Here is a 71,023-nt window from a genome sequence, read left to right as displayed (position 1 = left end):
TGACATTTCCATTACTCTTATCAAGAGCTTGCAATGGAAACACTTAATCTCCCAAAATATCGTGTTAGTAGACCCAGTTTCCACTTAACACATTTCCTTCTCAATTGGATTATTTCGTTAAGTTTCTAAAGAGAAAGAAACCAATTTCAACATATGATTGAACTCATATGGAAATAGTACATACATCATAAACTATATATGTCAGAGGACACGCCACAAGCATCATATCTGATGACATAGCTACATATTATGTTGATGGACATAATTCATTTTACATCATGTAATATGTCTATAGACATCATTACAATGCATGACAAAAGAGACTGAATCCGGTCTCCATATATGTCAATAAAATTGAAGTCCACTAAGATGTCATCGATAATCAATAGTGGACCTTCCTTTTGCTGAGCATGACCCTAGTTGCCCATGTTCCGAGAAACATCTGGGAACTTTCAACCATTGGGAAATCATTCTTATTGCAAGTGAAGTCATATTCACACTTGTTCCCATGGGCCTCTTGCCCTTAGCCAATTGATGGATGTACAGATCCACCAAATGCGTGGAAGTATCACATTTCCTTGCATTGTGAGTCGTATAACCACATGTGTAGTAACCGAGGTTACTGACCTTGTCATTCTCCAAGAAATGACTTTTGCCCTTTTGTGCTCCATTCATATTCTGTTTCTCATCATGTCTCCACTTTCCTTCATCATTGATGAAATTGTTCAGTTAGATCCTAATAAAAGGATTGAAAGTGGAAAGCATTTCGATGAGACTAGCATCTGAAACTACACTATTGTAGAGTCTCAACTTTCAGTTGATTTGATGCACAATAAAATTGTATGTTGTCACTGACTCAAAGGCATGGAATCAGATGAGCGTCCATTCTCTATGCACTATAGGTATCATCACCACTCTCTATTGATCACAACAAATCAGCATGTAGGTGATGTGAGATGAAGTGCAATGCAACATACTACGCTATATCATCTATAGCAGGAGCCCCTGAGCAGGTGCGGTTATGGTGGAACTGAGATTCATGCAAACTCGGCAAATTCATTCTAGATATGTCCAACATATCTTGCATGAAATATTCATGCCCATTAATTTACTCTGTAGTAAATTAATTTTCAATAATCGTCATGTAGCAACCATCAAACTGATTGATCAAATATGTTGATACACTAGTGTGCTTTACGATACAGTAATATACATGAAATTACTATAAATACACATACATGTAAAAACTGCATAGCCAAATGCTAAAACAGAAAAAGCAAACTATATAAAAAATTGGTCCTGGGCCGAATCTGCAGAACCCAAACCAGTGGGCACAACCCACATGTTGTTTTTTCGTTCTCGCTTCCTTTTTCTGGACAGAGATGGGCCTTTGGCTGGCCCACAGGCACGCACCACCCCAGATTGGATAAGGGAGAGGCGACGGGGCAGCTTTCGTCCCCATTGACCAACCTCCCCCGATCCCCATCCAAACGGCGGCCTTGACCACCTCCCGGCCATCCTCGTCTTCGCCTCAGCAGCGCCGAACAGGGGGGGCCCTGGCGCGCCATCCTTCTCCTCTAAAGAAGAATTTACTCCTGCCGCTGCGCAAGCCATGCCTGATGCTTCTGTCAACCCATCACACAGTCGGCAACCACCGATGTGGCGTCTGCGCGCTGCCGCTGAGGTCTTGCATCAAGCAGTCCGGTCGCGCACTGGCCGGACGACTTGGGCCCTGCTCAATTTTCGCCTCTGCGAGGATGAGCCCGCGTCGTGCGCTGATGGTAGGCTGACACGGACTCCGACCATAGGTCTCCACGCCAAGCCAGGCAGAGTGCGGCGTCACCAGTCGGGCCATAGTTTTCCACGCCTCTGTAACAACCCGGATATGGTTTACCTAATATGTAATCCAACTCTTGTCGTTTCCGGCGCTAAGTTATTTTATTTTCTCGGGTTCGGGTTTTTGTCTCCGTGTGTTGTTGTCGTTATCATACATCTCATATCATGTCATCATGTGCATTGCATTTGCATACGTATTCGTCTCATGCATCCGAGCATTTTCCCCGTTCTCCGTTTTGCATTCCGGCGCTCCGTTCCCCTCCGGTGGTCATTTCTACCTTTCTTTCGTATGTGGGGATTAAACATTTCCGGATTGGACCGAGACTTGCCAAGCAGCCTTGGTTTACTACCGGTAGACCGCCTGTCAAGTTTCGTACCATTTCGACTTCGTTTGATGCTCCAACGGTTAACCGAGGGACCGAAAAGGCCTCGTGTGTTTCAACCCAACACCCCTCCATTTTGGCCCAAAACCCACCAAAACCTTCTCCATCTTCTAGAGCGTTCGATCACAATCGCGTGGCCGAAAACCGTACCTCATTTGAACACTCCTAGCTCCCTCTATGCCTATAAATACACCCCCTTCGAAATTTCCGGTTCCCCTCTGCCGAAACCCTAGTCGCCTCCCACCTCTCGCCGCCGGACGAGTCCGCTCGGGCCGGACACGTCCGACCCAGCCGCCGTAGCCGTCCGCAGCGAGTCAGCGCGCGCCACGTGGCGGTTCCAGCCCCGCCGCCGCCGAGGCCCGCAGGCCCGAGGCCGGCCCTTCGCCGCTCCCGCTTGGGCCAGAGGCGCCCAAGCCCCGCGCCCGAGCCCCGCCGCCGCCATCTCCCGCTCCGGCGACCGAGCCGGTCGGCGCCGCCGCGCCAGCACCTCGCCGCGCCACCACGCCGTCTTCGCCGCACCACCGCGCGGCCCCGTCTCCGCCGCGCCTCGCCGCAACGTCGCCGTCCGGCGCCGCCTCCTCCACGCCGTCGACCCGCCCCGGCCGTCTTCTTCTTCTCCGGTGAACGTCAAGGCCGGCGATCCTCGGGAACCGTGCTGCTACAGTAACTCCGGCGAGATCCGATCTGGATCTGGAAACCCTAGGGGTTGACCTTTTTTCCCTAAGTCCCAGTTTATTTTGCATATTTTGACCTGCTATATCTCCGCAGCCCTAGATCCGTTTTGGACGTGTAGCATATCAAAATGTTCATCTCAGAGAGCACATCATATCATCTCATTGCATCATTTTCATTTGAGTTCATCTTGATGCCCGAAATGCTGTTGGAAAAGTGCTATTTGAGTTAATTGTCAGATCTCCTGCTCCAAATAGTTACTTGTCATTTTTGCCATGATTTATGTGTGCATGATATGCCCCTGAGCTCTACATATGTTTTGTTATCTGCTTTGTCATCTTTCCAGAGGTGCAATCCATGTATTTTTGTGATGTGTGTGGTGACTAGCACAAGCTTGCAAAGTGGTGCATTTGTTAATGCTGATTTCAGGGACTTAGCAATTCCACTAAGTCCTTGATCTGTTTTATCAATATACTATATGTTCATGTTGTTTCCTTGTGATCCGTGCCTCTTTTGAGGATGATCAGTAAGGATGTTTTGTTAATCTTGTAGTGCTCTATCCATCTATGTCTTTGTTTGCAATTATGGAGCACCCTAGCTTGAGTCAATCGAGCTCTACTTTTGCTATTTCGTGAAACTGGGCAGATCATCTACTTGTTAGCGATTTTGCCGAGGATGTTGTAGTTGATCCGTGCATGCTATGTTGTTGTTCTTGCCATGTCTAGCTTGTATTATTGTATTCTTGATGGGTGCATGCTTAGATTGTCATGCCTTGCTCTGTAGTGAGTGCATCGAGCTCGTAAACATGCCTACTTGATATCTGATTTGCATGCTCTAGTTTTTCACTAAGTCTGAGATCTGATTATGTTTTTGCAATGTTCATATGCTTGCAATTGTATTTTCTGATCCCTGTTGGCTCAAGGTCACTAAGGGACTTTTGTTAATCTCTTCGAGTAGCTCCATGCCATGCCTTACTTTGCCATGTTAAGTTCATGTAGTATATAGTTTTCTTGCTCCAAAACGTGTTGCCTGATCTGAAATTTCAGACAAGTGTTAATTTCACTAAGTCTGAGATCTGTTTACCAATTGCACTTTTGCCATGCTTGTTTGAACCTGTTAATGGATGAATTGGCCGTAGCTCAGTGTTCATCTTTTGTTAAGCATCATGAATGGATCCCTTCCATGTACTTTGTTGCCATGTTTGAGTGTTGTAGCATGTTTGTCTTGTTGCATTTAGATGGCTACTTGCTGTATATCGCAGACCGGTGCCATATTTGTATTGCTTGCCATTTCCAAACCGTGTCTCCGATTCCGGTGTTCTTTATATCCATTTCAACCGAAATCACCTCACCTTTCCAGTGGCACACTTGTATTTCCAAGTTGAGGCCAGGTGCATCCATTCCTTGTCAAATCTTGCATATGCATCACATATCGCATCCCGCATAGCATACCATGTTTGCATCATGGTGTTTGAGTTTGCACGTGGTTGATTGTGTTCCGTTTGCTTGTTTGTTTTGTTTGGGTAGAGCCGGGAGACGAGTTCGCTAACGAGGAGCCCATTGAGTTTGCTTTCGAGGATCCAGTCAACTCTGACAACTTTGCAGGCAAGATGATCATACCCTCGAAATCACTTCTATCTTTGCTTTGCTAGATGCTCGCTCTTTTGCTATGCCTATGCTACGATGCCTACCACTTTCTTATCATGCCTCCCAAATTGCCATGTCAAACCTCTAACCCACCATGTCCTAGCAAACCGTTGATTGGCTATGTTACCGCTTTGCTCAGCCCCTCTTATAGCGTTGCCAGTTGTAGGTGAAGATTGGAGATCGTTCCTTATTGGAACATTATTTACTTGTTGGGATATCATTATGTTGCCTTGTTATCTTAATGCATCTATACACTTGGTAAAGGGTGGAAGGCTCGGCCTTTTAGCCTAGTGTTTTGTTCCACTCTTGCCGCCCTAGTTTTCGTCATATCGGTGTTATGTTCCCGGATTTTGCGTTCCTTACGCGGTTGGGTAATAATGGGAATCCCTTGACAGTTCGCCTTGAATAAAGCTCTTCCAGCAATGCCCAACCTTGGTTTTACCATTTGCCACCTAGCCTCTTTTTCCCTTGTGTTTCCGGAGCCCGAGGGTCATCTTATTTTAAACCCCCCCCCCCCGGGCCAGTGCTCCTCTGAGTGTTGGTCCAACCGAGCGATGTCCAGAGCTACCAGGGGCAACTCTGGGCTGGCCTACCCGACATCTGGCTCATCTGAGTGTGCCCTGAGAACGAGATATGTGCAGCTCCTATCGAGATTTGTCGGCACATTCGGGCGGTGTTGCTGGATTTGTTTTAACTTGTCGAAGTGTCTTGTAGAACCGGGATACCGAGTCTGATCGGAACGTCTCGGGAGAAGGTATATCCTTCGTTGACCGTGAGAGCTTGTCATGGGCTAAGTTGGGACTCCCCTGCAGGGATTTGAACTTTCGAAAGCCGTGCCCGCGGTTATGGGCAGGTGGGAATTTGTTAATGTCCGGTTGTAGATAACTTGAACCTAAACTTAATTAAAATGAATCAAATGTGTGAGTTACCATGATGGTCTCTTCTCGGCGGAGTCCGGGAAGTGAACACGGTGTCGGAGTAATGCTTGCCGCAGGTTGTTCTCTAGTTATTCGTTCGCGCTTTGCCTTCTCTTCTCGCTCTCTTTTGCGAACAGGTTAGCCACCATATATGCTAGTCGCTTGCTGCAGCTCCACATATTTACCTTACCTTACCAATAAGCTTAAATAGTCTTGATCGCGAGGGTGCGAGATTGCTGAGTCCCTGTGGCTCACAGATTACTTCCAAACCAGATGCAGGGCCTGATGACTCCGTTCCAGATGACGCACTTGAGCTCAAGTGGGAGTTCGATGAAGCTTCCCATCGTTACTATGTGTCTTTCCCTGATGATCAGTAGTGGTGCCCAGTTGGGGCGATCGGGACCGTGTCGCATGTTGGGTTGATCTTTTATTTTGGCACCGTAGTCGGGCCATGAGTGTTCGGATGATGTAATGCTATTTATGTTCTTTGTTTGACGTGGTGAGTGTAAGCCAACTATGTACCTACCCCTTTTATTATCTATTTACATGGGATGTTGTGAAGATTACCTTACTTGCGACATTGCTTTCAATGTGGTTATGCCTCTAAGTCGTGCTTCGACACGTAGGAGATATAGCCGCATCGAGGGCATTAAAGCCTCGCGCCAATTCGACATGCGTCGGCTGCTACCAAAGCCGCGCGGGATTGTCTCCATGCGCTGCCGCCACCATCATTGATGCCGGTGAGTGGATCTCATTGGTTACCTCTCGGCTACATGTGCCTGATGTGGTGACGAATTCCTTCCGATTCTTCATGTCTTCCCGTTCCTTGTTAAAGCAAATACAATTTGCAGGAGCAAAATCAGAGAAGTAGCACCTTGTTTCCCTTTTCTTTCTCGAGGAAAATCTCTGCGCGTGGTGGCCGGAGTTGCTTTTCTCGTCGTTGTTGCCGGGTGTGGAGGCCACGTCGCAGCGCATCTCGCCGTTACCTGGCCGCACGCCGTCAATGCTTCACCGTGTTCGCGTTGGAAGCCGGTGGCGCGTCGCCACTGACGCCGCCTCCAAGTGGAAGGATGCTGGCATGCCGCTCCGCCACGTCCTGTCGTGGTCGCCTGTTCTCAGCGGAGAACGAACGTGCTGATAACGTGTGAAGAAACAATTGCAAGAATGAACTGTCTTCTTGATTCTTTGATGATTACAACTTATATATCTCCCGAAGAGACACATCCAACAGACATGACGATTCAGAGAGTCAGGAGAGAAGAGATACATCGGTTAGCAGATTGCTAACCAACTCTCTAATACAACATGGAGATTATCCACATAATTAATTACAATAATTAATTACTAACACTGCCGATTGAATCGGCGCGTTTCGATGGTCACTTCTCCTCACCTGGCCGTTATACGTGTGGGTACGGGTATGGCGATCTTCTAAGGCCTTGTACAATGGAAGGTGCTTAGAGAGATGCTTAGAAAAATAAACCGGTTTTTTCTTAAGCACCGGTGCCTATTTCTACAAGAGAGACACTTAGTTAAGCGTTTATCCAGTACAAATAAGCATCGGTGCTTAAGAAAAGTCTGGTTTATTTCTCTAAGCACCTCCCCTAAGCACCTCCCATTGTACAAGGCCTAAAAAGAGTCTTGGGATTGGAGTGGCGGCAACCATCGGTCACGAGCCCGTGCGCCAAGAGCGGCGTACACTACGTCTACATCGTGCACACCTTCCGACGGTATCATGGTGATCCACTGGTGCTCACCACGTACCGTACGTACTGTTGGAAATATGAGCAATTTACCAAATGATTTTATTAACAGAAATACTAGATAAAGCATGACTAATATAGTAGAGATAAAACAAGTCATGCGTTCTGACAGAGAGAAGGTAAATAGCTTCTGCATATATGAACCGTAGCCTATCATATCTAAACCAGACAATATAGCAAGTAGCATATATGAAGTAGCACCTATCATGTGACAATGACTAGAACAAGGAACTGCGGCAGAACCTTTAACAGGAACGACAAGAACACGTACGGGACAGCAGCAGCAGAAGCGCTGGACTTGGGGTCGGTGTCCTCGCCTGCCATGTCGTCGAGGAGGTCGTGGACGTCGGGGAAGAAGTCATCGTCAGGGAAGTAGTCATCGGCGACCGGATCGTCCGTGATGAAGCAGCCAGTAGTCGTGCTGAGCGCTCCCCAAAAACCTTATCACCCTTCTCCCGTACAGGACTCAAAAGGTGCGGTTTCGGAGGCCTACTGTTCCGACCTGCGGTGCATGCCGCAAGACGGGATGGGGAAGAACGTAGCAGCAGCGCAGTGCTCAGGAACTTGTGGCGAGAGGAGGAAGAGATTCTGGTGCGTCTCTCTGAGAGGAGCGACCTCCCTTTTATAGGCGCAAGAGAAGGAGACGAGAGGCTGCGCCGGGAGCTGAAGGGAATGCGGGGATGAAACGAACAGACAGCAGCCGAAGGGTGCAGCGTTCGTATTCAATATCCACTACAGCAAAAACTTTCCAGCTCCCGAGTGACCTTTCGTATACCCGTAGTGCGTGGCAAAAATTTAGATATCGGCTCGGCTCATTCCCGCAACCCGCGGCGCGTCATGACGAGGCGTGGCGTGGCGTGGCGATGCGGGCGACGGAGGAGGAGCGTGCGTGGATATCCCTCGTGTTCTCATGCTCGTACAAGTGGGAAAGAACCTCCCTTATAAGGAGGTCCAACTCCCACTAAACTAGCAATGTGGGACTAAACTTTAGTAGTATCCCTTGCCTTGCACAAATGGGCTAAGTGGGCCTCTAGGATTTATTAGGAATTTCTGAAATAGTTATTGGGCTGCCCAAAATAGACTAAATTCCAGCAATCCCCCACCAGATCCCAGAGGCACACAGAAATTTGCCTTTGGTTCCAAAACACTGTTTTATATACCGGTACTGTAGTGGAGACTGTTAAGTTGAACTTCCACCTAGAACTCTATGCTACACTAGTAAGCAACTTGAACAGTGGAATGGGCCTTGAACTGCAAGTTTTCTGCGAATCTAGCTTCACATAAAGCCTTGACCGATACGTGGCTACCGTGGATCTTCCCCGCGGGTGGAGCTTATGCGTCATACTCCGTGACCTTTCATGAGTTTACTAGAGAGAACCCTACTCTCATAGATTGCGACGTTTGACAATCAGACTCATATAGGTGTGTTCTTCAAAAGATGTTCTGCAGGATAACATCTCTGCTTAAATAAGCCACTTAGAACACATTAAGATATACATCAACCTGCCATGCAGATTAGGAGAGTATTGCATCTTCATGGAGTGGTATTATAAATAGTAAGGATACTCTCCTCTCAGTTGACCAACAGCTTGTCTTCCACATCTAATTCACGGGATCTCCGATCACAAAGAATAGGTTACCACTGTGAACAACTCATATTGTGGGTCTCATACCCATCTCCCTCGATGCATTATCTATCACATTACGTGATAGACCCTTAGTAAAAGGATCTGCCAGATTTTTAGACGTTTGGATATAATCCAACGCAATAACTCCGGAGTTTTTCATTTTCCTGACAGACTTTAACCTTCTCTGAACGTGTCTTGATGACTTCATGTTATCCTTTGAACTGCTCACTTTCGTGATCACAGTTTGATTGTCGCAGTTCATAAGGACACCCGGTACAGGTTTCTCAACAACCGGCAAGTCATTCAAGAGCCGGCGAAGCCAATCTGCTTCAACCGTAGCTGTATCTAGTGCTGTGAGTTCTGCTTCCATTGTTGACCTCGTTAAGATGGTCTGCTTGCAAGACTTCCAAGAAACAGCGCCACCTCCATGAGTGAATACATAACCGCTCGTGGCCTTTATCTCATCAGCATCTGAGATCCAGTTTGAGTCACTATACCCTTCAAGCACCTTTGGATGCCCGGTGTAGTGAATTCCATAATTTGCAGTGCCTTTCAAATAACGCAAAACTCTTTCTAGAGCTTTCCAATGCACATCTCCTGGTTTTGAAACAAACCGACTCAGTTTGCTAACAGCAAAAGAGATGTCAGGTCTTGTAGCACTGGCTAAGTACATAAGCGAGCCAATAATCTGAGAATACTTCAATTGGTCTCTAGCAATTCTTCGATTCTTTCGAAGCAACACACTAGCATCATATGGTGTTGGAGAGGGCTTGCAGTCACTATAGCCAAAGCGACTCAAGATCTTTTCCACATAGTGAGATTGAAGCAATGTAATCCCACCATCATCGTCTCTCAACAACTTGATGTTCAGAATGACATCAGCCACTCCTAAATCCTTCATCTCAAAACAACGAGATAGGAAATCCTTGACCTCCTTAATAACATTCAGATTGGTTCCGAAAATCAGTATGTCATCAACATACAAGCACAGGATAACTCCCTCGCCCCACCATGGCGATAGTACACACATTTGTCAGCTTCGTTCACAACAAAGCCTGCAGCTGTTAAAGTTCTTTCAAACTTCTCATGCCACTGTTTGGGTGCTTGCTTAAGTCCGTACAAAGACTTCAGCAACTTGCACACTTTCCCTTCCTGACCATCTAGTACAAACCCATCTGGTTGTTCCATATAAATTTCCTCGTCCAACTCTCCATTTAGGAAAGCAGTCTTAACATCCATTTGATGAACGAGAAGACCATGCGAGGCAGCTAGTGAAAGTAGAACTCGAATAGTGGTCAGTCGAGCCACAGGTGAGTAAGTATCAAAGAAGTCTTCACCTTCCTTTTGGGTATAACCCTTAGCCACGAGCCGAGCCTTGTACTTTTCAATAGTACCATCAGGCCTAAGCTTCTTCTTGAATACCCATTTGCATCCTATAGGTTTGCACCCATAAGGACGATCAGTTATCTCCCAAGTTTCATTTGCCAAGATGGAATCCATCTCGCTACGAACCGCTTCCTTCCAGTAGTCAGCATCTTCAGATGCATAGGCCTCTGAAATAGAACTGGGAGTGTCATCTATGAGGTACACAAGAAAATCATCACCAAAGGACTTTGCAGTCCTCTGTCTCTTGCTCCTAATAGGAACTTCATTGTTCTCCTCCACAGGACTTTCAAAGTGTTCCATCGAAATTGTAGGTTCGGTAATTGTAACTGGTTCCTGATTCGATGAACTAGGCATCTCCTGATTAGATGAGGTAGCCATATCCTTCATGGGAAAGATATCTTCAAAGAAAGTCGCGTCATTCGACTCCATGATCATACCGACATGTATGTCAGGTACCTCAGATTTTACAACCAAGAATCTATAGCCAATGCTATGAAAAGCATATCCCAGGAAAACACAATCCACAGTCTTTGGTCCAAGTTTCCGCTTCTTTGGAATTGGAACATTGACTTTCACCAAACAACCCCATGTTCGTAGATAAGAGAGTTTTAACCTTTTCTTCTCCCATTCCTCGAATGGAGTTATCTCTTTGTTCTTTGTGGGGACTCGATTCAGGACATGACATGCTGTCAATATCGCCTCCCCCCACCATGCCTTGGAGAGACCCGATGTATCTAACATGGCGTTAACCAAATCAGTTAGAGTACGGTTCTTTCTTTCGGCCACCCCATTTGACTGAGGTGAGTAGGGAGGAGTCCTCTCATGGATTATACCATGTTCCGCACAAAAAGCATCAAACTCATTGGAAAAATACTCTCCACCACGGTCGGACCTAAGCCTCTTGATTTTTCGATCAAGTTGGTTTTCCACTTCAGCTTTATAGATCTTGAAAAAGTTCAAAGCCTCATCCTTAGATTTCAGAAGATACACACGGCAGTATCTAGTGGAGTCATCAATTAACGTCATGAAATATTTCTTTCCACCTTTTGTCAACACACCATTCATTTCACATAGATCTGAATGTATGAGCTCTAGTGGTGCAAGATTTCTTATTTCCGCAGTCGTGTGAGACTTACGAGGTTGCTTAGCTTGCACACACACTTGACACTTAGATCCCTTGACAGTGGTGAAACTAGGGATTAAGTTCAAGTTCGCTAGTCGCGACATGCAACCAAAGTTAACATGACAAAGACGTGAATGCCACACATTGGATTCACTATTGTTGCAAATATGATTAACAACTTTATTGCAAACGTCTGATAAGGATAAACGAAACAAGCCTCCTGACTCATAGCCTTTACCAACAAAGGTTCCATACTTGGATATTACAAATTTATTCGACTCAAAGACAAGCTTGTAGCCATCTCTACACAGAAGAGATCCGCAAACAAGATTTTTATTGACGGAGGGGACATAATGCACGTTCTTCAGCTGCACGATCTTCCCCGAAGTAAACTTCAGATCGACCATGCCAACACCACGAACAGAAGCACTTGAACCGTTGCCCATCAGCACGGTTGAAGTCCTTGCGGTCTGATAAGACGAAAACATGGAAATATCACCGCATACATGCACATTAGCACCCGTGTCAATCAACCAGTCAGGAGAATGACATACTGAAAGAATAGTGGGAAATATACCATACCCAGCATCCTTCATGTCAGTGTCTCCAATGACAACATTAGCGGTCTTGCCGCCTTTCCCAGGATGACGCTTGTCATAGCAATTAGGGCAACTAGGAGCCCAATGATCAGTATCCCCACACACATGACAAGCACCTTTCTTCTTGCCATTCTTCTTCTTGAAGTTCGTGTGTTGCACAGCCTTGTTCTTCCCATCAAACTTTGCTTTACCATCAAACTTGCCCTTGTTCTTGAACTTGTGGGGCTGGAAGTTCTGCTTCTGTACCACATTGGCACTAGATCCTCCCTCAATACCTCGAGCACGTGTGTCCTTTGCTCTCGCCTTTTCTTCCACATCAAGAGTGCCAATGAGATCCGGACGGAAAACTCCTGCCTCTTATGCTTCAGCAAGGTAGCAAAGTTCCTCCATGAAGGAGGAAGCTTAGTGATGATACCTCCGGCAACAAACTTGTCCGGTAGCATACAACTGAAGTGCTCAAGTTCTCTAGCAAATGACTGTATCTCATGAGCTTGCTCAACCACGGAGCGCTCTTCAGTCATCCTGTAATCATAGAATTGCTCCATGATGTACAGCTCAGTGCCAGCATCCGAGACCCCAAACTTGGCCTCGAGTGCATCCCACATATCTTTTCCATTATCAATTGACGCATAAGCATCAACTATGTTCTCACGAAGAACACTCAAGAGAGCAGCCTTAAACAGAGTATCCATTTTCTGAAAAGCTTGTGCCTGTTGAGCATCAAGCTCTCCTTCAGGTTTGCCGAGAGTGGCGTCATAGCAACTCATGGTTTGAAACCATAAGACTGCTCTCACGCGCCACCTCTTATAGTGGATACCCTCAAACATAGGAGGTCTCATGGAAGCAGAAAAACCACTTGGGGTAAATTGCCTATAATAAGGTTTTTGGATTGTTGGAAATATGAGCAATTTACCAAATGATTTATTAACAGAAATACTAGATAAAGCATGACTAATATAGTAGAGATAAAACAAGTCATGCGTTCTGACAGAGAGAAGGTAAATAGCTTCTGCATATATGAACCGTAGCCTATCATATCTAAACCAGACAGTATAGCAAGTAGCATATATGAAGTAGAACCTATCATGTGTAGGACAAGGACTAGAACAAGGAACTGCGGCAGAACCTTTAACAGGAAAGACAAGAACACGTACGAGACAACAACAGCAGAAGCGCTGGACTTGGGGTCGGTGTCCTCGCCTGCCATGTCGTCGAGGAGGTCATGGACGTCGGGGAAGAAGTCGTCGGCGACCGGATCGTCCGTGATGAAGCAGCCAGTAGTCGCGCTGAGCGCTCCCCAAAAACCTTATCACCCTTCTCCCGTACAAGACTCAAAAGGTGCGGTTTCGGAGGCCTACTGTCCTGACCTGCGGTGCACGCCGCAAGACGGGATGGGGAAGAACCTAGCAGCAGCGCGGTGCTCAGGAACTTGTGGAGAGAGGAGAAAGAAATTATGGCTGAAGGGAACGCGGGAGATGAAAGAAACAGATAGCAGCCGAAGGGTGCAGCGTTCGTATTCAATATCCACTACAGCAAAAACTTTTTAGATATCGGCTCGGCTCATTCCCGCAACCCGCGGCGTGGCGTGTCGGGCGGAGGAGGAGCGCGCGTGGATATCCCTCTTGTTCTCATGCTCATACAAGTGGGGAAAGAACCTCCCTTATAAGGAGGTCCAACTCCCACTAAACTAGCAATGTGGGACTAAACTTTAGTAGTATCCCTTGCCTTGCACAAATAGGCTAAGTGGGCCTCTAGGATTTATTAGGAATTTCTGAAATAGTTATTGGGCTGCCCAAAATAGACTAAATTCCAGCACATACGTAACGCCAAAGTCACCACCTGGGTGGTGATGGTGCCGGCCCCGACGTAGCAGCCTGGAACACCATCTGCGTGGTTGCTGCGTGGGCACTGCATGAACACGTACTACGTGCAGTCGAGAAAAAGCAAAGCAGAGGACAGGAGTACTCCGAAAAGAGCTTTGCTACATCTACGGGCCATCTCTTATGGAAAGAGGATTACATGCTGACATGGCCCAGTTAAAATCAGGAGGTGGGGTCAGTAAAAATCAAGGGTGAAAGAATTTATGGCTGAGACAAGGACACATCCCTTCGTGAAATCAGTCCGTAGCAGTTTTCCCATAAGCGTAGGATTTTTGCTTCGAAAATCCTAGGCTTACGGGATGGTTTCACGGAAGTGGGCTACGAGGTGTATGTATCCCACCCTCATTAATCCACTCCCCCGTGAAATTAACGATGTGGGCCTTTCTTTCCCTCCTATTTGCAATGACAAGTTGACAACTCAGCCTGTAAGCTTGCTTCAGTATAAATCTGCCCGTAGCTCTAGCAAAACTCGGAATACTCTGCACACCCATACCAAAAGACCCAGAGCTAGCAGCTAGGGGTCAATTGATGGGGGCAAATGCATGGACCAGTCCGGCCGGCCCCTGCAACTATGCATGACCGCCGGCTCTACACTGTATATGCATCAGGCCAACTCCACCGCGCGACCCTATCCTGTCTGCTCCCGTCCGTTTGGGGTAAAAGGGATAAATGAGACGGCCCAGCGTGCGGCCGCAAACGGACTTTTGTCCGCTTTGTGTCCGCTTTCGACCCATCCGCGGCCCAAGTTTGCGCCACTTTTGCGGTGAAACAGACACCACGCGGACGCGCGGGTCGTTTGCGCCTGTCCTCCCTAGCCCGCCCGTCGGTGGCACAACGCAGGCCTTTTTCTATCCGCCCCCTCCCTCCCTCCGGCCGCACCTCCTCCACTCTTCCCCACTCTTCCCCTCGCCGCCGCCGCCGCTGCCATTGCAGCCATGCAGTTCGGACGCAAGCTCGCCCAACCCCTTCCCCTCGGCGCCGCCGAGCTACCCAACCACGGCCACCTGGTTTGCACACCCGCCGGCCAATTTTGGGGAGGATCCGGTCGGTCTTGAGCTCGGCCGGTTGTGGGAGGCCTGGCCGCGCCATGGACTGGCCGGGCACCTCGCCGCAAGGCCCTGGCAGGGCCGCAAGGCCACATGCAGGCAGTGGCTCCTCCTCTAGCCGCTCGGATCTGCACCGTCGGTGGTCTGCCGGTAGATACACGAATGGCGGGCGGGCGGGCTCGGTGCTTGCCCAAAAGCTCGCCGGCGCACCTTTGCCACTCATTAAGTGCGACCACTGCCCAAGGATGGTCGTGCGCCGCGTGTCTACAACGCCGGAACATCTCGGATGGGTGTTCATCAAGTGCTTAAACGATGGGGTATGCGCTTTTTTTAGCTTCGGTTTGTGCTCTAGATTTGACTAGTTGTGCTAACTTCAAATTTTGTTGTGTAGAATGGATGCAAGTTTTGGTATTGGGAAGAAGAGTACATCGATATATTGATAGAGCGAAATTTAGTACATGTTCGTGCAATTTTAGCTAGCATAGAGGCTGTAAATGAGACAAGTGCACTTGTTGCTAGATTAGGGGCTAGACACGAGACTAGGTATGAGGAAGCAACATCTACTTCTGGCTTGAAGAAGAAAGGAGGATGTCAGATCGAGCCTCCTCCACAGATCAGCAATGAGTGCATCGAGAAGGCCCTAACCCAACTCAAGGGGGCAGTTATGGAAGTTGGCTATCTTCTAAAATGTATTCTTGTTGTTCTTATTTTCTTTGGCCTTGCTTTACTAGTCAAAATGTGATGATGTATTGTCATGTACCAAAAATGAATGATGAAAAAAATTTAAGGACTTGCAAAGAAAAATGCATGCGGACAGGATGTGGCCGGGATGCGGCCGCGCGCTGGGTGCACGGCCATCGCATCTCAGGACACGCCCGGACACGACCCCAAATCCCTACCCAAACGGACAGAATCCAGACAAAACGGGCGTCCGTTTGGGGTCGCGCGGTGGAGTTGGCCTCAACGACGTGTGCTACCTGGTATCCGTAGGGTATATTCCGTTCTCGTTCGCTTTTTTTTTTGATACGAAGGTAAAAGATTTGCCTCATCTCATTAATAAAGAAGAAGAGAGTTGCCCGGTTAATTAACGAAAAACCAGGCAAAACCATTACAACATGCCCACATAGGACACACAGAGCGACTTGGCCACCCGCACAAGAACGCACACACGCCACCAAGGAGAAAAGCGTCGTCGAGGTTGCAGCCCGGCGTCATCACACCTCCGCGAGGGCGACTCCGATTCCACCATCGACGACCACCGAAGAAGCCCTCACCGCAAACAAGCGTCGAGGCCTGCGCCGACTGATGCCAAACAGTCAACCACACGCGCTGGCGACCAGACAGCTCCGACTCTATCGACGAGCATCCCAGGGGAAAAGCGTTGGGCTTGCGCCGAGCCAGCGCCAGAGCTGACCACCCGGCTCGTGTCATCGTCACCGCAAGGGCCCCTCCTCAGCAGCTCCGACTTCACGAAGACAAAGCGGAGCATGGCGACCCCTCGAACATGCCGACCGAGACCAACTACCAAGACCCATCTGCAAGCCTGCGCCGCTCGAAACTACCATCGTTGCCACACAAGAAGCCGCGCCAACATCCACATGCCTGCGTCCAACACATGAAGCGTGCAAACGGGATTCGAAGCTCTTCAAGGCGACACCCCAAAGAGGGAAGCAACGATGTCGACGCCGTCGCCCGACCCTGCCGGGCCTTAGGCTTTCACCCGAAGAGCAAATCCGAGGGTGTAGGAGGATGCGGGGCTCCACGACGACGCCTCCAAGGAGGTTATTCGACGCCCATAGGCGCCGACGCCGCCGGCCGGAAAGACCTGGCAAACCTTCGCCTGGAGCAATCCAACACCACCATCACCCCACGCACAGCACCTCCGCTGGCCCACCCACCTCTCGAAGAGCCACCGCGCCGGAAGGACCGGAGAGCCACCAAGCTGCACACCTCCTCGCCGGCCAAACACCGACAAGCCAGAATTGGCCAGATCTGGAATCCCACCATCGCAGCGCCACCAGGAACCACCAAGGTTCCCGTCCGCTCTTGTTTTTGTGCGAGTTATTTAACCAAAATCATCACCCTTGAGGTTAGGATAACAACTTGATATCAAATTCAATTTTGTGCCTAACCTATAACGGAGAGTATGATTGTACTCTCTCCGGTCTTTTTTACTCAGCATATAAGATTTGTCTGAAGTCAAACCTAATAAAGTTTGAAGGATTTTATAGAAAAAGGTATCTCATAATACGAAACCAATATCATTAGATGCGTCATGAATTCAGTTTTCATATTGTATAACTTCAATTTGTAGATGTTGATATTTTTTTATATAAATATGGTCAAACTTTATAAAGTTTGACTTCAGACAAATCTTATATGCGCAGCAAAAAAGACCGGATGGAGTATGATAAGCTCGCGAAAAGAGCAAAACTGACAAGTGGGCCTTACCTATGAGGCTGACGTGACGAAGATCAAAAAATTTGACCGACTGATGTGACAAATAAGACGCCGGCTCCATCTGTCAATGACTAGACGGTTTTGTTCTTACTCGCTCTTTTTATGTGGCATTCTATGAAAACAACGAGTCATTATGGGACAAGTCCCGCTCGGCTGACGCCCGTTGTCCACACACGACCTCCCACAACCTTCTAAACAAAAAGTTTCCATTTCAACAGCGACCAGGGTTTCACATATGGGGCAAGCCGTGCTGCATTGTCGTCGCACCGAAGTTGGCATTATGAATTGACTTTGTCGAAAAAAAATTCCTTTTGGGTCCCATGCCCAGGTCCACTCATCATCAACACCCCGGGACTATTGAAGAATCAGAAATGTATTCCTATAAGGACAATATCTTTTTTTTTCAAAAAATAAACATGTATTTTATTAATTGGAAATAATTGTTACATCGTCAATAGGTAAATGTATAATGTCACTTGTAGGCTCCTCAAACCAGTCCGTAGTGACTGAAAAATTCGCTAGCCTAACAATTTCACGAGCCATCTTATTTGCTTCCATATTACAATGTTCAAATCTAATAATCGAAAAATCACAAGCTATGAAATAGCAATCATCGAACACTGCTGCTGCAGCTCCCGCCGAATGTCTTCCATTTTTCATTACTTCAATCACCTTCATATTGTTAGAGTTAACGACAAGACGATTGCAACCCACCTTTTATGCAAGGAATAGATCGAACCTTAGAGGCAAAGCTTATGTTGTTAATATGTCAGCACATGAATCAATTCTCCAGTTTTCACCAACAATGAATCTTTCATTATCATCTCTAAAAACAGTCTCGGTTGTGCCCCTAAGTAAATGATGTGAATGTTAATCTGTCCCTTGCTGTCGTTTACACATGCTCCATTTGTAACTGCATCAGCGGCAGTTCTCCTGGCCCCGACGACCAGATGAACAACATCAAAAACCTCATGTGCAAGTTCGTGTAGAAGATGGTCTTGGGATCGGAGCGGTGGCAACGATGACAAGCCCGTCCGGCAAGAGCGGCGTACGCAACGTCGTGCGCACCTTCCCACCGAACGGAATCCCCGTGATCTGCTGGTGCTCACCAACGTACGTGACACCAAAGCCGGCCCCTACGTAGTAGCCGCCTGCCTGTTGCGTGGGCGCCGCAGGAACACGTACGTGCGGTAGAGATATTTAGAGCTAGGACTAGGAGGAAAAGCAAAGGTAGCAGAGGACAGGCGTACCAGCACGCCCATACCCATATACCCAGACCAGATTTGCCAGCGAAAAGACCCACCCGGAGCTGCCAAATTGCCATGTTGGGTGGCGGACCCAATTATAGAGGGGGGAGAGAGAGAGAGAAAGAGGGAGAAGAGAGCTCTGCACTGCAGCAGGCAGGCGGAAGCTGGATCGGTTGTCTCCTTGCTCTCTCCTGCAGATTCCCGCTCCCACTCGCCCTCCTCGTCAACCCATATCAGTAGCACGCTTGGCACCACCGCGGACAGATTTGTGCAATCAAAATACGTACTAGTGGAAAAGATATCACCAATGGCCCGGGCTTCCCATCCATGTAGATACAAGGAAAAGGACCACCCGGGCGACCGTTTCTTTTCTTTCTTTTCTTTCTTTCTTTCTTTCTTTCTTTCCGTGGGGGCGGACGGCGAATGAATGGTGAGTTTGTTCGGCGGCGTGGGCTGAGCCGCAGAAAAGATGAGGGCGAACGTGCATGGCACAATGGCCTTTCAACTGAATTTCGAGGCACAAGATCAGATAGGCTTCACCAATCATCCTACGCCACCACTTTTATTAGTACCCTGCAAAACTCGTGGTCTTGGCATATAAAGCGCAATTCTTTGAGTCCATGCAGAGGAAGATTGCAGAGGCCGGGGAGATCCCCTTTTCGAAAAAAAAAATGAAAAGGAAGATGAAAAGGACTAGGCCTCCCTCCCAAAACGCAAACATCTATCATAACAAAAAATGTAAGAACCTTTGTAGCTTATCCTGCAATACCGAGTTTGGACAGCGGATAAACTCACCAAGAGAGGTTGGCCAAACTGCGGCCTGTGTACGCTCTGCAGCCGCATGTTGAAAGATGACTCAAAAGATAGAAGATTGCACGAATTGTTTGGACCATTCATTATCGCAAAAGAAAGATAAATGATTGGGCCAAACGTAACATAGCTCTTGTCTTTTGTGTTGGTGCATATATAGACATGGGTACTCAATATGAAGACCAATATTGGTTTCAACTCTAACGACAATAATACTAGTCACCCTAAAAAGAGTACCAAGAAATTAGATGCTTTAAAAAAAGAAAAAAGATTGGTTACCGAATTACATCCCACTCATTGTTTAGGTGCGAGGATTAGTTAATTATCGATTCAGTTGGCGTGACGCCATGGAGCGCAATCTGATGATATGATGCCATAGATCCACAGTATCATCGATAGACCGTTATTGCGTTTTGCTTTTGTAGAGTCCAATGGCTTCCTTTTTTGTCTGTTGAACATATTTGTGCATGTATCTATTAGGATAATCTCCTACCGGCCCTGCCTCTAGTTTCCTTGTATAGATGAGGCTGAGGGCTGCCCTTGTATCTATATATACGTGCACCGTGCACCCGATCAATACATCGAGAGTTGCATTGCCTTTAACATTGTCTGCTTAACATGGTCGAGATCGATGTAGACCTACGTTTGTATCGCCCCTCTGCTAAGCTAATCCTGCAACCGATCGACCCGGCTGGTAAAATTCGTTACGATCTGCACGCAGGTTGCCCCTTCTGTGTTTGGGCTTAATTTGCCACTGCTAATCAGTGGCAAGACGATGGCTGCTACTACAACTTTGAGCAATCATGCAATGGCCGGTGGAGCAGATTAAGGTATACTCTAGTAGAAAACTCTGATTGATTGCGTGGAGAAAGAAGGGCTGCTCTCACGGCGTGCGCCGGTGCCCCCACTTGCCGCATGCGTCCCCCGTGCTTGTGATGCCTGCCTCATCATGCATGCATGTACATGGACATGTGTAGATTCATATAAGCGCCTATTTGGTTTCAAATAAGTCACCAATTTATAAGTCAAAAAGTGCAAAAGGTGACTAATTTTGCTAAATAGACTCAACTTATAAGTTACTTCAACTTATAAGTCATAAGTTGCTTCACTTTTACATTAAAAAATAAGGTGAGAAGGTGTGCTCAGGTAACTTATAAGTCAGATGACAATCAAACAGACATGACTTATAAGTCACTGATTTTAAATCACCTAACTTATAAGTCAAGTGACTTATTGGAACCGAAGAGGCCCTAACAATGGCAGGATATTCCGACCGTTAGGTCGATCGCCGCCGTGGCCGTGGCCAGATGATTGATGAATGATTGCCCTCCTAGCTACTTTTGTCCATCCCATCACCCATTTTGCTGAATTTGGTTACGATAGTATATCTCCAGTTCTCCACACACAAAAGAAAAACTGCCAGGCAGGCTGTGTTTAGCAAAAACGTTTTCTGTACAGTCCGCCGCTGTATCTTTTGTCCTTTCTTTTTGAGAGAGAGAGAGCTGTATCTTTTGTCTTGGTTCTTCCATGCATGCATATTAATTTGACGAACCGGAAAAATCTTAGGGTTCCTCCCCTTCGCGTTGGCGCTGTTGCCGGCCTGCCTCGTCTCCGGTGGCCTTAGGGTCATGAAGCGCGGTGGATTCTGGCCCTTACTAGCGGGAGGGCTTTGTTTTTAGATTTTGCTTCGAGTTTTGATAGAGTTTGTGTTCAGCTTAGGAAGGCGAGAGACGGCGGCAACTTCTTGAAGCTTGTTTCGGCGATGCGTTAAGCATCGTCCGTAGGCATGTGGTGGTGTGTCTCTGGTGGATCTTCTCGGATCTGGTCATTGTTCGTCTACGTTCGTGTGTTTTCAGGTTTGATCCTTCCGATCTACGGTACTCTTCATTAGCGGTTATTGTTCCGATGCGATATCCTATGGAGCCTTAGCATCATGATTTCCCGACCATCTACCACCACAAGTTTTGTCCGGCTTCGGTGAGGGAGGGACGATGACGGCGGCATGCACGTGTCTTCCATCATGGCCACTAGAGCGCTCCACTTCACATGGTTGATTGCATATAAGTATTGAGGTAATAGCACTGCAGGTCCCTGAACTTGCATGTCAGGTGATGGTTTGGTCCTTGAAGTTGCAAAAGTGGATTATTTGGTCCCTGAACTTGTCATGGATGTGCAAGTTTAGTCCACAGCCAACCAGAACTCGCCAAGTGGATGCCAAGTGGCCTGGCTGGTCAGCGCCATGAGTTTTTCACTTAGCCCCCTCCCTTTCTGACGAATCAACCCGCACTACTACACAATGTGGCACATGTGTTGGTATATTCCTTGGCATATTCTCCCTCTGCTCCCCCTCCACTCGGCAGCTCCCCCTCCACTCGTCTGCTCCCTCGTTTGCTCCCTCTGCTCCCTCGTTTGCTTCCTCTGCTCGCCGCCGTCCAGCTCGCCGGCGACGCCAGCTCGCCGTCATGGTTTCTTGGAGTGAAGGATCCAGCTCCTCGTCGGACGGCTACTCTGTCACAAGTGAGGTTAGTTCGTCACTACCACTACTCCTCTGGCAGTTTAGGGGCAGTTAGGGTTTAGTGCAAGATTTGGGAATTTTGCTGACTAGAATGTGTTGTAGGCTCCTGCTCCTGCTACCATTTTCTGCTCTGAGTGGAGAGCCCTTGCTCTAGATTTTGCAGCTCGATGTGAACACAGTTGTGTGTGTGAGAAGTTGGTGTCCTTTGAATCAGTTGATAGTGGAAGGAGGTATCTTGCTTGTGCACAAAAGGTTAGTTAGATCTACAATTAAATCCAAACTGTTGGAATGTTTCATCTTACTGTCATTTGTTACAGAGTTTGTCACAGCATTTTGTTTTTGAACTTAACTTGATTTTTCAGTTAACAGCATGTTGTTTTTAAATTTAACTGAATTTAAATGAACTAACTGAACTTAAATGAACTAACCAAACCTAACTGAACTTAACTAAACTTAACTAAACTTAACTGAACTTATCTGAACCTAACTGAACTTAACTGAACCAAATGAACTTAACTGAACTTATCTGAACCTAACTGAACTTAACTGAACCAAATGAACTTAACTGAACTTAACTGAACCTAACTGCACATAACTGAATTTAACTGAACCCCAAGCTTCTTTCATTTATCTAAATTTGTTTTCTTTCTTATTTGTAGGAAATTCCTAAATGCAACTTTGTGGAGTGGATTGACCCTGAATGGCCTGCCACTCTGAAGATGAGTTTAGCTAGGGTTTGGGGCATGTATGAAGATGAGAACAAGCTAAGGCTCAGGGAAAATGTAGTCAATGCTGAAGAAAATTTCAGGGTTGTGAAAGAGAAGGAAAAGATGGAAAAAGATCTAAGGTTTTTTAAACTAGATTTTGCTAAGATGGTGGCTGACATGGAGCAGGCAATTACTGAGTTGGGCAATGCAAGACTTGCTCTTTCTGACCTAGAGCAAGAGCTTGAGAAGAAGAAGCTGGCTGATAAATCTTGCACTAGCATACATCAGGTTTTGACGGCTAAGGCAGAGAAAGAGAGGGATGAGATGAAGCAACAGATGGACAAGACGAAAGGAGAGATGGACAAGATGAAAGAAGAGATGGACAAAGTGGTGTCACAGAGGGATGAGCCGAAGAAGGAGAAGAAGAAATTAGAGTACACGATTGGTGATTTGTTCAGGCACAAGGAGGAGAATAAGAGCAAGATAAGGAGGGTGAAGGAGATCTTAGAGGAATTTGATTAATTCATTGTTGCTGTAATGTTGCTGCCTTAAGTTGGAGTTATCAATTAGTTGTACTGAAATTATTGAAGTAATGCCAGTATTATGTAATGCACTTTATTTTTATGACTACTTTTAGTTAACTCAAATCTGTATGACTCATTTTAGTGCTACTAGTTATCTGAATGTCTCTAGTTTAGTGCAATTTTTAGAGTGTCAGTTAACTACTTATGTAAATCTGTATGACTGTTTTTAGTGTTAGTATTTATCTGAATCTTTAGTGTACTGAATTTAAATGAGCCATTTTCAGTTAACAACAAAAAATTCAGTGTTAGTACTTATCTGAATTTTCAGTGTACTGAATTTATGTAGAGTACTACACAGCAACAGCAGCATGGCAAGCACATTTGCAGCAGCAGCAGCAGCATTGCAACCAAGTGAAATGCATGGCCTACAGAACTATTGCATGATGGAGGATAGCACTGGCATTGTAACATAGCATAATCTATAACAGCATCAGAATGGCATAATTGCATAGTACCACATTTCAGCAACAATTGCAGCAAAGAACATTGTAACATAGATAGCATAATTATATAGATAGCATTGCAGCAAAGTAGTTCAACCAGATGTGCCTAACTACTGCATTGCAGCAAAGTTCAACCAGATAACAACAGCAGCCACATTACAATTAACTTATGTGCTCTGCTTATATAGAGCACACCTAACATAAACTAACCAAAATATCACTAACTTATATGCTGAAATTATGCTAGTCAGCATACCTAACTACTGCATCATCTTCAGTTCATCATCTTCAGTTCACCATCTTCAGTTCTTCATTTGCTTCAGGCGCTCCGAGCGGCGCACTTCCCCTGCAAGTGGCCTCTTCTTCGTCTTCTCCGGCTGTTGTGCTGCTGCCGCCACCTTCTCCTCTTCTGCTTCAGCCACCACCTCCTGCTTGACGATGTCAGGCACATCTGGGAGCACCTCCACGTCAATCAGGAGATCTCTGTCGCCCTCCCTGGCATTGTGGACTGGCGCGAGCATCTGGATCTCGTTCTCCTCCTCTTCTTCGTCGTCCGACAGGACAACGACCGACACCTCATCGTCGTCAGACGAAGCATACGATTTAGAGGAGTCTGAATCCCCTCTGTACCCTGAGTCATTGTCCGAGTTCACCTTGCAGTACTCCGAGTCGGACGACAGAGAGACGTCATCGTCGTCGATGTGGACGAGTGGCGCCGGTGCAGGCAGTGCCACAACCACGTCGGTCACGCGCTGCATCCTCGACCACACGCGGTTCGGATCCGGCTGCGGCTCACGCGTGGTGGCGGACCTGTACATCCACCATCGCGAGCGCTGCCGCGGATCCTCGGACCGCGTCTCCGCCATTGCGAAACGGAAGATGTTGGCCGGAGGGGTACCTGGGCCGTCGACGAGAGCGCGCATCCTCTCTTCGTCGGTCATCGCGTCGATGAGGGCATGCGCGTGGTACCTAAGCATGTCGATGCTTGGGAACCACCGGCCTATCTCCTGGAGCTCCGCGCATGCGACCTGGTCGTCGCCTGCCAGATCGTCGACCATCCTCTGCCATGCAGGGTGGTTGTCCATGGCGTCGGCGGCGGCGTCGAGATGGCCGGAGAGGGTTTCTTGTGGTGGAGTGGGAGGTGGGGAGCGTAGAGCCCGAGGCGTCGTGAAACGCAAGTGGTGAGTGGGGGCAGTGCGTGGTGGGCGGTGGCCTCTTAATAGGAGTGGAAGAGGGAACGACACCGCTCTGATAAGCAGTAGTACTAGCAAGATCACTATAACAAGCGGCGCAATGAGTATCTAGCAAGATCACTAGTACTAGCGCACTGGCAGGGAGCTCAACTTATCGAACAAAGGGTCCAGGGTTCAATACCCAGGACAAACATCTTTTTGGAATTTTTTTAATTAACAACAGCAGTATTCACTACAGAACATATCAGTATTCACTTAACAATAGAAGTATTCAGTCCAAAACATTTTTTAAGCTTTTTTTACTTAAAACAGGCAAAATTCAGTTATCAACAGCAGTTTTCTTCAGTTATCAACAGCAGAGAGCTCAACTTATCTGCATATGCAGTTAACTAAATCACCTAACTGAACTCCAAAACAACAGCAGAATTCAGTTAACAAACAGCAGAAATGGATCACTTATCTAAACTCCAAAACAACAGCAGTATTCAGTTAACTAAATAACTAAACTAATACTGCATCTTCTAATTCCAACTTAAACTAGATCACTCAAATGCATCATCATCAAATTTAGTTACAAAAAGGGCAATGAATGCCACTGTTTGCCATCAAAAAATAGGCAATATAAGCCATTGTTTGCCTATCAAAAAAGGCTTGTCCATAATTTAAATTACTGTAGGCCTTAACAAAAAGTATGGCAGACAATAAGTGCCACCAATTCACTGATGTGGTGCCATCAAACCATCAGCAGGAGCATTGAGATCAGGAATTGTCCTCTGATCTCCAAACAGAAGCCATCTCCATCCTCCAAATGGCATTGCTCCTCCTCTCCCTGGAAATGGCATTGCTCCTCCTCTCCCTGGAAATGGCATTGCTCCTCCTCTCCCTGCAAATGGCATTGATCCTCCTCTCCCTGCAAATGGCATTGCTGCTCTTCCTCTACCTGCATTTGCATTTGCTCCTCTTCCTCTACCTGCATTTGCATTTGCTCCTCTTCCTCTACCTGCATTTGCATTTGCTCCTCTTCCTCTACCTGCAACTGAATTTGACCCTCTTCCTCTACCTGCAACTGAATTTGACCCTCTGCCTGCTTCTGGATTTCTTTGTCTTTTTCTTCCTCTTCCCCTACCAGATCCTTCTCCTCTGTCAGCTATTGTGGTTGCCCTTGTCCGTCTACCTATGTTCATTTCTGTAGTGATCCTTGGCTGAGGTATTGCAGCACCAGCAGCAGCAACAAATGCAGATTGCTCAGGCAGTGGCCCATGAACCCTCTGAGGAGCTCTTATTGCAAGCTCTCTCTGAGTCATGTTGTAGACCATACTGAATGGTGTGCCAATTGGATCCAGTAAAGGATCTGGCTGGTTAGGGAAGATGTTCTGCACAAATTCAGCAAAATTCAGTAAAATGCAGTGAAATGTAGTGCAATTCAGTAAAATTCAGTAAAATGCAGTGAAATGCAGTGAAATGTAGTAAAATGCATGCACCTGAAGAAATGTTGGGTCATCATAGTTCTCATCAACCTCCTCTACCCCTTCTGCAATGAGAGCCTCCTGCCATCTGTAATGCCCCTTTCTGTTGTGATCAGCCCTCCCACAAATAGAGCAGTGCATTGTAGCACCTTTTTTGTTCAAAACCCTAACACCATTCTTGATCTTCTCCTCTGGTGTCTTTTTCCTGTTTTTCTTGGGTCTACCCAACTGTTTGGTGAACACTGGTGGATACACCTTATAGCCATTCTGTTTCTCCCACTCCTTAGGGTCTGCAAGAGGGACAAGAGTGTATCCATAAGCTTTCAGATATGTCTGAACAGTATAGCACTCATGGACCAGTGTCTCTGGGTCAATTCTCTCCTCCCTGCAACATGCTATGGAATGGCCACATGGTACTCCAGATAACTGCCATCTCTTGCAATCACAAGTGTACAAGCAGAGGTCCACAGTGTAGCTATTGTTACCAGACTGAACTCTGAAGATTTGCTGACCAGCTTCTGTTACATGGCAGTTAGCAGCAAACTCTGTGTTCTTATCTAACTTCTTCTTGATCTTGGGACATATTCTCTGGCCTGCCCACTTTTCAATAGCTTCTCTTTGTTTGCTAACAATCCTGTTCATCGTCTTATAGAAAATGTACTCAAGCATGTTGAGCACTGGCATCTCTCTGCCCTCAAGGATGTAGCTGCATACAGATAGAAAGAAAACATGTTAGTATGATATGATAATTAGCAGTACAGATGGGTTATATGTTAAAATCAAAACAATTTGGCAAAATGACCACCAAAGTACCTATTAAAAACCTCAGAGTTATTGTTGAGCAGGATGTCACATTTGGGGAATTCACTGAAAAATGCTTTGCACCAAGTTTTCCACTCTAGTCTTTCAGTCCAGTGGAAAGCAGCTGAACTGTGGTCATCCATTTTCTGACAGTTTTCTCTCCACTTCACTTTGTTTGGAGATCTTGCAATTGCCCACAAGTCTTGCTTCAGTACCTCTCCTTTGTGCTTCTCATTGAAATTCTGGTAAATATGTCTGACACAAAACCTGTGTTCTGAATCTGGCCAAACTTTGTGCACTGCATTTATTAAACCTTTCTGTTTGTCACTCATGATTGTGAAAGGGGCAGTGTTAGTGATGTTGAGATCATCTCTGAGAGTGGTCAGAAACCACTCCCATGAACCTGTGCACTCAACTTCCACCCATCCCATTGCAATTGGGAATATGCAGTCATTGGGATCAATACCAACAGCACTAAGTAGCACTCCTTTGAACCTTGTTTTCATGTGACAACCATCAATGAAAATGATTGGCCTGCAGCCCTTTAGCCATCCTCTCTTACATGCATCATATGACCAGTACAATGTTTTCAAACATTTCCTGCCCAATGGAAATTTTGTATCTTTCACCACTGAAGTTGTGAGCAGAAATGTAGACCCAGGGTTTTTGGTCCTCAATTCTTGTCCATAGTCCCAAAGCCTACTGAATTGCTCTTCCTCATCACCATGAATCTCATTAAGTGCTTGCTTTCTAGCCCTAGCAAGCTTCCATCTGTTAGGAGTAACATTGAATTCCTTAGTAATTTTCCTTGAAAATGTTCCAAGTGACATCTTCTGGTCATCTCTGAATTCATCCAAGAAAAACTGGCAAAGAAACTTGGCTGTCAAGTCCTTCAACTTCCACTTTTTCTGACAGACATGCTCTCCAAAGTAGGCCTTGATGACAAATCCTCCAGTCCTGTTGTCCTTGCTAGCTTTAAGCAGCCATGGGCAACCTCTCTGACAGACAGCCTCTAATCTCATCTTATCATTCTTGACCTTCTTGATTTGCACTCTGTTCCTTATGGAATAAGCAGTAAGGGCTTTCCTTAGCTCAACCACATCAGCAAATACCATCCCTAATTTAAATATAGGGGATTTCATGTCCACCCTGGAATTGAAAGCTTTGAACTTGTATTTCAGTTGTTCTTGCTCTTCAAAAGAGAGGTTTAGATCTTCATCCTCAAGTACATAGTCTGGCTCCACCTCTTCCTCAACTTGCTCAGCTTCTTCATCAACATCAAAATCAATATTGTCTTCATATAAATCATCATCTCCATCATCTATGTCATAATCACTATCACTGAACTCTGAATCTGAGAGCACTGCATCCTCTGCACCATCAGTTAGCAAAGTCTCTGTTTCTGTTCCATTAGCAACCAAGTTGTCTGCTTCTATGTTATCTGCTGCCACCTCTGAAATGGGCTCTTCAACATTTACTGAAATGAGGCTGTGAGAAGATGCTGCACTGGCTGCAACAACACTTGACCTCTGCATGGCTGCAACAACAGAACTGTGAACTGTTGGCACTGTCAATACCAAATCTTCCCTGCAATTACTGATGAAATCTGCATGGTCAACCATTAGTGCAAGCACCTTATGCTGACTACTAGCTCTGATCATGTGTTGCACATCCTCATCACCTCTAATTCTCAACATACCATCTGAAATCATTTTGTCAGGCATGCACCAATAAATTATGTGCTCAGCCACAGGATATCCCAACCATAGCAAGTGCTCTTCAATAGCTGAATATGAGAATGTGCCAGCATCAACATAGTCAATCACCTCCACAGAAGGATTATAGTACTCCATGTTATTTCTTGGTCCACAGAAAAGCCCACCATGCTCAAGTTCCAGTGTAAAGAAAGGGGTGTCCACAATCTGTCCCATTGCTGAATCACAAACTGCAGCAAGAAAGTGCATTATGTAAGCCAAAGCATATCACATCTCAAACAGTAATATCTTCAAGACTAAATTCAGTTAACTGACTAAATTCAGTTAGCTGACTACATTCAGATAATTGATCTAGCAAGATAAAACAACAAAAAGGCATTCAAATGATGTAGTGGCACTACTAAATTGCTGAGCAACTACTAAACAGCAGCACTACAACTACAAATTTCATGTTTTTAAAAGTACAAACAATGCGCCCTCTGTTCAATGTCAACCCTAAAACTAGAACAGATTTCGCACCAATGTGCTCTGCTGGTCAATGTTAACTGGTCAAAATGATACATTGTGCCCGAAAGAACATGAAACACAAGAACCCTAGCTTCTCGGCGAAATCCTAAATTTCAACGCCTAAACCCTAGCCTGAAATCAACGACCACCTCAATAACCAGCTTCGCAGCGCCGGAAGCTGTATAGACACAGAAATCCACCGTAAATACCCGCAACGCTATCCAAAGGGGGTGATCCGCCGGTGCTGCGGACGACACACGATCAAACCAGAGGAGGAGGGAGGAACAGAGCAGAGAGGGGAGGAGGACGCACCATAGTCGGGAGGAAAGACGCCGTGTGGACGAACTTGATGCGCGGTCGGAGGAGGGACGACACCGCCGGTGTACTCCGGCGACGACGCCGCCATGGTTGCTGACGTCAGCCAGCACGGGCGCACGCGGTCGGCACGAGCAAGACAGCAACCGAGCGAAGCCAAGTGGATGAATGATTGGGGTGGGGAGGGGGACAAAATAAATTCAGGTGTTTTTTGCTTAGATGGACGACGAGTACTGCGGGTTGATTCGTCAGAAAGGGAGGGGGCTAAGTGAAAAACTCACGGCGCTGACCAACCAGGCCACTTGGCATCCACTTGGCGAGTTCTGGTTGGCTGTGGACTAAACTTGCACGTCCATGACAAGTTCAGGGATCAAATAATCCACTTTTGCAACTTCAAGGATCAAACCATCACCTGACATGCAAGTTCAGGGACCTGCAGTGCTATTACCTCATAAGTATTGGATGGTGTGAAGTGCTAGTAATACGTACTCGATGATTACGGCCGTCTAGCTTTGGCTCGTGGGGTGTCGCGTGAGATAGTTCGGTGATGGGTGGATAAGAAGGCGATTGCAAAAGGCCAAAGCGCTAGCAGTTGGTGCCGGGACAAGACGACGGCCACGCCAGAAAGCGTCACCCTTTTTCGCGGTGCGATCCTCCGCTTTTGGATCGGGGTCGGGTAGACATGTGCCAGTTGCCGAGTGGACGTCGCCGATGATCTCATCACGGGCGGCGACGGCCACGCGACAAGGCGTGGCCGCTTTTGGGCGGGCGTCGCTTGATCACCTAAAAAGCTTGGGTGAGTCCAGCCGACTCGACTCGACTCGCGCGCGCTTTTCGGTCGGCCGGTCGTTATTTCAGGTCGGGTTGTGCCACGACACCTCCTTCTGTTGCAGCTTTTGCGTCGGCAAAACATGAGTAACCGACTCGCGCACTCCTCTCCTCCGGATTATTACTCTCTTCATTTCTTTTTAGTCCGCATATAAGGTTTGATCAAAATCAAGCTTTGTAGAGTTTGACTAACTTTATATTAAAAAATATAAACATTCATAATATGAAATCAATATTATCAGATGCACCATAAAACATATGTTCATACTATATAGTTTTAGTATTGTAGATGTTCATATTTTTTTAATATAAATCTAGTCAAACTTTGTGTAGTTTGACTTTGACCAAATCTTATATGCGGAGTAAAAAAAACGGAGGAAATACTATATTTATTACAAGCGCCGAAACGCATGATGCCGAAACCAAGCCAAGTTTTACTCCCTTCGTTTTTTTTAGTCTACATATAAGATGTGGTCAAAGTCAAGCTTTGTAGAGTTTGACTAACTTTATATTAAAACATATAAACATTCACAATATGAAATCAATATTATCAGATGCACCAAGAAATATATTTTCATACTATATAGTATTAGTATTGTAGATGTTCATTTTTTTAATATAAATTTGGTCAACTTTGTGTAGTTTGACTTTGACCAAATCTTATACACGGAGTAAAAAGCAACGGAGGGAGTACCATTAAAACACAGATCATTCTTGATTCCTGCACTTTCAGATAGCCGAAAGAGTGATCAGATTATGAGCCCACATAGTGGCAATCGCCTCGTACGAGGGTTGCCCACGTCTTCATACATCCGTATATAATCCATATTAAAAAATTTAAAAGACTTACCCACGTCTTCATACATTCGTATATAATCCATATTAAAAAATTTAAAAGACTTACCCACGTCTTCATACATCCGTATATAATCCATATTAAAAAATTTAAAAGACTTAGGGTCCCTCCGCTCCGCGGAGCTGCAGGCTAAAATCGCGGAGTTGAAAAGTAGGTGCTCCACAGATTCCGTAATTTTGCAGAGCTGGTGGAGAGCCGAACAGGCCCTTATATTTAGAAATGGAGGGAGTAGAATTAAAGCAAGGAGGACCTAACTAAGGAGGAAGGTTTGTATAAGCGTGTGTTCAATTTGCTTCCTTCTTGTGAGCTTCCGGCGATGCATCCCAGCTGCAGGCTGCAGCGTGAACTGCTCCCTGGCCGTCCAGAGACGAGCTAGAGAAGCCACGCAGCAACGGCGTCGAAAAAAAGTCAGGGTACCAGTAACGACGACACAGGCTTTATTGCTTGCTTCAACCACCAACAATGCCACGAGACAGTGCTTCAGGACGGTACAGGTACAGACAGTCTCAGACTCGAGGACAAGTCACTGGTACAGAATCTATCTGTGCTGTATATGATGTGAGGAAAAAGCCCGGAGCACTCACGTGAAGGAGACCTTGATGCCCAGCAGGGCCATGAGCTGGGCCACGAACTCCGGGTGCGCCGGCCACGCCGCGCCCGTCACCAGGTTGCCGTCCGTGAAGCACCGGTGGATCGGGTCCGGCTCCAGCCACGTCCCCCCGCCCAGCACCACGTTCAGCTTCACCGCAGGGTACGCCGTGCACTTCCGACCCTGCATATATCATCACACAGAACAGCAAGGGTTAAATCAGTTTCGTGCTTCCATCTAGTCGATGAGCAACATAGAGCACCCACAGTTCCTTCTAGAACAACATTTTACATACGCTGATGATATATATCAGGTGTTGCGACAGACAGACAGACAGACAGACAGACAATTGGGTTTTGTTTTCTTCAGAGCAGAACGGACTATAAGCAGGAAGGCTGGAACTGATGCAGGGTGCAGGGCAGGACAAGCTAGTTAACAGATATCAGTTATCACGTACCTCAAGAACCCCAGCAGCAGCCAGGATCTGCTGCCCGTGGCAGATCGACGCGACCGGCTTCCCTTTATCCATGAACCCCTTGGCCAAGCTGAGCACCTTCTCGTTCAATGCAAGGTACTCAGGGGCGCGCCCACCGGGAATCACAAGCGCATCGTAGCTTGAAGCGTCCACGCTGTCAAACGACGCGTTTAGAGCGAAATCATGACCGGGCTTCTCGCTGTAAGTCTGGTCGCCTTCAAAGTCATGGATGGCAGTTGGGCACTTGTCCCCAGCGCCCTTGTCGGGGCAAACCGCATCGACATGGCAGCCAAGGGCTTGCAGGGCCTGGAACGGGACCATCACCTCATAATCCTCCATGTAATCCTGTTTAGTATGTTATTAAATGGAACAGGTTCAGCACAGTGGTTATGATTTATGAAGAAAATGAGAAACGATGTTTACAAGGAGGAACATGAACTGAATTGACTAGGGCAGAAAGCATTACCCCGCAAAGGAACAGAATCCTTTTGTCTGCGCCTGCGACGGAGCCTCCAAGTGCTTTCACAAACAGGCTGATGAATTCAGGGTGACCGTCGTAAGCCGCTGCAGTGACGAGATTACCATCAACGACGCATTTCTTCATAGTGTCAGCTTCAACCCACTTGGCCCCAGCAGCAACCAAAACTGGCTTGACAGCAGGATACGCGGTGCATGTACGGTCCCTGACAACTCCTGCTGCTGCCAGAATCAGCTGTCCATGGCAAACTGATGCAATAGCCTTCTTAGCGTCAGAGAACTTCCTAACTAAGGCAAGCACTTTTTCATCCATCGCAAGGTATTCTGGTGCACGGCCTCCAGGAATTACCAATCCATCATATGCAGCAGCGTCAACCTCATCAAATGAAGCATTAAGTGCAAAGTTATGACCTTTTGACTCTGCATATGTCTGCATCATATATACAGAAGATAAAATTAGTGCAGACTTTTAGGGCAGTACTATGTCACAAAGATTTGAGGTACCATCACACTCATAAAAAGAACCACCAACATGGCTGCTTTCTTAAAACCGACCATTCCACACAGATTAGATGATATTCCTTGCCAATTCAAGAGTATGCTAGCAGAACAGCAAGAAAAATTTATGTGACAACACAGGGACCCCTATGACCAAGTATTTACACAGGAGCAATACCTTTTGGCGAAAACAGGGCTAATAGCACAACAATGTGGGAAAAGAAGAACGGAAACAGATAAACAGTTCAACAGATATTCAACAGCTGGAATTGTTCAAGATGTACTGATGAGTAGAAAGTACTACAATTCAGTTGTGACCACGGTAGGTGAAGTACAAAATCATCTGTGTATTTCTTCATTACGTATCCTTTTATGTCAGACATGTACACACTAACACTGATTCAGTGCATAATTAAGACTCAAGTGTATGTAAGAGAGGTAGAACTGTAGGAAGAATTAGTATGATAGTACAATACACGGACCACTAAGATCAAGGTGTACTGATGAGTAGAAAGTGCTAAATTTTAATTGTGAGCACGGAAGATGACATGTGAAATCACCTGTTTAGTTATTCATTATATAAATGTGTACACACCAACACTTAAACATTCAGTGCTTATTTAAGACTCAAGTATATATAAGAGAAGTGGAACTGTAGGAAGAAATATGTTACTCCCTCCGTCCCGAATTACTTGACGCAGAAATGGATGTATCTACACGTATTTTTAGTTGAGACCAAGTATTTAGACAGGAGCAATACCGTCCAGAGAAAATTAGGGTAAAGTTATGACCTTTTGAGTCAGAATTTGTCTGCGTGGTGTATCCACAAGACAAAATTAGTGTAGGGCTTTTAGAGCAGAATTATATCAGAAACAGTTAGCATACCATCACACTGATAAAAAGAACCGCCAGCATGGCTGGTTTTTACAACTGAGCATTTGAGACAAATTAAAAGTTCCGTGTATATGCAATACAGAGACCCCTAAGATCAAGTATTTACACAGGACCAACACTGAGAAAATAGACACAACAATGTGGAAAATGGAAAAATCAGATAAGGAGTTACAAAGATAAACCAAGCTATATATTTTTTAGATTGTTCAAGACGTATTAGTGAGTAAAATATACAGCATTTAAGGCCTCCTTTGATTCACAGGATTTTCCTAGGAATTTTGCAGGATTGACATCCTCTGGAATTTTCCCTTTACATGTTGTTTGATTCACAGGATTACATTCCTCAGGAACCAATCCTATAGGAACTTCCTAGTTCATTTTCACAGGAAAACAAGCATGAGGTTGGACTTCATGAAAAAAATCCTCTGTTTTGCTACCCGACGTAGTATTTCAGTGGACAGTACATCATATTCCTGTACATTTTCTATTCCTACGCTTTCCAAACCCTGTGAATCAAAGGAGCCTAAATTGTGAGCACAGTGGTGGAATGTGAAACCATATGTGTAGTTCATTAGATAAATCCCTCCTTTCATATCAAGCATGTACAGACCAATATTTAAAATTCGCCTAAACAAAAAAGATCCAATGACCAACTTTAGTTTTAAGCATTAATCAGGGGGAATGCATAATTAGAAAATCCAAGCAGAATTTCGAGTAAAAGAAAATTATGATAGCCTCAACAAGTACTGAACGAAAAGAAAATTATGACAGCACGTGTCAAGAACGCTCTTATATTATGGGACGGAGGGAGTATTTGATAGACTTGTTACTTGAACACTAACCAATCATGCTTGCATATTAAAAAATGCACAAACTACCAACTCCGAACAGCTGCTTCCATTCATCTAGTCCATAATATGAAGGTGTAATTGTTGGTTCAGTATACCTACAGCATACATACGCCCTCATTTCAGTACATCTACTACACAACTGCATGTAAGTGCCATTACCCTACTCCCTCAATGTTGCATTGTACTGTACTGTATGAGCTGTACGATTTTGTTTTAGACATATTGACTTAATTATGAGACCGAGACTGTAAAACCCTGAACAAATTTGTACGACCATCCAATTACATAGCATTAAATGCCGAGGGGATGCTCAAATTTGTACAGCCATCCAGTGGATGTGAACATGGCATCTGGATAAGCTGGGAATGTTTTGTAGAGTAATGAATTATGCGCTGTTACACCATTTCATCTGTTCAAACGATGATGGCTTCCTACAGACAGTTACCACAGGGGTTTCCCCCTTACAGAACACAGGCTGACTTAGAGAATTTCGTCTTAGAGATTAGTCAGGTCGTGTGCACTTTACAAACAAAAGGAATTCGTGTTGCATAAGAATGCATCTCCCAAACTAACTGGCCGTGTTAAATGATTAAATATGTCCTGCTCTTCTCACTACTCCAACCCGGCCAAACCCTATCCACTGGAACATACAGTACCAACTACACAGAAACAGCAGACGGGGGAAACTGATCCGAGGACGCACCTGGTGGCCGATGGGCTTGTGGACGGCGGTGGGGCAGGCGTCGCCGGCCTTCTTGCCGGGGCAGACGGCGTCGACGGACACCCCGTACGCCTGCAGCGCCTGGAACGGGACCATGGCCTGATCCACCCATCCATCGACCCAAGAAAGAAACCAGTTAACAAGCCGGAATCAGGACGCAGGAAACGAAGTAGTGGTAGAAGGGGAATCGATTTGATCTGTGCACAGAAGGGGAGGAGGATAAGATGGAGACCTCGTAGTCCTCCATGTAGTCTCCGCAGAGCAGGAGCACCCTCTTGGCGGCCATGGCGGCTGACACTCCCCAACGCGCACGCGAGACGCTCCGGATTTCGCCGAGTTCCCTCCAACCAAAGCCTGGACTGGACTGTCGACTCTGGAAGCCTCTCCTCTCCTCGGGACGGGACGGGGCGAGCGGCCGGCGCTATATGCCACGGGAGAGTCATCCAGAAGAGCCTCCGTTCCATCATAAAAATTGTTTTTTTTTCTTAACTTAAAAAAGAAACAAATTTTGCTTTTTTATGCATTTTCCTTTTTTAGAGAAAATGCATTAGTATCCTCTCTCTGAAACTATAAAGGGTATTTTGATCCAACGTCTGCACATTTTCACTATCCTGAAACTATCTCATCTTACCACCATTTGACATTCGAACAGATGGTATCTTAACACTATCCAAGATAACTAATTCGGGACAGAGGTAGTATATTATACTGCTAGTACATGCTTAACGTGCGAGCACATGATCAGCAAGATCTGCCAGGGCAGCAGCATGTGAGCTCTTGAGATTGCCCTAATACACTAACAATCTCGTGGCAAGCAAGATCGGATTATATCAAATTATTTGTGTACTGTCATATCTTCCAAGTTGCTGGTTTGCCCATGGCCAGTGCAAAAATAGCCAAAACTCTTGATTCCATCACCTACATTATACTCAACTTGTGTCCCGATTGGATCATTTGGCATCGCACAAGATCAGGAATTATACTCAGTTGACTTCCAACTGCAGACAGATAGTCATGGATAGATAAACTAGTACTACAACCAACAGCACCACTGATCCCCACCCAGATCCAGATCCAGTTATAAGCTCAAAGAATGAAGAGCAGGTACTTATTCAGATAGATGTGCTCGTCACAGAAACATGATCAGCAGGTACTCCCACACTGTCACAAATAAACTCATGAAGCAAAATGATTTCGCAATCAAATATATCCACACATGCATCCAGGCAAATGGAGCTTAGAGAATCAAAGCTTTTTTCTTCTGTGAAGGAAAGGAAAGGATGCCCTCCAAGTTGGAGGGGGGTGTTATATTATCCATCTCAGGCACAAAAATATCAATGGGGTATCATCATGTTAGTAATCAAACCAATACAATACAGAGTTCCAGGATACGCTCAACAAAGTGCAGCAGCTGTTTTTACACGTAAAGATTACTTTCTCGTTTATCCAATAATCATCTACCTCGCTCAATGCCTGACCTATATTTATAATATCAGTTATCGCTCATAAGCCCCGGGAAAGACCAGGCCTTTTTGGCGCTATCAACTTGAAACACAAACATGGAGCGCCACAAGAATTCATCCAAGAGGATCAATCAATCACTAGAGGGGAAATCAAGCATTTCAGCCTGGCCTGAAGAAGCGCCAAGAAAATCAAAGCCAGAAGCTCAAGAGAAGACGACCCCGACTTTCCGGGCAAAATCATCGTCGTCCTCAAACTCTTCCTCGTCGTCTTGATATGCATTCTCATCTTCGGATTTGTACTCATAGCCTTCGGTCGCCTCATACTCCGACTCCCCCTGCCTCTGCTCATAGTTATCAGCCTCTTGATTTTCCACTTCAATCATATCTTCAGCCTCAGCTTTGTCACCGTGCGACGAAGATGCAGGGACCTGGCCTTCCTCTTTATATTCTTCATCACCTGATCTACTCTTGCATTCTTCAGAACTGATAGTGTTGTCATAGCCCTCCTTCTCAGCTTCAACCAGAGATTCAGCCTGCCTGTGAGAGACCGCAGCAGATTTATCTTCTTTGACATTGTGGGCAGATGAGCCATTGCCATTGCCGCATGCAGCCTGTCGTTTCCTCTGTAAGATGACGCTGAGAGGCGTTGGGCCTTCAAAATCAAGAGATGCTTCAGATTGAACACTTCCATTCGCCTTCCGAGACTCCGGACCAAAGTCTTTCCGGCTGGCGAAGTTGAGTGAATCTGTTACATTCTGTCTCGAATGCTTGCCATCAGCAATCCTGGCACTTGAAGCACGTTCGCTTGATCTCTGCCTGATCCTCTCTTGATGATGCCCTGCCTCCCGATGCCTGCCACCCTGAATATCCATAGGCACAACCGGAGACAGCCTGTCCCGGAGTTGTCTTCTATCTCGCTCTCTCTCGGAGCGAGCATCTACTCTATCAGGTGATCTTCCAGGAAGCTTTATTCTGCCTTGCAGACGGGAGCTTAGGGTGCTCCCTCGAGGGCCCTGATGGCGATCTCTGTGTGTACGGTGACCATCATATGCCCTTTCCCTGTAGCGGTCATCCCTCCGACGCGACTCTCCACTGCGTTCTGGGCTGATGCCAGGAGACCCATTTATTTTTCTCCTGCGGAGCCGGTGACGTAAATCTGATCCATCTATCTCGACAGGACCAGTCTCTCTCTGCCGAGACCTCCTTTCTGAATAGGAAGGTCTGTCCAAGTTCCTCTCAGAAGATGTTCTACGACGTTTCCTGTCATAGCCATCATACATTTGTCCGATCGGTCCTTGCTCACCCATTCCGTTGAATAGCTCTCTTTCATGATGAGGCTGGATTTCAAAATCAGCCGGAGCATATTCATAATCTTCTACTGGATATATATCCCTTCCAAAATCGTCAGGGTCGTGCATATAAGCACCAGCATCTGCATCATTGGCCACAAGAACATCAAAACCAGGCGAAGACTCCCCCAATAAGTCATCAGCATCTCTACTGTCCTCGGGCATGTCATCCTGAGGAGGTGTATGGTAAGGTTGATTCCAATCTTGCATAGGATCAGTTTCCACAGGAAGATTGTTCTGATAGCACTCAGGATGATCCTCGCCTGAAGAGGTTCTGAAACTTTTATTCACTGCTGGCATGCTGTTTTGTACGCTCCCTGACTTGGGCAAAGATTTCACTGCACTGGAAGCTAGTTCAGCTGGTATAGCAGCTGCAGCTGTCCTGGCAAAATTCCCTGCAGCCCTATTAACTGACTTGGACCTGTCGTCACTTATTGGGCCACCTTGCTGAATTAGATGATTTGTCTGAGCAAACTCCTTGACACCCAAAAATTCATTCTTTTGGGTCTGAGGCTGCTCCAAAGGAAAGGAAGAAACCTTCGCCACCTGTTCTGGTGGATTATTGCCAGCGGGCTGCGGTCCATGGGAAAAGGGGCATTTATCTCCTTTGATGCAGTTCCCTTTCTGAAAGTAATAGCATGGGACCATCTGCTTGCCCGAGTTATAAGCAGCATAGTGTGAAGACACTGCAGGTATTCCAGGAGTTGAAGCACCAAACATACCATCAATTGGCTGGTCAAAAGTAGAGAAAACAGAATTAGACTTCAGATAACAATTTCAACTGATAAACTGATAAAATGTCAAAACGAATTAAGACCATGACTTGAATCACTACAGGGGTTTGTATAATCATGCCTTGTTAGTTACTGTTAACAGAATATAAATATGATAATTATTGATGCCAGTTGCTCACAGATATTACAAGAGGTTTTATGGTGAATAATAATCAGCAGGGAAAATAAAGGAAAGGAGTATTACCGGATGGCGAAATGAACATTTTGGATTCAAGCAATTGCCATTTAACCAGTAGTAACAGTCTCTAGGGTTCATCCGGGCACCCTCACTGTGACGAAAATCACATTGGTTCCCCTGAAAGAAAGAACAAAGCAAGGTCAGCGAAAATGATTCTCACTGGTAACTAATAACCAAACTCTGGCAGTAAGAAATCATGGTCTGTAATGCATACTGTAGCATGATCTGAATAATGTTCTACAAAGAGATGGACTTAACAATATATAAAGTATACAAACTGAAGCACAGAAATTTAACAGGTAAAATCTAATAGCAAAGTAGGAATCAGACACAAATTTTGAAACAAGGTCAATCTTAAGCGCCCCAAGGATAATTAGCTGGTGCGGACATAAGCCCATTACAGCATTTACACCACATAGGGTGTTCCAAATTGAAGATAGAAAAGACCTATGTGGACATAATACATTAAGATCCTACGCGTACAAGCACTAAATGAAGCAAAAAAAAAGGCATAACAGAAGAAGAAGTGTTACTTTCTGGAGTAAGACACTAGTCAATTAGGCATGCCTGAATTGCAGGATGTTTCAAAGGTACAAGACTAAAAGCAGGTACCCACGTCTAAATACATAGTTGTTACAGGTTGACATTGAGCAAGCATTCACCCTTTACATAAAAAACAAAGTTTATCAGAACTATTGTTGTTGTAATCTGGACATCTGTTATTGGAGTAACATATTCTTTTCAAAAGAGATGTTGAGGTCTTCAGGACCAAACGAAAATTTCAGACAGGGGAAGCATAACCCTGTTGGGCAATAACATATTCCTATCAGGAAATCCTCCCCATGAGCCAGGTAAAATCTACATCTTGGGCAAACAGACGTCGTGATTCATGTTGCCACCCTGTCCCCGCGACTAAAAGGGGTATAATCAAGGCAATAGTCAATTTGTTGGGGGCGCATTCAACCTAATGATGCCTCAAATGGGTTGTCTTCACCGTCAATTAGGATTAGGATTAGGTATAGGTATAAGACTGCCGTCCCAATTCCCGTCTAGCAAAAGGAACATAACTTGACCAAGCCCTAGCATCGGAAACCAAGAAAGATGGCAATTCACGTCCTACACATCGGCAAAGAACATCGTGGATACCCGGGCGATCTTGGGTCGCGAAATCTTTCTCTCCGGTGCTTAGCCCAGATGGGATACCCTACCCGCGACTCGATTCCCGGACGAGATTACGAGCTCCAATCGCGTGAATCAAGACCGCCGCGCCGCACGAAGCGGGCTAGCTTGGAAGGAAGGGAAGGGAAGGGAAGGGGAGGGAGGAACGGGGGAGCAATCGGCGGGCGGCACATACCTTCTTGCAGGTGAGGGGCGAGGCGAGGAAGTAGACGCAGTCGGTGTTGCGGCGGAGCGCCTCCTCCTCGGGCGTGAGCGGCTTGGCCTCCGCCGGGGCGGCGCCGTCGGCCTCCATGGCCCCCGTCGCGGGCGAGCCTCCCCCTCCTCCTCCGGCGGCGGGAGGACGGCGATCGCGGCCCGGGGGGTGGCGGGGGAGGCTGGGGTCGGGCGGGGCGGGCGGCGGCGGCGGCGGCGCGATGATTGGATGGGATCTACGGCCGCGCAGGTTAGGGTTGGAGGGGGAGGGGGAGGGGGCGATGCGCGGGCGGCCTTGGCTGGCTGCGCGTCGCGTGTGGACTGCGTTGGGTTGGAGGCGGACTGCGGGGTACAAACAAACTCGAGACAAATATAAAGGGAGGGGGGTAGGGGACGGACACCGTCCTAGCCTTTTCTCTCTTTCCTCTTCTCTTCTCTCCAATTTTGCTTTGCGTTTCTTTCCTCTTTCTCTCAATTTTGTGATGATTCTTATATACTCCTACCATCTAGAGAGTAGTAGTGTATATGTTTAAATTTAGTCAAGGTTAACAAAGTTTGACTTGAAAATAGAGAGACGTGACGGTGGACGTGGGTTGCGGTTTTTACTGCCCGTCGATACGTGGTGGTTACGTCGGTGCTGGTCCCACCAAACCAATGAACCCGGTATATACATTTACGTAGGTGTTAACAAAATTAAAACTATACCGTCGGCACTTATTTTGGATCAAAGGGATTAGTATTTTGCAGCTTGATTGTCATTTTATATTGTAGTTTAGAAAAACTATGGCTTCTCTTGAATTTTAGTGGGCGGAGTGTGCGAGGATGCGGGTCGATAGATAGTTATTGGATTTTTCTCGCAACGTGGGGTAACGGCGGATGAGAAGGTAACTTCCCCAATATCGTGACATTGAGTGTAGTATCTTCGTCTTTACACACATGTAGGCGGGAGTGTACTATTTTTTTCACCTTTGCAGGCAGTTAGGTAGGAGTGTACATTTTGAATATACATCATCTTCATCTCTCCATTCAGGCAGGTAGGTGGGAGTTCACATTTCTAAACCGGCATACATATAACTCCACTCCCCGTAAATGGGGTGTAACCAGCCTCCCTTGAGTATATTGAACTTGGATGATTCTTACTATAGCATCACGTAACGGTTACATTGGTAGTAGTTTTGACTACCCATTGATGCATAGTTACATTTTTTTTGGTTTTGACTGAGCAATGAACTCGAATATGCACACATTTGCAGCTCTGAGTCTCAATCTGAAGAACATATTTTTGTCTCTATTTTCACTCCCTAATTGGGGCTTGAACAAATCTTTGGTTCTTTCCACCTCTTGCACTAACATCTTCTCCCTAATGATATGTTGGGAAAGTTGCTTCCAATTAGGACCAATCCGACCAAGCGCCTTTGAAAATGCTTTGAAGTCATCATTGATTGCGTTGAAAGGGATATTTTTCTTATACATCCATCTAGCCAAACACTGCCCTACTAAATAACTTCTCTGCTTGTCAATAATTTCATTGATAGTTTGTTGCAACTTGTTCTTTGCCAATGGGATGGACGGATCAATTGGATGCACATATTGATCCGTAGGACTTGTCTTATGAGATCCACCTTTCCCAATTGAAGCAAGCTCTTCCTTGTTGTCGTTGTCCTCTCCAACCTCATCGATCTGTTTGTTCACTTCAGCTCTTAGTTCTTCTTCATGTTGTTGCTTCAACTTCTTCTTGATCCTTGCTGACTCACATGAATCCTTGCATCTTTTTTTGATGTTCTTTCGTGGCCACCGCGCAACTCGCAACATGACCTCCAACTTGACCAACATGTTGCTTCAATCTGCTTATCCCTTCACCCATCTTTTTCCACACAACTTGCATTTCACCCTTCATAAGTCATCATGATCACAGAACACTCCAAACTCCCACCGATATGTCTCCAACGTATATATAATTTTTTTATCGTTACATGCTATTATAGTATCAATCTTGGATGTTTTATATGTAACTATATATCATTTTTTGGGACTAACCTATTAACCTAGTGCCCAGTGCCAGTTGTTGTTTTTTGCTTGTTTTTTGGCCTTTTAGGAAATCAATATCAAACATAACTTGCATTTCACCCTTTGTAAGTCGTCATGGTCATAGAAGACTCCAAACCCCATATCATATGAATTTCACTTCAAAGATGGAGCATTTGCAGCGCTAGAAAGAAGCCACATATATATTGCTACATCTATACCAATATAAAAGACCCAAATGGGCAGATCCAATTAATCTCGGTCATCAAATCATGTCAATCCAATGACCTAGATTGCTTCAATGTCGAGCACTCAACACGTTTAGCATGCAGTTAATTCCATGCCAAATATAGTGCTAATCACATTGTGAGTCCATGTGGTGATACCCTTAATTTTGTGATGATTATATTGCCAATGTTTTTGCTCGCTTTGAGAGTTATTTTAGTGGGGTTGCAAATCCCAGTTTGTTGGATCAAGGACCTGATCTATTTTATGTGACTTATCTGGATGGCGTTGATTGTATTAAACTGTTAATTTGGATTGACTTGGGTCAAGCTCAGGAAGTTTGTGCTCGCAATAGTTGCTTGTTTCCATTGTGTGCAGGTTCCAATGAGTGCGACGATAGTCGACAACGAGGATGGTTGGCATAAGGCTTGAAGAGCTAAGATGTGACCATGGACGTTGTGCGGGATCGTGCGGCTCAAAGCAACGCACAAGTTTTGGACAAGGACTATATGGAGGCAAACGAGAAGACCATGTCAAGTGAAGGTTATTTTGGTATGTTTACCAAAATCCACTAAGAAGCAAACCAAGAGAGTGATTGTGGTGTCGCTTAAGAGTGGAAAGTGTTATTTACAAGTGGCTAAGTAAAAATGGCTATTTGTTTTAGTGTTTTGGGCTTGGCCCATTCGGTGGGAACCATGGCCCATTCAATGGCGGTGGAAGGCTGATCCAGCCTTATATGTAAGCTGCTAGGTTTTCTCTTGGTGGAAGACAGAGTAGCCGCCGCTAGGAGGAGAAAAACAGAGCAGCCGCCGCACATTTGAGAGAGAGCTTCCTGTGTGGGATTTAGCCTATGTGAGAGAGGCTTGTAACTCCAGAAATCTGAGAAATAAATCCTCAAATTGTTTCCAGCCTTGCTATTGTTGAGGTCTGCTGTTTGTCCTTGCAAATCTCGTTTTTCTGCTGTACTAATTTTGTCCCTGCGATTCCTTGGCTATAATGGGTTTTCCGTGATGGAAAATCATGTCTAAATTCATATGCATCCATCCCTAGCCTTAAATCCGGTTGTCGTTCAATTTATTCATGGGTTCCTGAGGATGGCGCAAGATTTTATCTTTGGTGATTTATTTTGTGCGAGTTCATACTGAGTTCGTCCTCTGTTCTTGTTTCGATTTGGGGTCGCTGTATTTCTAGCAATTTTCTTGGCGTTCTTTGTCGAACGGAAGAGCATCCGCTGATGCTACTGGCTCGCTCCCTTCTATTTTTATGCTTGGCGTAATTTTCTCAGGTTTTAATTCATCTTCAGCTATCTGTCGTTCGTCTTTAGGATAGCAGAGTTGGTCAGTCCAAATCGGTAGAACTAAAATCATGGATTTCAGTTAGTTGCTAGTCTAGCTGCTGTATGTGCTACAGATTCTCGTCTAGTGAAATCAGCTCTAGGCAGTGTAGTTCTTCTCCATTGAAAAAGTATTATGCTAGTACGTGCAAGTTAAGTACTATTGTCTTGTGCTAGTGCGTGTTAGTCTTTTGGGTTAAGTAGCTCCCATTTGATTAGCCTATAACCTTGCCGTGTAACCTCTTGGTCTAATTAAGCACTAATTTTTCCAGTACACTTTTCCGGTGCTTATTATTCTTTGAGCTCTCAAGTCAAGATTTTAGAATTGTTGGACTAGTTTCAGTCTGTTTTGACAGACATATTTTGTTTCCGCTGCGTATTCCTCTATTCCGAGCATCATAGTTTTTCCGTAACTATCCTGCAAAAAATTTAAGAGGTTAAATTTTTCAAGGTCGTCATTCAACCCCCCTTCTGACTCCCGGCATTCGATCCTACACACATGATAACATGCAAAATAATATCCTACTTAATATCCACATGCACTTAATATACTTCCAAATTAACATGCATTGCACGTACACATTGACTAGTATCAACAAATACACCACATTAGACAAGCATCAGCAGCATATAAGCAGCGAGTAAGAGCAGCATATAACATAGCAGCAGCAGCAGTAAAGAAGAGGCAATAAGCAACAGTAGCATCATATAGCATAGAGCACGAGTAGTATATAGCAAATTAGCACATTTGCAAATGAAATCATCATAGATCATACAACCAAAGAGTGGAAGAGGAGAGGACAGAGCAATACCTTGCTGCTAGCGGACGCCATGGACTGAATCTGAAGAAATTGGGGGAAGGGGCTGCTTGGGGAGAGGGGATGGCGACCTAGAGTCATGCTGCTGTTGGTGATCTCGGAGTGAGGGAGGGGCACCATCTGGAGTCGTGCTACTACTGGTCTTAGAGGGAGGGAGGGGCGGCAACCTGGAGTCATGCTACTATTGGTCCCAGAGAGAGAGAGAGAGAGAGAGAGAGAGAGAGAGAGAGAGAGGAGAGAGAGAGAGGAGGGAGGGAGGGAGGGGGCGGCAACCTGGAGTCATGCTGCTAGTGGTCTTGGAGAGAGGGAGGGGCGCCACTTGGAGCCGTGCTGCTATTGGTCTCGGAGAGAGGAAGGGGGCTACAACCTAGAGTCATGCTGCTGGTGGTCTCGGAGAGAGGGAGAGATGGAGGGGGCGGCAACCTGGAGTCATGCTGCTACTGGTCTCGAAGAGAGGGAGGGCCCAACAACCTGGAGTTGTGTTGCTAGTTGCTACTGGTCTCGGAAAGAGAGAGGGAGGGGCGACAACCTGGAGTCATGCTGCTACTGATCTCGGAGAGAGGGAGGGACCAGCAACCTGGAGTCGTGCTGCTGCTGGTCTCGAAGAGAGGGAGGGGGCGGCAACCTGGAGTCATGCGGCTACTGGTCTCGGAGAGAGGGAGGGGCCAACAACCTGGAGTCATGTTGCTGCTGGTCTCGGAGAGAGGGAGGGGCGGTGACCTGGAGCCATGTTGCTGCTGGTCTCGGAGAGAGGAAGGGGCAACAAGCTTGAGCAGGAGGAAGTTCGGAGAAGGGCGGCGGCGACTACTCCAGCCTCCTTCAACAAGGGAACGAGAACGAGGGAATGAGGGAGGGGAGAGTGAGAAGGGAGGGAACAGGCTGACATAAAACACCCAAATTGGGGGGAGGGGGCGAGGAGGGAATGGGCCAAAATTTCTCTTTCCAATTATCCGGGTTGCCTTGGCTTGACAACAAGTTAATCCGCTAGACCAACTAACACAATGGATAAGACTTTATCGCATTCGCGACCTACGGAACCAGGATTAACTGGTCGATCACTTTAAATATCGGCCGATATTTAGAGCAGTGAGTCTAACACATTTTGTTCGGTAATGTTATGTGACGAACGTTCACTAGGGGATGGTCTCAGCGAACGCCCCACAGACCATGGAAGGTGGCAGCTTTTGAATGAAAATGCACTAACATTAAAGAAATGACATGCTTTTTGTCAACAATGCCATCCCCAGACGCTAAAACTATCGGGATAGCAGCTTGCAAATGCCAGCCTAGCTGGCGAACATTTCCTAGTTAGAAGGGTCCCTACAGTGACTTTGTAAATCTCAAAATGATATGCCGGCTCAGTCTCTCGAAGATGCTCATAGACGTAGGGTGTGCATGTGTGCGTTCATAGAAATAAGTGTATGAAGAAGTCCATCGCTGCACGCAGCGGCATCTGCACGCAGCGCATCCACGGCTGGCACAGCGTCGCGATTAGGACCAGCCGGAAGTGCTACTTCGAGTATAGTGCACCGCTGACTAGCGTTATGTTTCGTATTTGTTGTATTCATTGTACTACGCACTGACAGCCGACTGACGCATCTACTGCAAGCACTGCACATGTCCAGGCGAGAGGACGGAATACTACCGTTGGACCCAACACTGTATAACGTAAACACTTTACCCAGCAACATGTATTTAATGCCCATGCACCAGCCGTGGACAGTACCGATCGTTTTGCTCTTTCTCCTTCAAACACGCACACAAGCACCTCGAGTTGCCGCGTCCTGTCGACGCCGCCGTGGCGCGATGTCCCAGAGCTCGTCTCCGGTCACCCCCGCCCCCGCTGCGATTGATCCTGTGCCCGAGGTGTGCCGGGACGACGACTAGATGGTTTGTCTCTGGGACCCCGGTCTGTTTTGACAAGTGCCCGAACCAGGGAGTAAGTCTGTTTTTTGAACACCCATCCATCAGATGTGCTTTGCGTTTTCTTGTTCACCATTCAGTTTTGGAACTGACGCAGGACGGAGGCCCGTGCGACTTTTGGTTGTGGGAGGAGACCAGTACGCCTTCTTCATCACTGGCGTTGGCATCAACCTCTCATCGAGGCGGCCGAGGTGGGAGCAACATGATGTACGGTATCGGGCGCGCCATGGAAGATGTACGCATCGCGGCTAGGAACACCATGATGATTTGCTTGTTCATGCTCCTGCTGGTGCTTGTCAAGGCAGTCGGTGGGCAGTAAAGTTCCAAAGATGGTGTTCCACGCACGACGGCCTCGGAAGAGCATGATTGTAGTCATGACCTTCGTGCATAGAAAATTGTCGCTATCCCGACAGATAATCAACTGTTTCAACGTACATATGCAGACCACACACCATTAGCCAAACACCATGGACATGCAGACCATTGAGTGTTATTAGCAGACCACATCTTTTTTTGTCAACGAACAATAACCAGGGTACATAATTCCCGGGCACTCGTGCTCATGATTAAGAACACGAGTAAGGACCATTTTGCCAAGCTTGATTCAGACTATATTCCATTCCCCATTCTACATTCAGTCTGTTGCACGTAATTCACCAAACTTCTACAATTGGTTTCAGATTTAGACTATATTCTCTCCCCCACTCTACAGTTGGATTCAGATTTAGACTATATTCTCTACCCCACTCAACAATTGGATTCAGACTATATTCTATCCCCACTCTACATTCAGACTACTGCACGATTTTTACTGTAAGTATTTTTTTTGCTAACCAAGCACTGGGCAGGGCTTAAGGATAACATGTAAGAACTTTTTGGCCAGGGGTAGATTCAGATTTCTACTGTTTCCCCAGGCCAATTGGATTCAGAGTCCTACCCTAATGAAACATATATTAGTTGCTCGGATGACTGAACAAGAAATTACACCATTGGCCTAAGGGACAGAAAACCAGTAACTACCTGCTCTTGCAGCCAACGCGGATGGTGGTGTTGCCCGTAGCCAGGCCGTTGTGGCCTAAGGACTGCACGGCGCAGCTCGAGATGACCGCCGGCATCTCGTCGCAGACCCGTGCCGACGACACGCCCACGGCCCCAGAACTGAATGTCGTGCAGGATTCCGCCGTGGCACTGCGGAGGCTGGACTCGATGGAGGTGTGCGAGACGACGGCACGAGTCGCGCACCCGGGGTTTTGCGGACGCCACATCTCCGCCCCCAGAACTGAAGGTCTTGCAGGAAGCCCCGGAGGACTGGACATCAGTCAAACCCCCTCCTTGATCCAACCGACGCATGTCCGTCGAGACCGCTCCGACGGCCGAATCCGGCGAGCCTACGGCCGATTCGGGCAAAGCGTTACCGCCCTCCCCCAATACGCACGGCTCCTCGCGCGCGGCGCACCTCTGGATCCCTTGCCGTCGAGATCGATCTGCAGCGCCGGCGACCGGAGCGAGCTCGTCAGATCTATATTTCAACCAAGAACAACTAAAGAGGCAGGGGTTCACTCACCCAGAGTCCATCCCCGCCCCCGTCGTCGCTCCGGGAATCAGCATGAGCATAGCCAGCCGGGACAGGAAGCAGCCCGGACGCCGGCGCTGTTCTCGCAGTTCAGCTTGTTCTTCGCCCATCAAGACGGAAATGGGACTCGTGCGAGACGCAGCACATGCGACTAACCTGTGTCCTCGCCACCAGGTCCAGCCCGTACTGAGCTTTCTGGGCAGACCACCGGGCCCGTGGAGCAGAAAAACAATGTCCCACTCTGCACGAAAACTCTGCACGCCGTGTGTGGCACGTCCCTTCCCCGCGTCAGAAAGTACAACGGACCGAGCCCACTGGACGGACGTGAGGCAGTGTATTTGTCTGTGTCACGCGATGTATCTCCGCTTTAATGGAGAATGCAATTTGATCCAGTGATTAGCAATCTAACCATGGTGTTTACATATTATTTAATGGAGAATGGTTGGATCTAGCTCCGCCCCTGTTTCCTTCGCAGAATGATTTGGTGTTTGCGCCGGTATTGACCCCGTCGTCATGGTTGTTTGTGATTGTCGCAGGTTTGGTCCAGGCATGGTTGGTGATTCCCAGGGTTGCTGGTTTTGATCTGTGCTGTCCAATGATTCTGTTATTACAGTTGAAGGCGCCTGTGATTGGGGTGCAGGCCAGACCTGAGGCCTGTGATTGGGATACAGTTGAAGATGATATGCCGGCTCAGTCGCTCGTAGGTGCTCATAGGGGTAGGGTGTGCGTGTATGCGTTCATAGGGATGAGTGTATACACGTGTATATGAGCGCTTGTGTCTGTACCGATATAAAAAACGAAAGGGGGGGGGGGGTGTTCAGATTTCCGAAGTTCCAATCGCTCACGCCGGCAGCTTTAACAAACACGAGCCACAAAACCGGCAAACACCGGGAAACCGCAACAAGTTTGGTTGGCCGGCACCGACACAGCTGATCCCTTTCAGATTTTCCGATCCTTCTCCGCGCCACCTCCCTGTCCGCCGTCCCCAGGCTGCTACGCACTCGCCCCAGCCGCAACCGCGGCCGGTCGTCGGCTCGTCGCCGGCGCCAAGGCCAAAGCAGCGCTGTTCACGGTTACGGTATTTCCCCGACTTGGCATGTTGCGCTTATCCATCCTTCCACGCCCCCTGTCCCAGTCATTCATTCCAAGCAGGCTCTAGGCATCGGTATGTCTGGTTCATGCCCTACCAATTTTTTGGCAACCATTCACTAGGATTCATTGATCCTTTTGTTGGCCATATATAAAAGTTTGGCAAATTTTTTGAAAGGAACGTGAGAAGAGTTGCCATAAGCAACTAAAATTTTGGTAACCAAGTGAAGCCAAAGCATCATGAGCTGCCAAGAATTTGGTAGGGTAAATTAGGGCACAAACCAAACATAGCCACATTCTTCAGCAATTCCAACCGTGCATCAGCATCCCTACCAGTCGTGCAATCCGGCGTAGCAATTCAGCAGAAAAGCTTCAGATGAAAAGCTCCAACTGAATTAGAGCCTTGAGATGAAAACCCGCGAAATCTAGGATGCAGCAGCACCAAATAAATAACGACAGGAATTCATCAAAACGACTCGAAATAATCCTCCTGCATTCAAATTATTGCAGTTCTTCAAGGAAAGCGTGCCTGGGAGTCTCGAATACATAGATAGAATACGACCGACAGAGTACCAACTAAGCATAGTCTTGAAAGATTTGATGCGGCGCGCAAACAGACTGGCTGCCGCGCCGCGCGAGGTACAAACCATCTAGGGTAAAAGTTAAACCGATACAGATTCCCAAGAGGAACCTACAGAAATATCAGTTCATGGCGTCGGTGGCCTGCACCGGACGGAGATAGGTAACGGGTGGGGAGCTCTCGAGACGTGCACGGAGCACACGCAAGAGACAGGTACGAAGATGAGACGATCGGAGGTTCCGGGGATGTTGTGCCGCCGTGAGCAAGGGTGCTACCATGTGCTGTCGAATCCTCGCTGGACCCTGCAAATGTAGCCCAAGTCAAGATGTTAGTGGACAGAGATGAACATCCAAAATAGTACTCCAGTCGATCCAAAATAAGCATCGTGGTTTTAGTTTTGAACTAAAACCACAACGATCGGAGGGTGTACCTGATAAGACAAGAATTCAGCAAGTTCTGATAGCAGGCAATGAGTTGCTGTGCTGACTGGATAAAAAATGTAGAAGCAACCGACGTCTAAAAACAGTAGCAAAATGCATGACAAGATTGTGCCAGCCAAGCTACTCAATTTTACTTGGGGGTCTGAATTTTCTAAAGATGTACTCCCTCGGTCCGGAAATACTTGTCCTCGAAATGGTTGTATCTAGACTTATTTTAGTTATAGATACATCCATTTTATCCATTTGTAGGACAAGTATTTCCGGACGGAGGGAGTACTACGCACAGAGATGCCATCAAAATCTGAATTTTCTCCATGAAAGTCCACTGCTCAGAACAAACAAAGAATATCGATTACAGTTCACTTTTTGATGCATGTGCATTGTGCCATTATTTAACTCTGAAAGCATCAATTGTATGAGAAGATGATATTTGTGTTTTATTGTCTGTCCAGCTACCAAAACGACTGTCTTGACAAATCTCAAAGTCCAACAAAAATCTAAATACTACACTTCACGGTGGCTTTATTTGTTTTCAAAGTTTTCTTTTCAGGGGATCAAGTCTGAGAGCAAACACCTATTCTTACCCTAAAAAATAATGGGGAAACCTACTTCACCCATGAATCTCTATTAATATCAATTCTGTTATAGGTTAGAGATCATGAGCCCCCCTCCCCCCACCCCCACCCCCCATTTAATTCTTATTTCTTTCTGTAATGGGGAAATTTAATTCTTTCTATAGCTACACAAAAGGGGTTCCAGACCAGAATGCTCTATAAGCCAATTCTTTCATGCCATTACAAATATAAATACCATAGATACATTAACATAATGATCTGAATTTCTTAACAGAGCTCATGATGAAATCCAATAATTACTATGTACAGTAAGTAAACAAAGGAGCAATATTAATTACCAGAAACAGCACAATGATCTTGCACTTAGGAAAGGTAACGTGGATCATTTCCTTGCTTGCCCAACTTGTGCACATCCTCTGGTGAAAGTATCTTGATGTACCATACACTATTCACAAATGACCTGCACAATTGACATGGAGATGATGTGGTTCAGAATAAAGCACAAATGGAATTGTACACACTCTGCAGTCTTAAAATAACTTGTGTCCTCAGACCATGTCAATTAGGCACTGGGTACTCTGCATACTCATTATTGCTAGTAGATGCAGAAGGCATAAACATTTAACCTAGAATGTAACTTAAAATAACATCTGTCCTCAGACAATATCAATTAGGAATTGTACACACTCCGCAGTCTTAAAATAACATGTGTCCTCAGACCATGTCAATTAGGCACCGGGTACTATGCATATTCATTATTGCTAGTAGATGCAGAAGGCATACACATTTAATCTAGAACGTGTCTTGATAAGCTATGAACTGCAGGTATCAGAAAACCAAGTTTAGCAACACGAAGCCATCACAATTAAGTATATAGAGAAACATACTACTTTGTGGCAACTAAATGCCATCTCCTATACTATGCGATCCAAAAATTTAGCACACATAAGAGAAATATAAAACTATGTGATGTAAAAAATTATCACCTAAGAGAAAGTGAAAAACACAAAAATGTATCATACATTGTAGCAACCTGAATTTGTAACGTGGATATAAGTAACACTCAGAAAACTCATAAAGGAAATCAACATTCTAAGAAATGGTTTCTTACTCCCAAGGGTCGTCTCCAAGGAGAAGCACATCATTCTCCCTGTCGACGAATACAAGCTGCCAGCCTGATCTATCGGGGTCATCCAACTGACCCCTGATGCCGTACATCTGACCCAGTTCTTCACGAAGTTCAGCATAATTGGAGAACCGGGTGATGTCCAAGGACCTCCCCACTGATCCTGACTTATAAACCTGCAAAATATAACGATTCCATAAGAAAGGATTTATACTTGATGTAAAAAGATACAACGTACTACAACTACCTTCACGAATGTTCTGCTTGTTGGGTCATTCTCTCCTGTATTCTGAAAAATACCAGAAGAGTCGTCCAAACAACCATACATGGGACTTTGCAGATATGTTGACCCAGAAGGAATCGTAGACATGTTATTATCCGCAACATTTGAAGTCATGTTAGGCACCATGTTGTACAGTAGGGAGGAAGAATCAACTTGAGGACTAAAAAGGGACTGATGTTGCACATCAGAACCAATTTTGCTCTCAAGAGAACCGTCTTTACTTGTGGGTGAGTTAAGCAAACCCGAGCCCCCAAAAGACAGTGATTGTGAACCCATAAACTTTTGCTTCCAAGCCTGCTGTTGCTGTTGCTGTTGTTGCTGCTGCTGCTGATCGCTAGCTACTGGCTGATTGAATCTAGACAAGTTCACAGCTTTCGAATTCCCCTGAAGGAAGTTCGATTCCAGCATGTTGTCGCTGCTGCTAGAAGTGGTGAAGCTTGACGAATTAGCATTAGGATCAGAGAAGCCAAATTTTTCACGCAGATGGCTTGGTAGCGACGTTGGACTTGGGAGAGACGCACTAGTAGGAACATGATATGTTTGATCTGATTGAATCTTCTGCTTCTGATCAATGTGGGCCTGCTGCGCCTGCTGCACCTGGTGCACCTGCTGCAGTTGCTGGAGCTGTTGAAGTTGGTGCTGGATAGCACTTGAGTTCAGCATTGTCTGAATATTCTGACTATCAGCACTAACAGTTTGCTGTTGGCTAGCTTGCTGCAAGATCTGTTGCTGCAACAGCGGGTTGAGGTTACAGTGTTCTTGAGGTGACTGCATAGGCTGCTGAAGGTTTAGGAATTGTTGTTTCATGTAACCACCAGACTGGGAGGCGGCGGCAGCAGCAGCAACTACTGCTTGGTACTGATCATGGTCGGTACTCATCAAAGAAGGATGGAGCCTCTGTTGTCCCCAGGAGCCAATACCAGGTGACTGAAAGTTCATAGACTGATAACCTCCATCTCCAGCAACTCCTCTCAGCCACATCAAAGCATTGCTGTCATCTTAAGTGAAATACAATAATTAATAAAGGAATATGTGAATAAGAAAGGCTAGAAAGAAAAACAGAAGTAAGCCGATTAATGTAATTTCCAATGACAAGAACATAGAGGGCAGCCCAGTGCACGTAGCTCCCGCTTGCGCAGGGTCCGGGGAAGGGAACATGCAAAAGAAAATCTAAAATGTGTAGCAATCTACTCCCTCCGTTCCTAAATATAAGTCTTTTTAGAGATTCCAATGCGGACTACATACGGAGCAAAATGGGTGAATCTAAATTCTAAAATATGTCTATACACATCAGTATGTCGTTCATATTGGAATCTCTAAAAAGACTTATATTTAGAAACGGAGGGAGTATGTAGCACGCATGGAGACTCTGGTGAATATCATTCATCACCTTGGCGCTTAAAGGGCTGACTTTGCTTAGAATAAATCCAGATCTCACGTACACTAATCTTACTTGCACTACTAATAATAAAGGATAGCGGAATACACACTTCAGTTTCTGCATATATCAAGATGGATAAACAAATTATTAGACCACCTCACTAATAACATTCGTTCCCAGTGGATAAATCAACATGCTTCCAAGTTCCAACTTCAAATCTCATGCTTTGACACCAGGTGGGGTTCACACAAAAGATGGCATACACTACAGGCTCATAAGGCTCCAGTCTTGATACACAATTCCAATTACTCCACTACTTAGCATCGAACCAAAGGTTAATAATGAAGGTAATCTTGATCCCATGTTATCATTGACTTATGTTATTCTTGTTATAATGTAGCAAGTGTAGTGATTTGAATGCCATCTACATGTACAAAAAGAGCTCTAGATTCTAGGTGCCACGCACATAGCAAACACACAATGATGTAGCTCCAAAATCAGATATGCCAGACTCAATATAGAGAACAATGACTAAATAGTACCTTGAAGGCCTGCTACACCAGAATACCAGGGATGTTTAACCCTCAGCGGAAACAAAGACGGATACATAGGAAAGGTTGTCAATGGTTCAATCTCCCATAAAGAAACTCTAGGCGGCCTTTCCCCAGCAGTTGATTCATCCCAACCAACCTACATTTACAGCATCAAAGATACTTTTTAGTGAATCCTCGTACTTCCAAGCAGTTTGAAGAAGCACAAAACACAATGATTAAATATAACTAATTTTGTTCTGATCAAACAATAGCATCTGAAGATATAACACGGATGCAAAATTTCTGTTATGAAAGAGAATGGTATACCGTATTAAAGAGAGAATAAATGAAATATCATCGAAGGCACAAAAAAAAAGAAAAAAAAACTGCAAATACAAAATGCAGCTGGCAACGAAATAAAGCAGATAAGTGGGAACCAACCAGGCAGCGCTCCAGAACAAAATCATTAAGTGGAAAAGAGAACTCTTACCTTAACTGATCTCCAGTAGGAACTAGCCCAACGCACTGGATCGGCATCACTCACTTCTGTTATCGTCCCCATATACCTGTATTTCATTTAATATCTCGTCAGTTTCCTTCAGCAAAAAAGAGAGAGGTAACTTTAGTCATTGCCATTACATACTGCAAACATTTCATGGTACCAAACAACCAAGAGAGCAACAAGGATAAAGAGCACAATCTAGAAGCAAGATTGAGTTTGTGATTTTGCTACTTCACCTGCGAACACTAGATTCCTCGGTCTCAAAGAGCATCCTGAACCGCATGCCAACCGATATCCGGGTGTGAAAAACAGCCTTGATGTACTTTGAGAGTGGTATGACAAATTCTGATGGACATGCCCTACAAACATTCTTCTTTGTAAGACTTGGCCACAAAAAGGAAATGTAGCATCACCACATGTTAATGAAACAATCCAAATTACCTCGGATTGTAGAAAATTGTGAAGCGGCTGTTTGTAGAAGCAGCATGAGCCGCAGCTGCAAGGAGCCCTATGTGCATGCTGTCACTCGAAAGAACAGAGGAAGGCATCACAGTCTGTGTCCGGTTGGCACGCCTGATTCCTAGCCAAAGCTGGTTTTTCTCGTTCCTAAATCATAAAACAAACAGTAAGTCCTACTTGTTTACCAAGTCCAATTTTTCCCACAAGCACAAGAATAAAGAGTAAACAAACCATATGAAGAGCACTGAGTCTCCAGCAACTAGTCTTTTGGCGCTAACAAACACACTCCAGCCAGTAGTTAGCAAGTGTCGTTTGGGCTGGCCTGTGAAAAATAAGCATATTATTAATATAAAAGGGTAATAATATGCGATGTTAACAAATAGTACTATAAAACAGCTTTTCAGTGTTGTTCAATTAATATGTGTGTGATGGCAACCTTTGTTAGTCATGTTGATACAAAATGAAGTGCATTTTAGTTAAAATATAGAGTATATTCTGCACTGAAGAATCCACACAAAAAAAATACTCGTGGGAAATACGAGCCCAAGACATAAGGGGTAAAAAAACACATAGTACATTTGTACAGGTTAGAAGGAGTGAACACCAGTTCAGAGACTAGAGTGCTCCATATGCAATTTGGTTAGTGCCTGACTCCCATAAGTACTTCAGAAAACATCTGACGAAATATCCTTGTCAATTGTTACTTATATTCAATCCAGTACTGCACTCAGGTTCCAGTGTAGTACGATCCGAGTAATTACTCCCAAGAATTTCTTCTTTTGCAAGCCCATTAAAGAGAACTTCATGTACTGACTGCTTCCCCCCATAAAAGAGATGCCCAAATCACATTGTGCACGAACAGCTGATATTTTCTGTTGGCACAGGCACTCTTGGAAATGTTTAAAAGGACATGATTTGATCAATGATGAGTGATAAGAAAGTCAAACTGTACCATGGCAGTTCAAAGCCAAACTAAACTAATTAAGAAACTTCATTTAAGACCAGCAGACTTCACGGTGAGCTAAGAATATATGCCCTGGAGATTTTCAGAACTTGCCTCGGAAGATGTGTCTGAACTTCCACTCGACGTCATGAATATCCCGCGCAATTAGCTCCTGAGCAGGAGGCTGCTGCGTGAAATCCTACAAACCACACTATACCACCTGTTATTGGCAACAGCAGACCCAAAAGCCACGGTGCAAAAGGAAAGGAACGCTGGCCAGAGCTAACACACTCATCACACCAGAGGGGGGAAGACGCGCTCGGCGGCACGGCGGGGCACGGAGAAGCCGCCGTGCGTGCTGGTGTCGCTGGCCGTCAGCGTCTTGCAGAAGTAGTTGGTCGGCTGCTTGCTCATGATCCCCATCTCCGCCGGCAGGTAGGCGTCGTTTTGCTCTTGCTGCAGCAACACAGATGAGAAAACATCAAGCTCCATCGGCATCACATCTTTTCAACTACTACAATCATGAAATACACATCAGCGGCTGGCTTACTGGGTTCAGCGGCTGCAGCGTCATCTGCGCGTACACTTCATCGGTCTCCACATCAGCCTGCACAGATTGTCACCAAACTCAGCACCAGCAGCATCAAAATAGACAGTAGGATCGCCGCATCTGAGAAATCGCAGGCAGGAAAAGGACGTGCATGCATTGTGACATCGTGCAGCTGGCAGATGAGCTGCGGCGGCAGGTTTGGGTAGTTGGGGATGTGCCCCTCCACCTCCTTGTTCGTCGACGCCGCCACCTTCACCATGAAGCACGCACGCGCATTAGGAAACAAGACGCAGGCAATACATCAACCAGCTTGCACGCATGGAGGTTAGGAACGAAACAGCCGAGGGAAAGAGAGACGTGGGAGCTGACCTGCTCGCTGTGGCCCTGCGGGAAGTAGACGACGCGCGTGCCGAGGGTGGGGAGGCAGACGAGCGGGCCGGCGCAGGCGTGCCACAGCTCCGAGTTGAGGTTCTTCTTCTCTGCGCCCGCACGCACGCACAGCAAGCTTAATAAACAAACCAAGGGAAGAAGAAAGGCCAGGCACGCACGCACGCACGCACGCGTGGAGCAAGCAGCAAGCAGGCAATAAACAACCGAGCGAACACAAAGACCTAGCCACCCACTGACCTTCCTCCGGCGGCGCGGCGGGCGGCGGCTGGCCGCCGAGGCTGGCCCCCGACGAGGAGCTCATCTCCCCCGCACCCGCAACACCAGGACCAAAAAACCAAGCACCCCTCTCACAAATCCGCCCGGCGGAACCCCATCCTCAAATCCGCCGCATTCTGCAACCAAAGCCGCCGCGTCAGACGCCCGCCACCTCGAAACACACGGATAAAAAGGGAGGGGGCAGCATCAAATATGGGACGGATACGCGCGGCGCCTACCTCATCTCATCCGAGCTCGGAGATCGCCATGGTGGCCGGCCAGGAGGAGGGTGGGGGAGGAGAGAGAGAGAGAGAGGGGGGGAGGGGTGGGAATGATTAGGTCCGGGGCATTTAAGCGGGACGAGACTCGACTGGGAGCGAGGCGCAAGTGCGAGTGCGCGTGTGCACAGTGCAGAGGAGAGAGAAAAGAGAAGAGAGTTTTTTTTTGAATAAAGCGAGGCGAGGCGAGGGAGGAGAGAGGAAAGTCGGAAAGCGGGTTTTCGAAAAAGCCGTATTTTATGGGCTCATGTAAGCCGCTGTCGGGCGCCCGTAACCCCGCCCGTAATGCCTGCTCAGGATAGACGAGACTATACCTGGCCATACCTCGGGCCGGGCCGGGCTTCGGGCCGGGCCTAGCCAAGCCCGATGCAAAAAACCCAGGCCCAGACCCGGCCCGGCCCGACCAACGGGCCTGCTTTTTGGGCCCGAGCCCGGCCCGAACACCTAAAAAGCCCATCGGGCTTCGGGCCGGCCCGGCCCGACCTTCAGGAAAGCGCAAAAATGACGGGCCCAGGCCCGGCCCGGCCCGACCTTCGGGCTTAAAATCTAGGCCCGAGCCCGGCCCGGGGGCAGCGTCGGCCCGGGCCGGGTCGGGCTTTTTCGGGCCGGGCTTCCCATGGCCAGGTATAGACGAGAGCATGCCACCGCCCACTCTCTCACTCATTGCCACTACTCGCAAGGTTTCTCTGCGCCGTGGGCCAGGCCGCCTGTGAAACCCGCAGTCACACACGGGTCACGCGCAGCCCACAGCCCACCGCTGCTGCTCAGACGCGTTTGGCCTGTTTGGTTCAGCTTTTATCGACAGATTCCGCTACCGCGCAGAAGAATCTGAGCCAAAGGGTGAACCCAGCAGAATCCGATTTCAAAAATCCGTTGCCGAAATCTGAACCAAAAGCGGAAGCAGCCCAGGACGTGTTTTCTAATATCTGATTCCGCTGCGGGTCAAAATCTGAAAAAGCTGGTTTGCCAAATGACCTACATCTTTTTCACATTAAATTTTCCACAACATGTTTTTCACAGCTGCTTTTAAAAATCCACAGCCGAACCAAACAGGACTGCGTGCCGTTTTTCAAAAATCTTCTTCTCTCGCTCGGTTTTCGCCGGAATAGATTCCGTCCGTCGATCGAGATGAGCAGCGAGCGATTCTCCTCCCCGTGTACGTGACGCCTGGTGCACGCACGTATGCCATGCACTGTTCTAAGGTGGTGGTGGTGGGGGACGGGCGGGGCATCCATCCATCCATCCGCCATGGCTGCCCGCGGCCGCGCCCCGCCCCGCGCACGCCGCCCGCCGCCGCGCCCGCGCGCCAGCGCCATGGCTGCCCGCGGCCGCGCCGCGCCCGCGCCATGGCTGCCCGACGGGCTTGGCAGAGCCATGGGTGTGAACTAGAGGGGGGCCGGTGCTGCTGCTGTACTGGAGAAAAAGAGAGACTGACAGGTGGGGTCGAGGGCGGACACAGACGGACGACGAGGACGTGAATACGTCCGCTTTCTGTCCGCTTTGGCCCCAAACCGAGAGCAACTTTGATCTGGAAATGAGGCAAAAGCGGACACGGACCGGACGAAACGACAATATGCTTCCATGCGTTGGGTCGTTCGATTTGTCCATTTTACCTCAAATGAACACAAACGGATGATTTAGGGTAAAAATGGGTCACGCGATGGAGTTGGCCTAACACGATAAGCCGGCGGAATTTCGACGTTTTTTTGTCCGGCAAAGGGTGGAATTCTTGCATGATGGCGGCATCCTCGGCGGCCAAGCCCACAAAAAACCGATGATGGATGGATGGCATCTTCCGAACATACTACTACTGTATATTGCTTTAATCTCGGAGGTCACGAGTACCTCGTAGAGTGCTAAGCCCGGCAGGCGGCCAGCCGGCCGTTAATTAACTCGTGTCACCCGCCGCAACCACTCGCCGCACGAGCCCTCGGCACCCTTAATCCGGGCCGTGATTAGCACGCGGGCACAGCGTCAGGGTACGTGACGGCACGGCGCATTAAAGGAAAAAAAAAGAGAGGATGGGTACGGGGTACGGAGGCGATCATGACACGTCCACTCATCAGTGCACTGCCACTGCCGCTGCGCGCGACATGCCGCTCGTACCGTGACGTGACCACCCAAGAGAAATAATAAAAATGAAATGTACTTAGTAATAATAAACAAATAGTATCTCGTCCGTGCCGGCACGAGCGCGCTTCTGTGGAGTCGACTGGGAGAGAGAGAGAAAGAGCGGGAAAGAAAATAAAAGGTGACGCGACCCGGAGGAAAGAGAGTGACATGGCAAACCCGGTCGATCGGACCCGTACGTACGTACGTGCTCTCGACGCGACGTGCCAGTGGCGGAGGCGCAGGTATATTCCCCGCGTCTTTCACCTTTTTACTGCGACCAAGCACGCTGCGGAAAACTACCGCCGCTGCCTACTACTGCTAGGCCGTGGAAGGTACTAGTACGGGCAGGAGGATCGACCGTACTCCACCGTGGAAAATACCCTCAAAAGTTTACGGCGTAATCTACTACCGTGCACTCAAGTTGGACGGCAGAAGCTTAACCTCCCTACCTACTAGCTACGATTATTATTGGGTCTACGGTTCACAACAGTGGGCTGAGCTCGCGAGTGAGATTGCTTTATGCGGATTCGACCGTTGCTTTGGCTGCAACTTCCGGCATCTGCCAACAGTGCCGCTACCACCTACGATAACCCTGTGCCGTAACTTTCAACTTTGTAAAGGAAATACTCATATATACCTTAAAAAGCGCGGCATGACAGGTGGGGCTCATGCATGGTGCGCACACAAGCTCTCTCTTTTTTTTTCTGTGGGTTGCGAAAACGCAGGCTTGCGCTGGGGGTGAATGATAAAGCAGATCTTGGCTTATCAGGGCCTTAATTATGGTGGTCGCCAATGGGAGACAGGGGAGGGGTCATGATGAGTCCAGAAAACGAGAGGTGGCCGTGCCATCCGTACCGCTGCCACGGCTTTTGACCGGCCCTAGCTCGTTAATAATGCTATCAATGCGGCGGGCAGTTTATTTAACGACTGCATCTCGCGCGAGCGCGTACGTGTACTCCACTTGCCGGCCTGTCTGGGTGTCTGTACACACGCTCGCTCCGTACTAGTCAATGGTGGTGTACATGGCGGGAATACTTTCAGTTTTTTTTATGTTATTTAAGGCTGTTGAGTATATTGTGTACGTGTATATGTGTGTGTAGGGTCCACCTCCTGTTTTTCCTGTATAGTTGAGGTTGTGGCCCACCTCTGTACTTATATATACGTGCCTGGTGCACCGATCAATACATCGCGATTGCACAGCCCATAATCTGTCTCTCCACATGGTATCTATCGCAGTAAGGTCCTAACCCTAGCCGCCGCCGCCGCCGCCTCCACGCCGCCGCCGCCGCCGCCTCCCGCCGCCGCCGCCGCTGCTAGTCACCGCCGCCGCACCCTGCCCGCCCCGCCCGCCGCTGCCGCCGCCTACTGTCCCAAGGCCGCCGCCGCCGCCGCACCGCTTCCGCCCCGATCGCCGCCGCCGCCTCCCGTCCAAGGCCGCCGCCGCCGCCGCTCTCTTCCCAACCCGCGCCACTCCCCACCCCGCGCCGCGCGCCCCCTGTCACCCGCGCCGCGCCCTAACCCCACCACCGCCGTCATCATGAGCTCCTCCTCCTCTGCCGTCTCCAATCCGTTCGCCGGTCCCGACGTCACCCTCGTCCGCGATCTCAACATCCATGAGCGCGTCCCGGTCAAGCTTGACCACACCACCGCCTCCTACTCTGCGTGGAAGCGGTATTTTTCGCTCGTGTTCCGTGAGTACCTCCTTCACGGCCACGTGGACGGCACCGTGGACTCCGCGCTCATGATCCACGACGAGGAGTGGATGATCCTCGACGCCACCATCATCCGCTGGTTCTACCTCACCATCTCCAGCGACATCTTCCACACCGTGGTGAACGACGAGGACGACGCCCACGCGGTCTGGACCAAGCTCAACGGCCTCTTCACCGACAATCGGCTGCAGCGCAAGGTCCTCCTCTATGGTGAGTTTTACGGGTGCCAGCAACTTGACTCGTCCATCGATGATTTTTGCATGCGCCTCAAGAAGCTCGCCGATGAGCTCCGTGATCTGGGGGAGAAGATTGGCGACGAGCTCCTCATCAGCACCCTCTCCGGCGGCCTCAACGAGGACTTCGGGAACGCCGCCTCCAACCTCACCCTCATCCCGGAGCCCACCTTTGGCAAGGTGGTCGCGTACCTCAAGCTGGAGGAACGCCGGATGCGGGCGGCCCGGACGCGCGCCACCCACACGGCCCTTGTTGCCGGCACCCGCGGGGGTTCGGCCCCGCCGCAGCCTCGCCAGACGCCGCCCCCGCAGGCGGCGACCGCCTTCCCGCCGGGCTTCCCGCCCGCCCCACCAGCCCCCTTCCCACCGCCGCAGCCGGCGGCCAATGGAGGAGGCCGTCGCGGCGGCCGCCGGGGTGGCCGCAAGCAGGGAGGCGGGGGTGGCGGTGGCGGTGCTCAGGGAGGAGCGCCACGCCAGCAGCAGCCGGCCCCTCAGCCGGCGGCCCCGTGGTACGCCGGTCAGAACCCGTGGACCGGCGTCGTCCACGCCTATTCCATGCCGGTTCCACGGGCTCCGACTCCGGGTCTTCTCGGCACTCGGCCTCCGTCCCACCAGGCGTATTACGCCGCGCCGCAGCCCTATGCGGCGCCCTACGGGCAGCAGCCGCCGCCAGGCGGGCCGCCGCCGCTGCCCCTGACGTCTGCGCCGTCACTCCCACCGGCGCCGTGGGACCCGGCTCTCCTGGCGGCTCTCCACACCGCCCCCTCCCCGTCCAGCTACACCGGCGGAGGCGATTGGTACATGGACAGTGGCGCCACCGCTCATATGGCGGCGTACCCCGGTAACCTCCATACTGCTCACCCTGTCCACACTTCCAACCGCATCACCGTCGGTGACGGTTCTTCTCTTCCTATCACCCATATTGGACATACATATTTTCCGTCTAACTCCACTCCTATATCCATGTCTAATATTCTTGTCTCTCCTGATCTTATTAAAAATCTTGTTTCCGTTCGTTCTCTTACACGTGAAAATCCGGTGACCGTTGAATTAGACGAATGTGGTTTTTCTGTTAAGGACGCTCGCACGCGGATGGTGCTCCACCGATGTGACAGCCCCGATGAGCTCTACCCGGTTCACTCCGCCGCCTCCACTACTTCCGCCGCCCCTGTCGCTCTCGCCACCGGAGTGGATCTCTGGCACGCTCGCTTGGGTCATCCTAATCATGCCACCCTTTCGCCACATACTTCGGAGTTTTTCTTTCACGTGTAATAAGAACGAGGATCACTCGTGTCATGCATGCCGCCTTGGCAAACATGCTCGTCTTCCGTTTAGGGCTTCTTCCTTTGTTGCATCGTACCCGTTTGAGTTGATTCATAGTGATGTTTGGACATCTCCTGTTGCAAGTAACACGGGCTTTCTTTATTATCTTGTTATCCTTGATGATTTTTCGCATTATGTGTGGACCTTCCCGTTGCGCCGCAAGTCGGATGTTATCTCCACTCTTGTCGGTTTCTACTCTTATGTCCGCACGCAGTTTGGCCGGCCCATTCTTGCGTTGCAGACAGACAACGGGAAGGAGTTTGACAACACCGCTGTCCGCGATCTTCTCGCCACACATGGCACGATTTTTCGTCTCACTTGCCCGTACACTTCGCAGCAGAACGGTCGTGCTGAGCGCATCCTTCGCACTCTTAATGACTGCGTTCGGACTCTTCTCTTTCATGCCAATGTGCCCCCGCGCTTTTGGCCTGACGCTCTCGCCACCGCTTCTCTTCTCATAAACATCCGTCCATGTCGTACTCGCGGGAACTTTACACCTCACCACCTTCTTTTCGGTGCACCCCCTCTTATGAAGGGCTTCGCATCTTCGGCTGCCTGTGCTACCCTAGCATCGCTGCCACTGCGCCTCATAAGCTTGCACCCCGCTCCGTCGCCTGCATCTTTCTCGGCTATCCACCTAACACTAAGGGTTACCGCTGCTACGATCCAGTCTCTCACCGTGTTTTCACCTCCCGACACGTTTACTTTGATGAGATGGTCTTCCCGTTTCAGCAGCAGGCACCTCTCGTCGTCTCGTCACCGCCGGCCACCGGCGGCTCATCGACGACCTCGTCAGGTGGACGAGCACGCCTGGTTCGTGGACCGCCTCCGGGCTTTGGCGGTCCCCGGGCCCTACTGCCGGCGCCCTCCACGGCCGGCGCCCCGCCTTCACCCGCCGCCCCCGACTCGAGCGCCGCGGGGTCGGGCGCCTCCTCGCCGGCGCCGTCGCCGGCCGCTTCACCGGCCGCCTCGACGGCCTCGCCGCCGGCCGCCTCGCCGGCCCAATCGCCGGCCGCCACGCCGGGCGCCGCGGGGTCAGGCGCCTCCTCGCCGGCTGCGACGCCGGCCTCGACACCGTCGGTGACGCCGGCCTCCTCACCGGCCGCCTCGCCGGACGCCTCGCCTGCAGCCTCGCCGGCCGCCTCGCCGGCCCCGGTGGCTCCGTCCGGCCCTGTCACCCGTGCTCGCGCCGGCATTCACTGCCCGAGCCTCCGGTACTCGCGTGACGACTACGTCCTCGCCGCCTCTGCCACGGAGCCGTCACCCATTCCTGTGTCCGCCCGCGCCGCCCTACGTGATCCTCACTGGCTCACGGCGATGCAGGAAGAGTTTGACGCTCTCCAGCGGAACCGCACCTGGACTCTGGTGCCCCGGCCTCCTCGCGCCCACGTCATCACCGGCAAGTGGGTCTTCCGTCATAAGACCCGCTCAGACGGTTCACTTGAGCGCTACAAGGCTCGCTGGGTGGTCCGCGGTTTCCGCCAGCGCGCTGGAGTTGATTTCACGGAGACGTTTGCCCCGGTTCTCAAACCGGGCACGATCCGCACTGTCCTCCAGCTCGCCGTCTCTCGCGGCTGGCCCGTTCACCAGATGGATGTCTCCAACGCCTTCCTCCACGGCCATCTTGAGGAGTAGGTGTTTTGTGAGCAACCCACCGTTTTTGTCGACGCCTCATTGCCCGGCCATGTGTGCCTGCTGTCGCGCTCTCTTTACGGGCTCAAGCAGGCACCCCGCGCCTGGTACCAGCGGATCGCCGGGTTTCTTCAGACACTGGGCTTCAGCGTCACTCGCTCGAACGCCTCACTGTTTGTCTATCGCCACGGTGACACAACTGCATACTTGCTGCTCTACGTCGACGACATCATCCTGACAGCCTCCTCCGCAGCCGTTCTTCAGCAGATCACTCTGCGGCTGCGTGACGAGTTCGCTATCAAGGACTTGGGTGCTCTCCATTACTTCCTTGGCATTGAGGTTGTTCGGCGCCCGGACGACTTCTTTCTTCATCAACAGAAGTATGCCCATGAGCTTCTTGAGCGTGCTGGCATGCTCAACTGCCATCCGGTTGCTACTCCTGTTGACATGAAGGCCAAGGTTTCTGCTCTTGAGGGTTCGCCTGCGTCGGATGCTCCATTCTACCGGTCTATTGTCGGCGCTCTTCAGTACTTGACTCTCACCAGACCGGATCTTCAGTATGCTGTCCAGCAGGTGTGTCTCCACATGCACGCCCCTCGTGACTCTCACTGGACCCTCGTGAAGCGGATCCTTCGCTACATCCGCGGCACGATGTCCCTCGGGTTGACACTCACGGCGTCCGCTTCTTTGGAGATGGTGGCTTACTCCGATGCAGACTGGGCCGGCTGCCCCGACACTCGCCGGTCCACCTCTGGCTACTGCGTCTACCTCGGTCCTTCCCTCGTCTCGTGGTCGTCTAAGCGACAACCCACGGTTTCGCGCTCTAGCGCCGAGGCTGAGTACCGCGCTGTGGCCAACGCTGTTGCCGAGTGCACCTGGCTTCGACAGTTACTCCAGGAGCTACATCACGATGTCTCCCAGGCTACGGTTGTCTACTGCGACAACGTCTCTGCGGTGTACCTCTCCGCCAACCCCGTTCATCATCGCCGGACGAAACACATCGAGCTGGACATTCACTTCGTGCGCGAGCAGGTGGCTCTTGGACGCATGCGGGTTCTCCATGTGCCGACTGCTCAGCAGTTCGCTGATGTGATGACGAAGGGACTGCCGACTTCCACCTTCGAGGAGTTTCGTTCCAGTCTCTGCGTCACTGGCGCCGCTTCGACTGCGGAGGGTGTTGAGTATATTGTGTACGTGTATATGTGTGTGTAGGGCCCACCTCCTGTTTTTCCTATATAGTTGAGGTTGTGGCCCACCTCTATACTTATATATACGTGCCTGGTGCACCGATCAATACATCGCGATTGCACAGTCCATAATCTGTCTCTCCACAAAGGCAGCTCTTGTACTTGGCCTATCGTCCTGTGCAAGGACTTGTCCGGGTGTTTTCAAAAAGAAGCGCCCGCCCGTCCTGGAAAGTGCGAGGGCACAGTGTGACAGTGAGAATCGTCCGCTAGTAGTTAGTTACCGTTACCGCTATCGCCTTGTTTATTTATTTACTCTAAATTATTATCCACTACTACTGTGCTCTATACTTTGTGACAAAAAGAATCTGAAAAAGGGTTAACTTTCGCGCGCAAGTGAGAGTTCATCTGTTATTTTATTGGACAGGTATATATATCATGGTAGCCACATGACTTGAGCTGCACCACTACTGATCACCATCACAAGCACGCTAGCTTAGCCAGCAGGTGGTGGTAGTACTAGCGTGTCTTGGCCGTGTCCCCTGTATGCTCGGCGTCCACGGTTGCTGTCGCGTAGACCGGGCAGCGACGGCCGGGTTACGTCGGCTTGGAAATGCTCTCGGTCTAGCAACGCCTAGACAGCGCGTACAGATACTAGGCGAGTGGTCCATGGCCCCATCGACGTCGAGATAGATCACCTCACCTCACGCTGATGGGAAATTACCTCCCGGCTGCTGCCTCTAGAGCCCAATAAGTTGTCGTTGTTTCCTTGCGTGCGGCGAGCTGGCTCTGGATCGAGCCATCGATCGATGTGGCTTGACAGTGGAATAAAACAGCTCATGTTTTCACTGGCCTGCCTGCCTGCATGCACGCATGCACGAGCACCCACGGCGCACCGGCCGTACGCCGACGAGGACGGCATCGCTGATGAGAGCCAAGCGGATGTACGGCTCGGGCAAGTGGCTGTTGCAAGTTGCACACGGTCGAACGATCCCTCCGTCGAGTGGTTTCGTTTCGTACGTTGGGGTGGGAGGCCATGGACGGCGTCCACCCAGGCAGGCATGAGTCGGATCGATGGATCGCGATCGCCGATCGGGCCGCGACGGGCGCCACCACCGCTGCGGGGGAACAGCGCCGGCTTTGGCTTTTCCACGGCCCCGGCCCCGCGCGCTGCCCCAAAGCCTGCCGGGCTCGCCTCAGCCGCTCGACTGGATCAGTTTCCCCTGCCCATGTCCGTCGCCCTGCCCCTGCCCTGCCGACGACCGCCGTGCGCCCGGCCCCGCCCACGCCCCCGCCTCAGCCCTCCGGCCCCGCCACCCGCGCCATCGATACAAGGCAGCAGTAGTAAAATAATAGGGACCGGACTACCGGGAGCCCGCGCCGGCCGGCGAGCGTGGCGACGGTCGTACGCGTGCGTGCGCCCGGCCGTGCATGTGTCTCCCCGCTCCGCTCCACTCGCCAATGAATCTCCGGCCCGGGCGTGATCGCTGTGCGCGTCAAGTTTTCTGCACGCGCGCGCGTGGCCGCTGGCCGGCGGAGGACAACAGTCCCCGCCGGGTCAGGTCAACAAATGGGCGGGGCGCTGTAGTGGCGGCCAGGGCCGTGTCACTTGCTCCTGTACCGGCCGGCCGGCCTCGCCACTGCCACTGCCACTGCTACTGCAGCCGTGGTCCGGCCGGCGCCGGGCGGGGACCTGCACCTGCGTGGTGGCTAGCTGCGAGATCCATCCGTCCATCTCCGCCAGTTCTCCCCACCCTGTAGTCAGCCAGGCATGCCCGCCCGGGCCGGCTCACTCGCGCGTGCACGTGCGACGTGCATACGCACAGCCTCCGCCTCTCTCTCTCTATCAAAAGCAAGAAGACGAACTGTTCACGCCATGGATGCGTCGTGAGCTACTGAGCTCTCACTGTCTACTGTCACTATACTGGTGTACGTGCTACGGCATCATGGCTGTTGGTGAGTGGCACTGCAGTGGCATTGATTCCTGGTCTTCTTCTGTGTATTCCTCCTGCTTCTGTTCTACTGGTAACATGTTAAGCCTCGGCGTGTGCATCAATCAAGACGATTGGACGATCGGCGTACGGTTGATGCATTTGGGCACATGGGGAGTACGAGCAAACAGTGGTTGATGAATCGTCCCTTCGTGCCAGGCCATTCCAAACGAAGCATGTGTCTACATAAGTGGTGAACAGAGGCCCATGCCTGTGCACAGGGAGCCTCCATACAGCTCTTGACGCCTCCACAGTCCATCAGACTCGCGACTTCGTACTTCTCTTGTTGGATCTCATCGTGAGTTCGTGATCCCGCTGAAAGCGTCGCATGGGGTAAGTTTAACCCATGTACGAAAACCCATGTGTAACTTGACACTTCTTATTCAGACAGAATAGAGCAATTATGCATTTCTTTCTTGAAAAAATCGACCGTTTCTTGAATTGTATGTACACCCTCCGATCCAAATTATTGACACAACTTTAGTACAACTGTAGAGTACGTGAAATCTCTTGCATGGACAACGTCAATTTTCTCTGTAATACTTCTTTGTGTTGTATCTCTTGCATGGACTTTCACGGGGACCTGTGCGTTCCTTCCTCTAATTGCCCCCCTTGATTTTTACCAATGGGCCCGCCTCACTTAATTATAAATCTCAGCCAATCAAATCCAAACCACCCTGTAAAATCCCGTGTGCGTAGCATTACTCCCATGATGACTCATTCAGATCCATTCAGATCATAACATGCTACAAAGTGGTGTCATGTGAACGTTGACTACATGACACTTCATCATATTTGAGCCTAAGGGATTGCATTGTGGAGTAGCAATTAGATGATGGGTTGCGAGAGTGACAGAAGTTTAAACCCCAGTTTATGCGCTATTCCGTAAGGGACTGATTGGATCCAAAAGTTTAATGCTATGGTTGAAATTTATTTTTAATACTTTTCTCATAGTTGCAGATGCTTGCGGGATGGTTAATCATACGTAGGAGGTTTGTTCAAGTAAAAACATCACCTAAGCACCGGTCCACCCACATATCAAATTATCAAAGTACCGAACACGAATTAAGTCAACATGATGAAAGTGACTAGATGAAATTCTCGTGTACCCTGAAGAACGCTTTGCTTATCATAAAAGATCGTTTTGGCTTGTCCTTTGCCTCAAAAGGATTGTGCTACCTTTCTGCACTTTTGTTACTACTATCATTACTTGCTCGTTACAAATTATCTTGCTATCAAACTACTCTGCTACTTACAATTTCAACACTTGCAGACATTATCTTGCTGAAAACCACTTGTCATTTCCTTCTGCTCCTCGTTGGGTTCGACACTCTTACTTATCGACAAGAGCTACAATTGATCCCCTATACTTGTGGGTCATCAAGGATAAAAACATTTCGTAATGGTCCTCCGCAAGTACTGATATTCAATCATAATTTTTTTCCAAACGAAAGGGGTACCCCCCCCCCCGCCCCAACTTTTATTAAAGCCAAGGAAAAACCACAACATCGGACAATTAACAGCGCTCAACGACAATCGAAGTGTGGCTGCCACAGAGAGAAACATCTAGGGTTCTTAGGCTACCCTATTACAACAGTTTTAAGCATAAGGTAGTTCCAGGGGGATACAGGGCTCGAGGATACATATGGGATATCACAACAGATCAAAGATAAGGGTAGGCATCCAACATATGTAAACCCCCCGTGCGCCCAGGTGCTCATTGACTCTAGGCGATCCTAAGCAACTCCCCTCTTCGGAGGTCCAAGAGCCTTAAACACCGGAGAAGAAGCGCACCCTGAGCCTATGAACATAGGATTTTCCACCGCCTGATCATTGCTCCCAACAGATCCAAAGCACAGCGTATACTTCGCCATCTTCACCCTGGAAAACAAAGTCAATTCGCAAACGCCATAAGCTCCACAAGGTAGCAGAAGTAGTGATGTTCATAGCTTCACAATGTTTTCTCCTCTTCTAAAAGGAAGGAAGCGAGACAAAAGAGTCAGGTGCAGAAATGTTAAAGCATTCAGCCACAAACTCCCACATTTTCCTAGCTACAATACAGTCAAAGAAAAGATGTTCTATCGTCTCCGGTTCATCACAAAAGACACAAGTCTTGTCTTCTACATGTCTGTGTTTAGCTAAATTATCTGTGGTCGAGCTCTTGTTATAGTATATCAACCACATGAATATGTGAATGTTGGGGGGAACTTTAATTTTCCATATAACATCTTTAATCTCAGAGGGGATCCCCCTAAAGTTGATCAGTTTGTAAAAAGACTTGACTGAATATTGGCTGGAAGATTCTAACATCCAAATAGGCTGGTCTGGGATATCAGACAAAACAACCTGACTAATTGTATTGCTGAGATCAACCCATCTAGCCATAACCCCCTCATCAACACATCTCCTAAAGGTAAGTTGGAGTTCACTTCCAACCCAGACATGTGCAAGAGTAGCCTCTTGCTGTTGACAGATGTCAAACAGGTTCCAAATGCAATTTTTAAAGAACAATCCCCAATCCAAATGTCATGCCAGAAGGCAATACTCTTGCCATTCCGAGGGATCCAGC

The 71,023-nt window shown here is 48.1% G+C and overlaps 3 protein-coding genes and 2 long non-coding RNA genes across 5 annotated transcripts; 1 reads left to right on the top strand and 4 right to left on the bottom strand.

The window, feature by feature from the left end:
* Window positions 1-31,184: 31,184 nt before the first annotated feature.
* On the bottom strand, window positions 31,185-36,302 carry LOC123190979 (protein DJ-1 homolog D). The gene is made up of 6 exons (XM_044603713.1): window positions 36,064-36,302; window positions 35,814-35,930; window positions 32,857-33,297; window positions 32,373-32,735; window positions 31,911-32,098; window positions 31,185-31,804 (listed from the first exon to the last, which is right to left on the bottom strand). Exons 1-6 carry the CDS (start codon window positions 36,115-36,117, stop codon window positions 31,735-31,737), a joined length of 1,233 nt encoding a protein of 410 aa, XP_044459648.1. The 5' UTR covers window positions 36,118-36,302; the 3' UTR covers window positions 31,185-31,734.
* An 861-nt stretch (window positions 36,303-37,163) lies between these two features.
* LOC123190978 (zinc finger CCCH domain-containing protein 32) lies at window positions 37,164-41,324 on the bottom strand. The gene is made up of 3 exons (XM_044603712.1): window positions 40,970-41,324; window positions 39,622-39,732; window positions 37,164-39,375 (listed from the first exon to the last, which is right to left on the bottom strand). Exons 1-3 carry the CDS (start codon window positions 41,084-41,086, stop codon window positions 37,498-37,500), a joined length of 2,106 nt encoding a protein of 701 aa, XP_044459647.1. The 5' UTR covers window positions 41,087-41,324; the 3' UTR covers window positions 37,164-37,497.
* Window positions 41,325-46,352: 5,028 nt separating this feature from the next.
* Window positions 46,353-47,943, top strand: LOC123190976 (uncharacterized). The gene is made up of 2 exons (XR_006496646.1): window positions 46,353-47,326; window positions 47,408-47,943. It is a non-coding gene; the product is annotated as an uncharacterized lncRNA (long non-coding RNA).
* Window positions 47,944-48,115: 172 nt separating this feature from the next.
* Window positions 48,116-49,260, bottom strand: LOC123190977 (uncharacterized). Its single transcript, XR_006496647.1, has 2 exons — window positions 48,875-49,260; window positions 48,116-48,794 (listed from the first exon to the last, which is right to left on the bottom strand). It is a non-coding gene; the product is annotated as an uncharacterized lncRNA (long non-coding RNA).
* Window positions 49,261-50,434: 1,174 nt separating this feature from the next.
* LOC123190975 (auxin response factor 12) lies at window positions 50,435-58,370 on the bottom strand. The gene is made up of 16 exons (XM_044603711.1): window positions 58,229-58,370; window positions 57,972-58,126; window positions 57,714-57,823; window positions 57,496-57,594; window positions 57,345-57,401; window positions 57,095-57,250; window positions 56,909-56,993; window positions 56,083-56,173; window positions 55,834-55,998; window positions 55,629-55,751; window positions 55,381-55,456; window positions 54,900-55,047; window positions 52,941-53,974; window positions 52,679-52,869; window positions 51,906-52,027; window positions 50,435-50,854 (listed from the first exon to the last, which is right to left on the bottom strand). The coding sequence occupies exons 2-15, from the start codon at window positions 58,033-58,035 to the stop codon at window positions 51,931-51,933; spliced, it is 2,496 nt and encodes an 831-aa protein (XP_044459646.1). The 5' UTR covers window positions 58,036-58,126; window positions 58,229-58,370; the 3' UTR covers window positions 50,435-50,854; window positions 51,906-51,930.
* Between the last annotated feature and the right edge of the window lie 12,653 nt (window positions 58,371-71,023).

This window comes from Triticum aestivum, chromosome 2A, assembly GCF_018294505.1.
Source record: "Triticum aestivum cultivar Chinese Spring chromosome 2A, IWGSC CS RefSeq v2.1, whole genome shotgun sequence".
Taxonomy (NCBI): Eukaryota; Viridiplantae; Streptophyta; class Magnoliopsida; order Poales; family Poaceae; genus Triticum; species Triticum aestivum.
The sequence above is the reverse complement of the archived record's forward strand: the minus strand, read 5'-3'. Positions and strand labels throughout refer to the sequence as shown.

Bases quoted from the DNA above. Each gene is read 5' to 3' on its own strand.
- LOC123190979 (XM_044603713.1), bottom strand. From the start codon at position 36,117: ATGGCCGCCAAGAGGGTGCTCCTGCTCTGCGGAGACTACATGGAGGAC. The intron at 33,298-35,813 runs GTGCGTCCTCGG...TATATGATGCAG, and splicing joins ACAAGCCCATCGGCCACCAG to ACATATGCAGAGTCAAAAGG. The intron at 32,736-32,856 runs GTAATGCTTTCT...CATACTAAACAG, and splicing joins GGATTCTGTTCCTTTGCGGG to GATTACATGGAGGATTATGA.
- LOC123190978 (XM_044603712.1), bottom strand. From the start codon at position 41,086: ATGGAGGCCGACGGCGCCGCCCCGGCGGAGGCCAAGCCGCTCACGCCC. The intron at 39,733-40,969 runs GTATGTGCCGCC...TCTTTCTTTCAG, and splicing joins CGCCCCTCACCTGCAAGAAG to GGGAACCAATGTGATTTTCG. The intron at 39,376-39,621 runs GTAATACTCCTT...ACTTTTGACCAG, and splicing joins AATGTTCATTTCGCCATCCG to CCAATTGATGGTATGTTTGG.
- LOC123190975 (XM_044603711.1), bottom strand. From the start codon at position 58,035: ATGAGCTCCTCGTCGGGGGCCAGCCTCGGCGGCCAGCCGCCGCCCGCC. The intron at 57,824-57,971 runs GTCAGTGGGTGG...GTGCGGGCGCAG, and splicing joins CGCCGCGCCGCCGGAGGAAG to AGAAGAAGAACCTCAACTCG. The intron at 55,048-55,380 runs GTAAGAGTTCTC...CTGTAAATGTAG, and splicing joins CCTACTGGAGATCAGTTAAG to GTTGGTTGGGATGAATCAAC.